Raw genomic sequence first — 70,104 nt, forward strand, 5'->3', positions numbered from 1 at the left:
GCGGATATTAAAGCCCCCCACAGTCTCTGCCTTCAACGAATGTCTGCTCTACATGGGGAAGGGGCAAAGTGTGTCCAAAAAATCAGAACCTAAGCAGTCCAATGAGCATCAGTGAAGCGTTTTCTGTGTCCCAGACTCCATAAAATACAAATACAAGCCAAAAGAAGCCTTCAAGGAGCTTCCCTTCTAATGGGAAAGTACAGAAGAGGGGATGATGTGCCCCTTGGATGTGTGGGAGACACTGAAGTATGGGGTGAGACATCACTAGTCTGGGGCTTATGGGAAGGAATGGGAAGGCAGGGGCCCAGGAAAGGTTGACAAGGGGGCCAAGAGGTGGTCCGGGTTGGGATGGGGAGGGGGATTACTTCTACATTCCAGGTGGTCAGCCTTTACTCACCCTCCCAGGAGGACCCTGGGAAAGGGCTGGGCTTAGTTTGGCTCTGGTACTTCCCAGCTTGATTCCCAGCCCCTGCCTCGGAAAGGCCGTTTTTATTGAATTGATTGAGGCATTAGTCAGGGTAGGTCTTGAAGAAAGAGAAAAGTTTCCAAAGTTAGAAATGCGGAGCGAGCTCTTCCGGACATGGCCCCCAGGCCCCGGGGTCATTTGCCAGCATTTGGAGTCAAGACCCCACAGGCCAAGCTTAACCTCAGCACTAGCCCTGCCTCTCTCTAGTCTTCAGGTTCCTTCTCTATAAAAGGAGGGATTTGGACTCAAGGGTCCCAGGGTCCGGCCCGAGGTGTGCGTTCTCATGACCCGTGACTCATCATTAGGAGCCATTTTCACACGTTATTCCTTTGCTCCTCCTGACAGCCCTGGGAGGGGGGTAGACTTACTCCTAGCATGTGCAAATGCACCAAGGAAGAAGTCAGGCTGGCCTTTGAAGGGAGGGAGGAGGCCAAGGGAGAAAGAAGGCTGACCCATCCCCCTCAGCCCGGCCGGGCCCAAATCAGTGGGTCTGAGATGGAGTCGCCGCGTCCAGGGCCGATGACAAAGGCTGACTTATCGGGGCCGGAGAAGTCAGAGGGAGACATTGTGACCTAAAGACAAACTTTGCGGGCAGATTCAGAACCAGCGGGAGACTCTCAGGCTCATCTGCCCAGTTTTATTTTACTTTAAGTTTTGGATCAGACTTGGGATTCCACTGGTGATGGATACGCCCCGTGAGATGTCTCTTCCGCAGTACCAGCGGGTCCCTGCCCTGCAACTTATAGTCTGAGCTTGTTACCTGTGGCCCCCATAGCTCAAGTGACTTGGACGGGATCATGCAGCCAACACACGGCAGAGACATGACTTAGCCAGGCGCCCCCGCCTGACAAAACCACGCCGATGGACGCGCTGCCCCTGGCTGACATGTCCCCCACCCGCCGGGAGGGAAGGCAACGGGTCGTCATGGTTTTTCTGGATTCTTCACAGTAGGGAATGTAAGGATATTCGACTATGGTTAAGAAATAGAGAAAATGATAGACTTGGGTCTAGTGTCTGAAAAACCCAGGCTGTCTATTCCTGGGGCAAGAACCCACTGTTCACCAAAAATTCTTAGGAGAACTAGAAAGCATTTTGGCAGAAACTCAGCCAGCTTCTCACATCTATACTAAGGCAAGCTCCAGATGGAATATGACTTAGACAAAATGATAACAACTTAAATTAGGGGAGCAAGAAAGAATCACCTGTCAGACCTGTGAACAGGGGAAGAGTTCATGACCAAGCAATGAACAGAGATCACCAAAGGTAAAATAACCAATTGTATACAGTTTAAAAGGTTTTGCACAAAGAAAATCCATGCTGCTAAAATTAAGAGGAGAAGCAGAGAATTGGGGGAAAAAATTGTATCAAGATTCTAAGTCTCAGTTCTAAGATGTATCATTTATGTGCCTTAGATACCAATACATAGCTTATCAGTTACATAGAATTATATCAGATAGATGTAATATAAAAAGAATCAATTACATTCCCCAGTTGCTATATGGTCAAAGGATATGACAGAATTTTCAGGGGAAGAAATTCGTCCATATGAAAGTATTAATAGCCATAGAAAATGCTCTAAATAGACTAATAATTAGAGAAGTACAAATTAAAACAATTCCCAACTTCCCCCTCATACAGTCCTATTGACGAAGATAACAAAAAAGGAAAATGCAATGGCTGGAGGGGCTGCGGAAGTACACGAATGCACTGTTGTGCCTCACGTGCAAATTATATTAAGCATTTCATGGGAATTGGTCCAGACGCTCTGGCAAGCAATTTGGAACTAGGCACAAAAGGCTATTTGCTGTGCAGATCCTTTGACTCAGCTTCTACTGCTATAGCCCAAAGGGATCAAAGAAAGAAGAAAAGCGTCTATATATATCGCCCCCCCCCCCCCCAATCGCTCTAGTAGCTCTGTTTATTGTGGCAAAGAATTGGCAGCTGAGGGGAAGCTTATCAATGGGAGATGGCTGAACGAGTTATGATACGAATGCGATGAAATACTATTGTGCCATAAGGAATGTTGAAGGGGGAGAGAAACCCGAGAAGACTCGTAAGAGCTGAACTAAAGCGAAGCGGACAGAATCAGGAAAACAAAATATACAATGACAACCTTACTGAGAAGAGAAACAATTCTGGAAGGCTCCAGTGCTCTGATTGCAGGGTGGAGCCATGGTTTCCAGGGCCTCTACTTAGGAAAGGGGCTCAACACACTCTTCTCCCCATTTCTCACTGGCTACACTGCTTTGAAATTGCTTTGGATTTCATCATGACTCCATGCTGAGGATCTCCCTTCCCTCCACTGCTTTTGTGTGCATTGTTCTCTGATACACTGTAGCTCCTAGAGGAAGAGACCATTTTTAAAAACCTGTATTTGTATCATTCAAACTTTGTTCCGTGTTCTGGCACACGGAAGATGCTTAACAGACATTTAGTGACAGACTGGACTCCACAATTCCAAATGACTCATGATGAAATATGCCGCCTAATACTCTGAGTACAGATTAAGGCATATTTTTGGCCATAACCAATGCAGGAATTTGTCTTACTTATCTATATACATTTGTAATGGACTTTTTTCTTGATTTCTTAATGGAGTAGGGGTAGGATGTGGGAGGAAGAGAAGTTAGATTTTCATTTGAAAATAAAATTTAAATTTTAAAAAATTATCATAGTCCTGTTTCAAAGCCATGATAAAAAAGAATTAAGAACCTAGACATCATATTGCAAGGAATTATAAAGGAAAACTGTCCAGGTCTCTTAGAATCAAATAAAACCAGAAAGAACCCATCAGTTACCTCCTAAAATATTCCTTAAATGAAAATGTTCAGGAACTATTAGCCCAAATCCAGAGCTTCTGAAGAAAATGTATTTCAAAAAGCCAAAGAGAAGTCCAATAATGAGGAGCCAAAGTCAGTCTCTCACAAGCTTTAGCAGCCACCGATCTAAAGGAGAAACTTTTCAGAACAGGACATCCCAGAAGGCAAAAGCTACAGGCTCATCACCAAGAATAAGCTGTGAAAGAATGAGCAACACAACCGAGCACGATCCTGAGGGAAAATGGACCTTTCAGGAAAGTGCATTTCTGAAGAAGAGCTCAAAGTTCAGAGGAACATGAAATCGAAGAGAAACATAAAAAAGTGGCCGTGAGCAAGCAATCAGAAGTGGGGAGTGCCACATGTCCCTCCCTCACCCTCTCATCATCAGGGGTCCTAGGCAGAGTCTGTTGTACGGAGGATCTGGAAGTGATTCTCATGCTTTGATGATCTTCAGAGAATGGAAAAGGAGAAGATAATTATGGGGGGGGGGGGCAATAGGAAGGATGAGGAAAATGATCTTCCATAATTAGGATGGGAAAGTAAAATATTATACAAACAAGGAGGAGGGAGGAAAGGAAGTATTTCACTTGGATTTTACTCTCTTCTCCACTGGTCAAAGGAGAAAAGATTAGACAGAGAGAGAGAGAGAGAGAGAGAGAGAGAGAGAGAGACAGAGACAGAGACAGAGACAGAGAGAGAGACAGAGAGAAGAGAGAGACAGAGAGAGGAGAGAGACAGAGACAGAGAGAGACAGAGAGAGAGAAGAGAGAGACAGAGAGAGACAGAGACAGAGAGAGACAGAGACAGACAGACAGACAGAGAGAGAGAGACAGAGAGAGAGACAAAGAGAGAGAGAGAAGAGAGAGTGAGACAGAGAGAGGAAGAGAGAGAGAGACAGAGATAGAGACAGAGAGAGACAGAGAGAGAGAGACAGAGAGAGAGAGAGAGACAGAGACAGAAAGAGACACAGAAAGAGAGACAGAGAGACAGAGACACAGAGAGAGAGAGAGAGAGAGAGAGAGAGAGAGAGAGAGAGAGAGAGAGAGAGAGAGAGAGAAGGGGAGGGAGAGAGGGAGAGACCAAGAGATGAGCACAGAAATAAATTTCAGTCAATAAGGGAATAGGGAAAGGAGAGAAGGGAGAGGAGAGGAAAGAGGGAGGGTAGATATAAAGAGAGAGGGCAGAGTGGGGCACAGTAGTAGACAGAAACAAAACAATTATTGAAGAAATAGGAAAAGGAGAGAGAGGACAAATAGAATGGAGGGAAATCCCAGTTATAATCATAACTGTGAATGTAAGAGGGATAAACTCCCATAAAACACAAGGGGATAGCAAAATGGCTCAAAACCCAGAATCCGATAATAGGCTATTTACAGTAAATAGCAGAGACACACACAGAGTAAGGTTAAAGACTGGGGCCCAACCTATTCTGCTTCATTTGAAGTATTAAAAAAAAAAAGAAAGAAAGAAAGAAAGAAAAAAAGCAGGGACACCAATCCTGATCTCCGCCAAGGCAAATGCAAAAATAGACCTAATTAAAAGACACAAGGAAGGAAAATGCATCTTGCTAAAAGGTACCAAGACAGTGAAGGAATATTAAGAAACAGATATGTGGCAAGCAGTTTAACATTCCAGTTCTGAAAGGAGAAGTAGAATTACACATTCATGACTGAATAAGAGATAAAGAGCTGCAAGATGGATCATTTTGATATTACATTTAAAAACTTTTTTTAAAAAACTCAACAAAAGCAATAAAACCAAGATTAGAAGGAAAGCAGAAAGCTGGGAGACGATCTCTACAGCAAGTGTCTTCTATAAAGCCATCATTTCTCAAACATGTGGAAAGCTGAGTCAGATTTGTGAGAATACAAGCCATTCCCCAACTGATAAATAGTCCAAGGTTGTGAACAGGCAGTTTTCGGAGAAGAAATGGAAGCCATCTGTGGGCATATAAAGAAATGCTCTAAATCACTTTTGATTAGACAAATGCAGGTTCAAACAACCCTAGGGTATGACTTCACGCCTATCAGAGTAGCTAATATGACCAAAAAATGATAAATGTTGGAGGAAATGTGGGGAAACCGGGATACTGAGTGATCCAATCGTTCTAGAGTGATTTGGAACTATGTACAAAGGACAACTAAACTGTGTAAACCTTTGATCCAGCAGCATCACTATGAGGTCTGTATCCCAAGGAGAGCAAAAAAAGAAAACTAGTCATAGCCGCCCTAGTGGCAAAATATTGGAAATGAATGGAATGCCCGTGAGTCAGGGAATGGCTGAACAAGTGTCATACAGAAAAAGAAGGGGATACTCTGTGCTTTAAGAAATGATGAACAGGCAAATTTTATTTTAAAAAATAATGAAAAGCCACGTACAAACTGATGCAAAGTGAAATGAACAGAACTAGGAAAATATTGCCCAGTGTACCAGCAACATGGTGTGATAATCACCTGGGCACGGCAGCTCTCCCCAGCAACACACCGATCCAAGACAAAGGATTCTCAAGTGCTCTTCACGTCCAGATAAAGGACTGATGGACTCTGCATGCACAGCAAAGCCCATTTTTTCATGTTCCTTTTTCTTTTGATCTATTTCTTCTTCCATGGCTGTGATTAATATGGAAACATGTTTTACATGTATAACCTATATCAAATTCCCTGCCGTTTTAGGAAGAGAGGAGGGGAAGTAGGGAGGAAGAAAAAATCTTGTGGAAGTGAATCTTGAAAATTGTCTTGACATGTAATTGGGGGGATTCTATCGGAAAAAAAAAAAAGGACAAGCCATAACAACCTGAGGAGAAAAAGGGTGGGTCTGAGAAGATCCTGAATTGTGTCGTGTACACAATGAGCTGGAGAAGTGTACAGCTGGCAATGCCCAACAGGCCTTGGGGAAATGAGTTGGGGGAGTTGGAACGAGGATTTAGGAAAGAGACTTGGGTGAGGAGGCTCTAGAGAGATGTGGGAGCCATCGCCTAGAGATGAACATTGAACTCGAGGGGAGTGATGGGATCCCCCGGGGAAAGGGTCTAGAGAAGGAGAAGAAGGGAAGGTTTCTGGAGACACTGGTGGCTGGAAGAAGGGACATGGACGATGACCCTAGAGAGGAGCGTGAGTAATAGTCAGAGGGGAACTAGAGAAGGGCAGGGGAGCCCCAGAATTGCGGGCAGGAGGTACACAAGCATGAAATGCTTTGCCCAGGTGCTCAATCGATTAGGTGAGATTTGAATCTGGTCCTGAGTCTAAACCAATGCTCTTTCCATGAAACTACAGCCTTTTAAATGGTCACCATCCCCTCCAATCTCCTCGCTCCCAGAAAATGGCCCAAATTCTCCTGCGTGGACGTGAAGCCGGTTCTCCGTCCCTCTGAGCACACTCAGATCCTCCTCCTCCTCATTTCCGTGAGTCGGTGCCGGCCATCCTCATGCTGACTTCCTCCAGGACCCGGCCACCATTTTGTATTTATTCTGTAAGTACATCCTTAAGCACCTAGAGCTCCTCCTGTGGGAGAGCACCTGCTCCTTGCGGTCAGAGACCGCCTTGCTTTTGTCTTTGTACCCCCCCCCACCTTGGAGCCCAGTGCCGGACGCACAGAGACACTGGGGAGCAACCAGGAAGGCCTTCCAGGAGTTGAGTGTTTGCGTCTGATACAAAAGCTCTCCAGAGATTTTCAAGCCAAAAGTCCCTTCCCCTCGGGGGTCGAGGGATGGCTGTGAGGGGCAAGAGGGAGCCCAGCCACTTTGCACCACCTCCCACCTGGGAGTATTGATGAACAGTGTTAATTAATAACAGTATTAATGGGCCTGCCTGCCTGGGGCCTGGTGGGAAAGCCCCGTACTTGTGGCTTCTTCCTGGCTCCCCCACCCTGCCTCCTGTGCTGCCCTTGGGGATCGGGCTTCTGCTGGAATGCCCCTAAAATGATGGGGGGGGGGATGGCAGGTCCTCCATGGCCTCCTTCTGCCCTCGCTCCCATGTCCACATCTCTCTCTCTATGTCACTCTCCTTTCCTGCATTAAAAAGTGCTTCTGGTTCTCTGCTCACCCAAAGTTGTTTGGGGAAGATGGGAGGCTTTGGGAAGGAACCCTCCGCTGCTGCTCCAGCTACTGGAGTGCCTGTGCATTTGGGGAGGGGCTTGCCCCTGGAGTCACAGGTGGGCCCCAGCAGCAGAAGGGCTGGAAGGGGGTGGGTGGGGGGGGAGATGACTCCGGGGGTGGGGGGGGCTTGTTGGCCCTTTGTCATCGTTTGGGCTTTGCTGAAGGGAGGGGAGTTGAGTGGAGTCTATGGGGCAGGCCTGGAGGATCTGGGCTTAGGACACTCTCGGAGCTCCAGCCTGGTGTTCCCTCCCCCAGCCCCTTCTCCCTGCCCCCTCCCCGGCCCCTATCTCTGTCCTGGCCAGGCTGCCTCTCGGCACCAGCTCATCCTCCCACAATCGGTCCCTCAGACTTGGGCTTTCTTTCACATCCCCCTCTCACCTCCCGAGAATCCATGTTTTACAGGAGAAATTGAGACAAAAGGAATGGAGATTTGTACCAAGTGCCTGGCTTTAGGCTGAAATGGAGGCAGGGGTGGACAAGCTTCCCGGCTCCAGTCCCCCAACACTGGCCGTTGGGCCGCTTTCCAGCTCTGATCCCTGGGCTTTCTGCAAACCTTTCTGTGCGCCCCCTCCCCCCAGGTCAAAGGAAATCTGTCTGATGTTTGTGGAGCCCTCTTTGTAGTGGCCAGAAACTGGAAACTGAATGAATGCCCATCAGTGGGGAATGGCTGGGTAAATTGTGGTATATGAACGTTATGGAATATTATTGTTCGGTAAGAAATGACCAGCGGGATGAATACAGAGAGGCTGGAGAGCCTGCCAGGAACTGATGCTGAGGGAAATGAGCAGGGCCAGGAGATCATTACTTACTTCAACAACAAAACTATATGATGATCAGTTCTGATGGACGTGGCATCTTCAACAATGAGATGAACCAAATCAGTTCCATTTGTTCAATAATGAATAGAAGCAGCTCCACCCAGCAAAAGAACTCTGGGAAATGAGCAAGAACCACTACATCCAATTCCCAATCCCTCTATTTTTGTTCGCCTGCAGTTTTGATTTCCTTCCCAGGCTATTTTTATCTTATTTCTAAATCTGATTTTTCTTGTGCAGCAAAATAACTATGGACATGTATATTTATATTGTATTTAACATGACTTTAACATATTTAACATGTCAACCTGCCATGTGGGGGGGGGGAGGGAGGGAAGGGGGGGAAAAGTTGGAACAAAAGGATTTGCAACTGTCAATGCTGAAAAATTATCTATGCATATATCTTGTAAATAAAAAACTATAAGAAAACCGATTTGAGGGTTCACATAAGAAATGTCCCCAGATGGCCAACTTCAGCTTCCCATGAAGAAGCCATATTTGTTCCCCATCCTTCTCTCACGGCCGCAGCTGCTCCAGGACTGTAAGGTCCTATTTACCCGCGGTCACCCACATGCCCTCGAGAAGCCCTCTGCCCTCCCGGGGAGTCTGTGGCCCAGGCTGGGACCCGGGCTGAAGACGGCCGGCATCCCTGGGTGCGGCAGAGAGGTTCATGGATCACTGGGCCAGGAGGCAGGAAGGCTCCTCTCCCCAAGTTCAGATCCAGCCTCAGGCACTTACTGTGTTTAGAGCTGCCTCAGTTTCCTCCTCTGTCAGATGAGCTAGAAAAGGAAACGGGGACCCCACGTGGGCATCTTTGCCAGGGAGATCCCAAAAGGATCCACGAAGAGTCGGACACAAGTGAACAACAAACATTTGTTTGGTGAATGAATGGATGTGAGATCCCATGAACGAGGGGAATGATTGAGACGCTCCTCCTGGCCCTTCCCTGGTGGGGGGCGAATGTCCCATTTACCGCCCCTGCCAATGTCGGCCCTCCTTCTTCTGGCCCCTAAGTGGAGACCCCTCACGGTCAGCCCTTTCTCTGTCCTGAGAACCCCTGTGAGGAGCTCCTCAGCTTCCCCAGCCTCCTTAAGTTGGTATCTGTACACAGGGGACCAACAAAGGGGACTCTGCCGGGGGTGGGGGGAAGGGGGTGTTAAAATTCTAACTGCTTCTGGTTTTTCCACTCTGGTCAGTACCATTTATTAAACACCTACTGTGTGCAAGGCAGACTGATTAAAAGCGGCCCATCTGGTTAGACTCGGGAGCGGGGATTTCAGGAAGGACGCTCCCAGCAGGCACAGTTACCACCAAGGGCCCTAAGACGGCCTTGACTTGCCTGCCCGAGCTTTCACAGGTACCGGGATGGATGGCGGCTCTCTCTGCTGGAGGTGGGCCCGGGCTCTGGTGTGTGTGTGTGTGTGTGTGTGTGTGTGTGATTGTGTGTGTGTGTGTGTGTGTGTGTGTGTGTGTGTGTGTGTGTGTGTCTGTGAGAGAGAATGTAGAAACAGGTAAGAGCCTGTCTCCGCTCCAGGGTGCAGAGAACACCCCTTGGAGCTCCGACCTGGGCTGGCTCCTGGGCCCCCCATGCCCGGGACTGTCTGGGGCTGCCTTTAAGGCCCCCAGGACCACCAGTCCGCCTTAGCTGTTCCTCAGCCAGATGTGGCCCCTCTTTCAGGGGGACGAAGGTACAGATCTGAACTCTAACAGCCCCCCTTTTTCATCATAACTGGTTCTTACCTCAAGGGGACAACATGGGATGGTTCCATTTACCTCATACTGTTATGGGAAGGGGGGAGTGAGCTCTCTGCCCAGAAATGGCTTCTCAAGGCTCAGTCCCAAGTGCAAGAGCCCAAGAGGCAGGTGGGAACAGCCCGGAGGCGACCACAAGCTCAGTCTCCCCACCGGCCTTGGGGAAGATCCCGAGGCCCAAAGGCCAGATGGAGCAGAGACAGCCGGCCTTTGGCTCTCAGACGTCCTCAGTTTCCTCATCTGTAGAATGAGGCCGGGGACAGGAGGACGGCTAAACTCCCGCAGTGCCACTAAATCTGAGCACAATGAGCTGACCAGTCCCACCGCAGCTTAGAGACCTCGGCTACTTCTCCCTGGAAGTCCCGAGGCCACGGAGCTGTCCCAAGTGCTCGGGAAGGGTTCGGCTCCCCTCCGAGGCCCCCGACAGCCGGCTGGGAACGTCCAGCACCCAAGGGCCACGGGACCCTCTGGGTGTCGACCTTGGGCCCTCTGAACTGCATCAGTCTCCCCTTTCCCCCCTTGCCCGAGCACCCGCTCGCCTTTATGGAAGATGGCACGTCCTTCCAAGTGCTTTCTTACAGCACCCAGAGAGGGAAGTGGTCAGGGGAGCCCCCCTCCAGGCCATCTCCCTTGCTGGAGAAGATGGGGGCCGTGAAGGCGGATTCGGGACCCCGCCACCCAGGCCAGGCCACGGGCCAGCCACGCTACCACAGGGTACGTCCTCTGTGCTTTGAGACAGCCGGAGAAACGTGCCCTTCCCCCAGCCACCTAGTGTGCCTGTGAAAGACTCAACAGAGCGCGCGGATGTCCTGTCCCGCATTTCTGGGGAAACGTTCTTGTCCGTCAGGGATTTAGTGGCAGGAACTTCAGGGTCCCCCGTGGCGGCAGACTTCTGTCTGGAGGGGGAAGCCCGCCATCTCCCGAGGGGGCCCCTTCGGACGCGGGCGCAGAATACGCGGACGCGGGAACCGACCCAAAGCTTTGTCTGCGGGCCCAGGGCCTACGACAACCCCCGCAATAACCAGGCCGGACGCCATGACGGTCGAGGTCATTTCACAAGAATGGAAAACTTTTAATTAAGTCGGCCCGGCGGGCGAGCCCCCTCGGGCACCCCGCGGAAGGCGGGCACGGGTCTGCCCGGCATGCTGCAACAGAAGCTTTATTCATCTCTTGGGGCAAAGCCAGAAGGCAAAAGAAATCTCAGTTGCAAATTCACAGCTACAAACTTCCAAAGTATAAGTCGTAGGTAACGCAAAGAGACAGGTCAGATTTTGGAACAATAACTTACAGATACAAACAGAGGAGAAGCTACCGTCTCACAAAGGGCTGTAAACATTTTGCACACTTGTCAGTCCTCTCTTTTGGGCAAAGTGCTCGTTCGATGACGAATAAATTAACGGATACACAACTAGAGCAAACTACTTCGACAATACAAAAAGGGGCGGACTCTTCTTCTTGTAAACATCGTCTCAGAAAAAGAACGAACCAAAGTGTCTCGCGGGCCAGCTCTACGTACGTACCTGGGCAACAAAAGGTCTCCAAGATGCTTTGGGTGTTAAATAAAAAATGAACCATAATATTCTTCCGTGATATTTAATACACAATAAATGACTTCCGATTATAGCCTTAACGAGTTCTATCCCTGAACCAAACGAGTTAGCTGTGACTTATGGGCAGCTGCGTCATGGAGTGCGGTAACAAGGCCTGGAGTCCCAGCGCTGTCGGCGAGTGAGCTACAAAGACACAGAGAAACGATGGCTCAGTTTGGATGCAGTCAAGGGGCCCCGCCCGCCCACCTGCCCTGCCCCCCGAGTCTGGCCAGATCCTTTGGCAGCATGGGGGGGTCAGCACAACCCGGCCTGGGGGGGGTCAGCACAACCCGGCCTGGGGGGGGGGGGTCAGCCTGACTCTCTCCCTCTGGGCCTGGTTTGAGTCCATCTGCGCCCATCATTGCCCTTAGCCTGAAGCAGAAGCCACAAGCAGGGTCTGGGGGCAGTGAGGGCAGAGGGTCCCCGGTTTACCACTAGGGTTTGGAAGGTGGGAGTGCCTGCTTTTACACCCTCCCTAAGAAACAGGGAGAGCGTGGTTCCCTCCACCTCACTGCCCAGTTGTGAAATCCAGAACTAGAAAGGGAACGCCCTGAAGTCTCTGGCCTGTTTTCGAGGTAAAACCTTCACTTCCGTGGCACCACGTGGCTCTGGAAAGAAGCCAGGATGTGTCGGGCTCAGGGCGGCAGGAGCTCGGGGTCCCCCCATCACAACTTCCAGAACATTGAGTGAAAACAAGAACAAATCTCCCAACCGGCCCCACATCTGCACTTTCCACTAGGAGATCCTACCACGTGTTTTTATTCCAATTAGTTCAAAGGCCCTGGTGGTGGCCGGGCTTACACTCGGTGCTGGGGGTCCAGTCACAGGACAAACCTTCCGCCTCGCTCTGCCCTCGGTTCTGGCTCAGAGGGGATCTAGAACCGGGCTTTGGCCGTGTGGGCCCCGCCAGGCCAGCAGGCTCAGAACAAGGAGGTCACGAGGGATACCCACCGTCCATGTAGCTGTGCAGGGCCGTCAGCATCGTCCCGTCTTGGGGCACGTACGCGGAATAAGCCATTTCTTCTAACATGGGGGGAGACAGCCGCGAAGGCTGGACCGCCGTCACCGGAGCCGTGGAGGAGTGGTTGGGGCTAACATGCTTCTTGTGGCGCGCCCTGCAGTTCTGAAACCAGACCTAAGGGAGAAAAGAGTCACAGCCTGATCTCCGAGCCCGGCCCGGCCCAGCCTGGCCCCGGAGTCCGGCCCCGGAGTCTGGTCCCACAGCCCGGCCCCGGAGTCCGGCCCTGGAGTCTGGCCCCGCAGCCCGGCCCCACAGCCCAGCCCCGGAGTCTGGCCCTGGAGTCTGGCCCCGCAGCGCGGCCCCGGAGTCTGGCCCCGGAGTCTGGCCCTGGAGTCTGGCCCCGCAGCCCGGCCCTGGAGTCTGGCCCCGCAGCCCGGCCCCGGAGTCCGGCCCCGGAGTCCGGCCCCGCAGCCTGGCCCCGGAGTCTGGCCCCGCAGCCCGGCTCTGGAGTCTGGCCCGGCCACGTCTCTCTCAGCCCAACCTCCCGCTGTGGACACAAAGCCAAGGATGAGATCGTCGCTGTCCTCGGGGAGCCCGCACCTAGGAAGGAGCTATCTTACGGGCAGAAACGAGTAAGCCCAGAACAAGCCCCACCGGGGAGGGGGGACGGCAATGGGGAAATCAGGGAAGCTTCCTGTAGGAAGTGTCACGAGCTGAACCCTGAGAGGAGATAGGACTTCCAAGAGGAAGGTCAAGAGGAGGTCCCAGGTGGGAGGGAGCCATGCTGGGCCAGGAGGGCAGCGGACGGGCCGGGGAGGGCAGCGGACGGGCCGGGGAGGGCAGCGGACGGGCCGGGGAGGGCAGCGGACGGGCCGGGGAGGGCAGCGGACGGGCGGGGAGGGCAGCGGACGGGCCGGGGAGGGCAGCGGACGGGCCGGGGAGGGCAGCGGACGGGCCGGGGAGGGCAGCGGACGGGCCGGGGAGGGCAGCGGATGGGCAGGACGGTCTGGCTACAGCACAGATGGACTCAGAAGAATCACCCAGAAGGAGCCTGGAGGCCCTGGAGCCAGCCCAGGAGAGGGAGGCCACGCAGGAGCCTCCGGCACAGTGAGCGCTCAGCCTCCACTCAGGTGACGGATCTGAAAGGCGCAAGGCCGGATGCAGGGAGACGGCAAGAACCCGATTCGGGCAAGCAGTGCTCGGGGCACGGCCAGGCTGAAGGAGGGGCCAGACAGGCAGAGCCAGGCAGCCCAAGGCGCAGGAAGCCGGGCAGCCGGAACATGGGCGGCAGCCCCGGGGCCTGAGACGGCAGGGAAGCCCATGTAGGAGTGCCCCAGGGAGACCTCGCACACCCAGAGATGGGGGGGCGAGTACCTCTGGATGCCCTCGGGGCTGGCTCCGAGGGTACTGGGGGACTCCTCACTGGCACACGTGGGCAGAGGGCCAGCCCCAGCACCTGGGACTCCTGGGGCAAAGATTCCGGATACTTCCGTGGGCATCCTGGAGGGTGGGCTCAGGGCCTGGAGGCTGTAGCCCGCCCACTGACAGGGAGGCTCCTCACTTAGTGACCACTCATCACTTGCAAAGAATTAGCTCCTCTGTGACCAGATGGTTGGAAATGGCTAAAATCTGACGGGACAAGATGCCCTCGGACCGTGGCAGGAGGCGCTCGGGCGCTCATCTACCATTGGCAGCCAATATGGCGGAAGCCCAAAGGGCCGCAGTGGGAAGCCGCTGCATCGGCTCCGGCCTCTAAGGAGAGCGGGGAGGGACGTGGTCTGGGCCGGGAGGGACGTGGTCTGGGCCGGGAGGGACGTGGTCTGGGCCGGGAGGGACGTCTGTTCCCCACCTCCAGCTGGTTACTAAGAGAGTGGGTGTTTCCAGGCTTCCCTTGGGGCCACAGGGAGGGGGGGGAAGAGGAAGGGGAGGGCAGGTCCTCCACCCCCAGAGGCGACCCTCCCCACGTGTTCCTGGGACCCTCCACCCGGGCTTCTCTCCCAGTAGGAAGGACACGGCCAGTCCCTACTGATTACGTCAAGCTGAAGTCGGCCTGCCCAGGACTCTCGCCCACACCTCCTCCTCGGACCAAGAGAGCCCTGAGGACACTTGGCGGCAGCCCTATGACGCCTCCCGTGATGTTTTGAGGCTAAGGATCCCCGGAATCTTCTGGGTTCGCTCTATGGCCCGAGTGGAGCCACAGAACTCGGGGCGGGGGGAGCCGCCCACGGACGCTGCCCCAGCAAAGCGCCTTGTTTGGGGAGGAGGGCACCAGGAGGGCAGAGCCAAGCGCAGAATCCTGCATGCAGAAGGCGCTTAACGTGGGCCTTGGGGAGAGCTGGGGTCCAGTGTGGTGTGGGGTGGGAGAGGGCTGGGGAGGCAGCAAGAGTGGGCCCAAAGACTGGCTCGCCATCGGCCCTCCTGGGAACCACAGGTGGACACGGGTGGCCCGGGGTCTGCTTTCTCAGCCGCTAATAAAGTCAAGGGGTCCAAGAATCTACAATCGCTTGAAAGTATAATTCTAGAAGCCCCCCCGGAGCCAGCTACAGCCTGGGAAAGGGGCTGCTGGGAGCGCTGAGGGAGGCAGATGGAGCTCAGTTACTGCCCTGCCTCTGGGGCTGGGGGGAAAGAGCCCGCCCACCTCAGGACGGAGGGGCAGAAGCTCCCTGCGCCATCCCAGGTGACCCACAGGCCCCTTCTCTCTCCTCTAACTCAGAGGCTTATGGGGGCCCGTCCTCTGCAGACACCGAGAGCCACAGCTTCCCCAGGAAAAGCCGACCTGCTGTTTTGCCCCCTGCTTCAAAACAGGGACCGACAAACACCAGAGAAAGCTCCAAGACGCCGCTCGGCGGGCTAATGCTCTGTGGGGTCATGGTACAGTGCCTGAACTGCGGCTGAGACCGGGTCTGGGCTGTTCTCTCTATACCGCCTTCCGTCTCCCTCCTTCGTGTGTGTGTGTGTGTGTGTGTGTGTGTGTGTGTGTGTGTGTGTGTGCAGTGCCAGAGGTCTAGAGCCTCTCCCTAGGCCAGCCCTCACACTGGGTTCCTCCACCCTCATCCCTGTCAAAGTCCCCCCGTGGCCGGCCCACCCAGAGACCCGCCCCGATTACGCGCACTGGCCCCGAGCTGACTGACTTTGTGGGCTCTCCTCTGTGTCTGTTTGGCAGCAGCTTCGGGGACAATTAATCTGGCCTATTTGTTCTACATCAGGCACTGCACCTAACACAGTAGGTGCTTTAATAAATGCTTGCTGACCATGAGCCGCCACAACTCCCACCCCTAAAAATGAAGCCTCTGCACCGAGAATCCTGAAGAAAGCAGACTCCTGCCTCCCCCCACACACACACTCCCGCCCCCCCAAGCGTCTTGGGGTCTACAGAACACCTCACGGCCACAGATGGTGCAAAGATGGCCACGGCCAAAAACCACCCCACCACGGCCAGTCAGCAGAACGGCTGAAGTGGTCCGGAAAACCTGGATCCGAGCGGGGCTCCCACAGGGTCGCGAGCCCGTTTCTAAGAATGTGAGAAGGAGCCATCGAGGCCTGAACACCAAGGCCTCCAAGACCAGACTCCTCAGGCCCAAGAGCCCAAGGCCGATGCCTAGCACAGCAGCCTCTACCGGACCCTTGAGTGCCTGGGCCCCAGGATAATGGAGCCTGAAACCAAGGCTCCTAGAACTGCTGACTGACCCCAGTCACCAAACGTGGTCCCAAAGTACCAAGTCTGGCCCCAAATCAATAAGTCCGGCCCCAAAGTCACCAAACATGGTCCCAAAGTCACCAAGTCCAGCCCCAAGGCTGCCAAACGTGGCCCCAAAGTCACCAAGTCCGGCTCCAAAGCCACCAAACGTGGCCCCAAAGTCACCAAGTCCAGCCCCAAGGCTGCCAAACGTGGCCCCAAAGTCACCAAGTCCAGCCCCAAGGCTGCCAAACGTGGTCCCAAAGTACCAAGTCTGGCCCCCAAATCAATAAGTCCGGCCCCAAAGTCACCAAACATGGTCCCAAAGTCACCAAGTCCAGCCCCAAGGCTGCCAAATGTGGCCCCAAAGTCACCAAGTCCGGCTCCAAAGCCACCAAACGTGGCCCCAAAGTCACCAAGTCCAGCCCCAAGGCTGCCAAACGTGGCCCCAAAGTCACCAAGTCCAGCCCCAAGGCTGCCAAACGTGGTCCCAAAGTACCAAGTCTGGCCCCCAAATCAATAAGTCCGGCCCCAAAGTCACCAAACATGGTCCCAAAGTCACCAAGTCCAGCCCCAAGGCTGCCAAATGTGGCCCCAAAGTCACCAAGTCCGGCTCCAAAGCCACCAAACGTGGCCCCAAAGTCACCAAGTCCAGCCCCAAGGCTGCCAAACGTGGTCCCAAAGTCACCAAGTCCAGCTCCAAAGCCGCCAAATATGGCCCCAAAGTCACCAAACGTGGCCCCAAAGTCACCAAGTCTGGCTCCAAAGCCGCCAAATATGGCCCCAAAGTCACAAAGTCTGGCCACAAAGCCACCAAATGTGGCCCCAAAGTCACCAAGTCTGGCTCCAAAGCCGCCAAATATGGCCCCAAAGTCACAAAGTCTGGCCACAAAGCCACCAAATGTGGCCCCAAAGTCACCAAGTCCAGCCCCAAGGCCCCATGCTTGGCCCCGAGGTCACCTTGGACTTCTGAGTCCAAGCACACACATGATCATGGCCCCTTGCTGCGTCAGCTGACCCCAGGCCTCTGGGTCTATGGGGGCCCCGCCCTCCCCCCCAGGGGCTGCAGGATCTGCTCACGCCCGAAGCCCCACTTTCTCCCCCAGCCTGGGCGTGACTGCTCACTATTTTGTACAGAAAAGGAAAAAGACGAGTCATTAAAAGGGGTGTGTGTGGGGGTGGGGGGCTCCCACCCGTGTCATGCCCCTGTCTCCACTGGTGCAGAAGGCCAGGACCGCCTTCCGGGAAAGCCCTTGTCCTCCTGAAGTCCCGGCCCAGCCCAAGTGCAAGGACCTAGGGCCTGAGCATTTCTGGAGTCCTGACCCACAGGCACAATCAGCAGGCGGGCAGGGGGAGACCGGTGCCCGCTGCTGGCACACAAACCCCGTGCCCACTCAGAGCCCCAGCCCAACCCTGAGCGACTGCAAGGTGAGGGAGCGGCAGGGAGGTCGGTCCTCCCAAAGCTGCCCCTCGGGCTTCCTCCCAGGAAGGGAGGGTCCCTCCCCAGTCAGTGGGGAGTGCCCGGCAGTCTCCCGGGAGGCCTCCTGCTCCCCGGGCCCAGAGGGTCTCTATGGTCTGGCAAGCGTAAGATGCGATGGCGGAGGCCAGGCCTCCGAGAGGCTGGGGGGAGGCATCCTGATGTGGCCACATCTTGGGGGGGAGGGGGAGGAGTCCGGGACGCAGCCGGCCGCCCGCTCCGTCCTCTCCCTGACTCCCCGAAAGCGGCGGGATTGTGATTTGGGGGCGGCACTCGTCTTCAGTTTATCTTGTTTGCGAGCCGGGCTGGGTGCTCTTGGGCCCGACGACATCTTGGGGCCCCCAGCAGCTCGAGCTCTGTTACGTGGCACCCGCCTGCCCCGGCGAGGAGACTGCCTGCCCCAGGGAAGGTCTGGACGCCTCCTGCCCGGCCACCCTGCCCCACAAAAGCTCGCCAGGTACCCGCCTCCATCCCGATCTCAGGACCGGACTTCACCTCGAGCCTCCTGACCGGCCCTGCGGCGCTGACTTTCTGACGAAGATCCCTAGGCCAGGAGTGACCCCGAGAGCCGGCCCCCTCCTGGGCTCGGCCACGTTGGTGGTCACAGCTGAGGCCCTCGTTGGCCACACTCCAGCCTCTGCCTTCCGGGCTCTCCTCTGCCCTCAGACCTTCACAAGCTGGAGCGGAGATCAGCCTCGGTGACCCCTCCACTCGTCCCGCCTCTGGGTCCGCGAGCCCACCGACGCCCAGGCTCCTCCAGGTTCACAGAGCCCTGCTCTTGCCAGGCTCTGCTCCAGCGCCGCCCGCTCACCCTCCTGGTTTGCCAGCCAGCGTTCTCTCCCAACGCCCAGTGGCACTGAGCCCGAGGGGACCTGGCCTCCCTGGTCCCTGAAAGGCGACCCGCTGGCTCCATAAACTCGTCTGCGAGTCCTCGTCAGTCTGCAAGCCCCCCGTTGTAGCCCCCACCTGGGGGCCTCTTACTCACAGGAGCCCATGTTGGAATCCTTACAAAGTATAGTCATTAGAGTGGACAGAGACAATGATTCTCTAATTTAGCCTGGCTCAGTATCATCGATCTGATCTCACAAGGAGATGTTTGGGGCCAGAACCTGAAACAAGGCACTAAGTAGAACTAAGAGAAACAATCCTGTGCTCACTCCTTTAGAGAGCTCACGTGAGCAAGTAGTTAAGGACTCATTGGAGTTCACAAGTGTGGGAGAGTCACTAAGTAAACTCTGTGAATTCACACCTCCCTTAATCCCTCCCTCGGAGGGGAGGAGTCAGCCTCTGGGAGACCATATATAAGAAGCGGATGGAGGCTCAGTGGGGAGTTCAGCTGAAAAGATTGAGAAGGGAGCCACAGTGAGGAGAAGCCCTCTCTCGGAGGCGCAACCAGATTCAGGGCTCTGGGAGACTGAGAGCCAGAAGCCCTGTCTCGGAGGCAAGGGAGATTCACCATCTTCCACCTTTGTGCTGGCTGGAGGCTGAAGAAAGCCGAGGCAAAGGACACCTGCAAGAGCTCTTGGAACCAGCAGAAAGATGGGCCTCTGAGAAAAACTACCCGGGCTATTTTGGAGGAAGAAAATAAACGTTTGAACTTTTATCAGCTGGCTGGATTTGGGTGATTACTACTTTTAACTGAAGCTAAGGCTGCCTCCAGAAAACCTCCCCGAGAAACCTGCTCCCAGAGAGAACCATTAATTATTATATCATAAAGAAGAAAAACACCACACGAGCCCTCCCTGGAACATCCACCCGACGGCCGGGAAGAAGTTCCTCCAGGAGCCAAAAAGTCCAAAGAAAGAAGATAAATGACCTTCCGCAGCCCGGGAGTTTCCCATGATTCCCTAGGTCTGGCCTTGGGGTAAAAGAGGGAGACAAGAGCACAGGGTCGCCTCCGGCAAGCCCCGCCCCCGTTTTCCACAGGAATGGTCCTACAGGGCGTTTCCCAAACCTCTCCTCCAAGGCGTCCTTAACCCAAACGCAGGATTTTACACCAGCTCCCCGGGAGCTCGCCCGCTCAGCACCACGGCCAGTTTCCCCCTCCTTGACCTCTTGGTACCACGATGTGGCCGGGTTACCAGAACATCCTTTTCTGCCCGTTTGCCTGCTGCCTCTGTGGTCCAAGAGGAGGCCCAGCCTCAAACTCCTGCTCCGTGTAGGTCTCTTGTGTTTCTACCTGACTCTTTTGGGCCCTTAGCGCCTCCCGGCCGAGTCACTTCAGTGGTCACCTGCCTGACTCCAGCCCGTCCTGCCCGGCACCATCAGCTTCCCTTGCCAAAGCTCAGTCAGCTCCCACAAGCCCAGCTGGTATTTAAGGCCCCTCCCAGCCTGGTTCCCTTCTTCCCAGTCACTGGGAACCTCGAGACTCAACCCCGCCTCAAGGTATCGTTCCCTCTGCCCCCCTGATCTCAGTGCTCCGGGCTCCAGGAAAGCCTTTCTGGCCCATCCCCGGCCGCCCCCCAGGACCCTGATAAAGGAAGCCGAGAGGCGGGCGTGACACAGAATTATGGGATGGGAGTCTGCTAGCTGTGGGAAAGCAGGAGACAAACGATTCCCTCTCACCTTAATAACCAGTGACCGATTCGGGACCAAGGCGTTTCCCCTCCGGCTCCGTCAGCCTTTGAAAAGTAAGGCTGGCAAAGGGGGAAGCCTTGGGCGGGCGGACCGGACCGAGACGACGGTCCGGTCCGAGCTCTGGTCCTGTGTGTGTTGGGTAAGTCTGAAGGGAAGTCCACCCCCCCCTCCCCACGGAGACTGCCTGGACAGGGTGGTCCCAGTACGGCCCAGCCACACATGCCCGGGCTCTGCCGGAACCGGCCAGCCTCTCGTTAGAGCTTTCACTCCTCACTGCTTGTTAACCAACCAGAATAATGGCCACCCTCGGGAACAGCCCCTCTTCCAAGGGACCCGAGGGTGGGGTGGCTTCTTCCGGGAGGGCCAGGACTACCTCTGACCCCTTTTATTAGTTATCCCTTAGTAATAATCAATAAAATGATCGATTACCTAGAAACTATGTCTGGCAGAGGTTTTCGGGGGCCATAGAGATGCTCCCAGTGAGCAGCAGAAAGGTCCTTGAGGGCAGGGGCGGCCCCTCCTCCCTCCGCCCCAGCCCAGGCCCTTTGTGGCCCCCCCAGCGCGCGGTCACCCACCTGGATTACTCTTCTGCTCAAGCCAGTTCTCTCGGCGAGTTTCTGAAGCGTCTGGGCGTCCGGGTTGTTGTCCTGAGCAAACTGGGCTTGCATGACCTGAGGAGGCAGCAAGGTGAGCAGTGAATGGTGGGCCGGATCGCGGGGGCCTCGGGGACCCGGCCGGGGAAGGAGGAGCCTTGGGGGACCCCAGCAGGGGAAGGGGGAGCCTCGGGGACCCGGCCGGGGAAGGGGGAGCCTCGGGGGACCCTGGCTGGGGAAGGAGGAACTTTGGGGGACCTCAGCTGGGGAAGGGGGAGCCTTGGGGACCCGTCCAGGGAAGGGGGAGCCTCGGGGACCTGGCCGGGAAAAGGGTTGCCTGAGACGGGGCGTCCGACTGCTCTGCCAGGCAGCCATAGCAAGTCAAAGCAGCTGCAGACTGGGCCGTGCTGGGAGGGAAGCCAAAGCCCAGCCGGGTGCTTCAAAAGGGCTTGGGCTTTAACCAGGATTAAACTCATTGCCCGGTTTTAAAGCTGGGCCCTGTCCTAGCCCAGCGGCTCCAGTTTGAAACCATAAATTCACCCGCCCGCCTTTAACCAAACATGTGCGTCCGCTTAAAAGGCTCAACGGTGACAGCCCGGCCCAAACCAGCGGCACCGCGGCAGCAAAAAGCCCACAGGGCTCGGTACACACCAGGGGCTTAATAAATGCACCCGCCTTGACCCTCTGGGAGTCAGTTAAGAAACTGGCCTTCTGACATCCTGGGGTGACGAGGACAAGCCACGTGGCCCTCGTGAGGTTCGGTGCCTTCATCTGGAAACTGAGGGTCCGGCCCCCAGCCCCTCCCCGGTGCCCCAGCACTCTCTCCCTCATCCTTCTGGTCCGAGGAGCCCAGGGGTGGGGGCAGGATGGCCGCCAGCTCACCTGTGGCAGGTGCCCAACACCAGGGGGCGCCCTCCCTCCAGCCCGTCCCCCCCTCCCCCCGGGACAATTTCTGCAGGTTTGTGGGAAAGCCTCCGCCTGATACGATGTTGCTAATGGGCCGGGCTGGGCTGCTGGGGGGGGCGGGGGGGGCGCACACACAGGCCGGGCTGGGTGGCTCAGGAGAAATGGGCCAGGCTGGGCAGCTCGGGGGAGTCACACACACAGGCTGGGCTGGGCGGCTCAGGGGAAATGGGCTGGGCTGGGCCAGGCCGGGCGGCCAGGAGGAGCCACGCACACAGGCCGGGCTGGGTGGCTCAGGAGAAATGGGCCAGGCTGGGCTGCTCGGGGGAGTCACACACGCAGGCTGGGCCAGGCCGGGCGGCCAGGAGGAGCCATGCACACAGGCCGGGCCGGGCGGCTCGGGGGAGTCATATTTTTTATACACCCATAACTGGTCAAAAAAAATCATCTAAGGTCCAAGGAAGGCCAACTCCCGAAGTGCCTCAGCTCTCACCCATCCCTGCCGGCCCAAGACAATCATCAGCCAGCCGGAAGGCCGCCCAGACACCGAGGGCCAGCACACCTGGCGCTGGGGGGTGGGCTCAGAGCTCAAGCACAGCCTCCAGCCCCAACCTGGCCACCCCCCCAGAGAGCAATGAAATCCTCTTCAAATCCCACAATGGATCAAGGGAAAACCCAAGCTCTGTAAGAGGCAACTTGGAAAACTAGGAACGGAGGAGAACCCTGGTGGAGTCTGGAAGCGGGATTGAGGCCGGCAGGCCTCCCCTGCAACCGGAAGGGAGGCTGGAGAGGAATGGATGCCCTGAGCCTGCCTCCTTCCCCACCGCTGAGAGCCCGACGGCTGCAGAGGGCCTGGGGAGCTGGGGGAGGCTCAGGGCGGGCCAGGAGCCCCCGCCGCCAAGGGGCAGGCAGAAATCCCGCGCTCCTCATCTGGAGTTCCCGTCCCTGATTGGATTAATCAAGCCAAGTGGGTAAAATCACGATCACTATTCTCAGAACTGATGGTTAGCCACACTCGGGGTTGGCCCAAGGTTTGTCTGTCTGCTGACTCACCTATGCAAGTGCCAACCAGCTCTCTAGGGCCTTGCATTTCTCCCGATTGGGGGCATTTCTCTGCCCGTTTTAGGCCCCGCGCTGGCAGGGATCGGGCGCTTTGGGATGTGCAAGCCCCAGAAAAAGGCCGGTTCTGAGGGCGAGCTACGGTATCTGAAAAGAGCTTCAGAACACGGGCCGGCCTGTGTGTGTGTGTGGGTACATGTGTGTGTGAGTGTGTGTGTGAGCGTGCAAAACAAAAAGAAAGGGGGAAGAGGAAAGGAAGGGAAGGACAGAGACAGAGAGAGAAGAGACAGAGAGATAGAGACACACAGAGAGAGACAGAGACACAGAGAGAGAGACAGAGACACACAGAGAGAGAAAGAGACACAGAAAGACACACACATACACACACAGAGAAGAGACACAGAGAGAGATACTCTCTGTCACTCTGTCTCTGTAACAGAGAAACAGAGAGAGAGACAGAGAGAGACAGAGAGAGACTGTGCATAATCAAAGCTGTATGGTGTACGTAATAGAAAGAGGCCTCAGGATTTAAGAGTCAGAAGCCCTGGGAGTTCTAGAGGCAGCTCTGCCATATCCTAGCTGTGACCTTGTGCAGCCTGGACCTCAGTTTTCTCATCTGTGTAAGGAAGCAATAAGATCCCAGGACCAGAGGCGGAAGGGCCCTCAGCATTCTTCTGAAGCAATCCCTTCCTTCCCCAGGGCAGCCCTCAGAGAATTTCCCATCCCTGGCCTGCTGGCCGGGCCTCCTCCTGGGCCTGGCGGCCCTGGGGCTCACTCCTGTAAAGGCCTGAAGAGAAGTTGCTGGGGTGCTGCTGTCTGTGGGCAGAGACGCCGTTGCCCACCGTGTCCCTGGCAAGATTGGGGGCCGAGCTCACAGAAACAAGCCCGGCCTTGGCCTTCTTCTGCCTCCGGGGTCCTATGGAATATTCCTGTGTTCCTCAAGCAGTCTGTAAAGGCTTTTCCAAGGGCTCCCTCTCACTGGGGACGTTGTGTTTGGGATCCCCAAACTCTGAAATTCGACTATAATTCAGACCGTCCCCAGCGGGCAGCTTTTCCCCTTGCAGAACGCTCCCTGCCCTGGGCCCCGCCGGGACTCCACTTGCCCCGGAGCTTGCTGCCAGCAGCCAGAGGCAGCACACTTGGGGGGGACAGGGGTCTGGCTTTGAATCCAGACTTTTGTCACCCATGTGACTGAGCACAGCACTAAGTCTGAGTGCAGCATTAAGTCCGAGTGTGTTTCCTGAATCTCTAAAACTGGGAGATTGATCCCCGGGACCTCCAAAGCTTTAAAGCCCCCACCTGCCGGCTGAACCCTAATCTGTGCTTTTTAGCTACCCTCCCCCCCCACCCGAGGTCAGAGATTTCCGAGCCACAGGTTTCGCTCCCTGAAAGAGGCAGGCCAGGACCCCAGATTCAGGAGTTTGGAATAGCGATGGGGCCAGTCCGGTGCCCAAAGGATCCACACCACGGACCCTCCCCTCCGCCTGGCAGTGTTGTTTCTGTCCTTAGCATGGACACCCCTGGAACGCTGGGGCTCTCGTACTTATCCATGTCTACCTCCAGTTTTTAGAAGCTTAATAATCACAAAGGGTGACGTTTCTATAGCACTTACTATGTATCAGACACTGTGTTAAACGCTACCGTTATCTCATTTGAGTCTCACAAGAATCCTAGGAGTAGATGCTAAAGCCCCATTTTACAGATGGGGAAACTGAGGCAGACAGAATTGAAGTTTACCACTCAGATAGTAAGTGGCTGAAGCCATTTTAACTCCAGCTCGTCAGAAGCCTAAGCCTAGCTAGGAAGTTCATTTATTCTAAGCCTAGCTAGGAAGTTCATTTATTCTCCCATAGCCTCCTGAGCCTCCTGTTAAGTATTTTTACACCTAATGGCAGGTGGTCTTTCCCTGAAACAACCAAGCGTGCCCGTAATTGCACACTTGAGTCTGCGCCAAGGTTTCCTGCCGAGAGCGCCTGAACCTCCCGACACCCAGAACGGCGCCTGGGTCAAAAACAGCATGAAATGTGTGTGGGTGTCATTTCCTGCCACCTTCCCGAGCACCCTGCAGCACGACGCAGAGAGTCGAAGAGACAGAAACGTGTCTGTTAACTGGCAGGCAAGGTTTCGAAGGGCACCAGCTCTCTCCGAGGCCGTGGCCGTCCTCGGAAACGCCAGGAGGAACAGATGGATGGAGGTTCCCAGAGTCCCCTTTTCCCAGCTTTCCCCAAGAGCAATCCCAGTGAGAGCAGACCAAACCTCGCTGCCTCGAAAAATAAGAAAAAGGTCCATCTGGTCGGCGCCGACCTCTGGTTCCTGCTGATGCCCACGTGACTGCAGTGATTTCCAACCCTGGAAACAAATTCTGCTGCCCCTCCCCAAAAGGGCCAGCCGGGACTAAAACGCCAACATCCCTAGGAGCGGCACGCTCCGGAAAGCATTCTGTCTCTCCTGGAAACGGCGGGCAGCGAAGTCAGTGTCTGGATTAAGCCAGACCAATTGGGCAGCCTCAGCGAACCCACATTTTGCTTCCACTCTGTGGAAAGGCCCCAGACTGCCCAGGGGCAGGGAGAGTGGCTGCCGGTTCCATCTCAGACTCGCCTGAGCCTCTGTGAGCCCCGGGTGACCCTCGGAGAACTCGAACCTATGTACCCAGTGAGCGTTCTGAGCTAAAGGCTAGGCCTTGGTGAAGCTACGAGGCGCACGCTAATGAGCAAGGAGAAGGGGCGCCCCTGACATTTCCCACCCCCCACCGGCCGCCTCTACCTGGAGCTGATCGGCCGTGAAGCTGGTGCGAGCTCTCTTGGCTGGTTTCGGGTGATTGACGTCTTGTTCCGAGAGCAGGGCGCCTTCCACGCTAATTCCGTTCCCTGAATTTCAAAAGAAAAATATGTTCACGGGGTCCATCGTTCAGAGGGAGCCGGCCCTGCTGTCGGAACACATCCTGCCCGGTCCTTACTTATTCCACAGACGGCCAGTCCGGCAACGGTCACGTACTAAACACTTACAGAGAGCCCGGGCCCACGCTGAGCATCGAGAACACACAAAAAGGCCAGGACGGCTGCGCTCGTGGGCCCTGTTAAAGGCACAACAACGCCAACACGCTAAGCATTCACACGCTTGCCCTAAGAGAAAGCGCACACGTCTGGGGATGAGACCAGCCATTGCTAGGCAGGAGAATCTGGCAGATATATTAGCTAGAGATGGGACCGAGTCACGTTACAAAATAGGACACGTTTACTTTCGCGTGTAATGCTGAGAAAGATGGCCACGGACATCCTTGCACAGGCTCCTTCCTTCTCTCCACACCTATGTGCACATATGCAGACACACGTGTACCCAAACACACACACACACACACACACACACACACACACACACACAATTTTCAGGCAAAAGATCTCTTCTGAAGAAGGCAGGCAGGGGTCACTGTGACAACACCTTTAGAATATCATCTTCATCTCCCTATTACAATTAAGAAGGTCTCTGGCCGGTCCCAATATGCCGACCTCTCTGGGCCACGTTTCTGAACCACTAGTTATGCAGGGACAGATTTTGCTCTCAACTTGAAACTGCAGAAGTCTCCAATCAATCACTCTGTCCGACATAGCTACAGTAAACGTGCCAACACACGTGTCAAAATGTCCCAAACTGCGGTTTCTTTTTCATCACTGACTTGAAATTCCTCCCCTTTAGTTGTAAAAAAGATTCCCTTTGCCTTTTGGGATGGGCAATCGTTTCCTTCCCAGAACCATCGGAGAGCGACATCGTTGCCTTCCTCACCACCAGGCCAAATCAATTTTCTTTTAGTAAAATATTGTATTTCTTCACGTGAATTTCCCTCTCAGTCTATCAGTAATTTAGAAACAACTGCCTTGGAAATAAAGCCTGGACGTTTATGACAGGAGATGCTATTTTGGGAAGCTTTTTAATGAATGAAATTGAATCTGTAAAATCATTACAATGACATAATTACTATTCCTGGCAAGATACATTTATCAGCAGTGAGCTAGAAATAGCTGATCTATCAGAGAGAAGTGGAGTGCCTATTTCTGAAATAATAAAGACTTAGTTTGCTAGTTTAAAATATATGGACACACACACACACACATATATATTTAAACATACACACACACATATATGGAGAGATCTGTATCAAAAGAATAAAGTACAATTACTACAAAATACATTATCACACACACACACACACACACATATATGTGGAGAGCAATCTGTATCAAAGAATAGGACACAATTACTACAAAATACATTATCACACACACACACACACACACACACACACATATATGTGGAGAGCAATCTGTATCAAAGAATAGGATACAATTACTACAAAATACATTATCAAACACACAAACACACACACACGCACATATATATGGAGAGCGATCTGTATCAAAAGAATAGGATACAATTACTACAAAATACATTATCTCACACACACACATATATATATGGAGAGCGATCTGTATCAAAGAATAGGATACAATTACTACAAAATACATTATCACACACACACACACACATATATGGAGAGCGATCTGTATCAAAGAATAGGATACAATTACTACAAAATACATTATCACACACACACATATATGGAGAGCGATCTGTATCAAAGAATAGGATACAATTACTACAAAATACATTATCAAACACACACACACACACAGGGAGAGAGTGCTCTGTATCGAAAGAATAGAATACAATTACTACAAAATACATTATCACACACACACGGAGAGTGATCTGTATCAAAAGAATAGGATACAATTATTACAAAATACATTATCTCACACACACACACACACACACACACACACACACACACACACACACACACACACACACACCCTCTCAGTCTTTAGGCTACAATATTACCAAATAAAATATTCTGAATTCCACAGTCATCAAGTTAAAACTCCGGCGTTCACTTCAGCACAAGCATTTTGCTTCCTTCCCTCTCCCGCCCCCACCCCATCCCACAAGCTGGGGCTGAGGGAGAACTCACCATTTTCTACTTCTCTCTTCAGGTTGTCCATCATGCAGTCGTAATGGACTCTACAGAGGACTTTTTCTTCCACCAAAGCAAACTCCTCTCCGGTAGAGAGCTGTCTTTTGCAGGAGAAACAAGCAAAGCAGGCCAAGTGGTAGACATTGCCCTTCGCCCTTCGCACCCAGTCGGTGGAGTGGATGTGCCTCCCACAGCGAGAGCAGCGCGTTCCGTATCTTCTACAGGGAAGAAGGAGGGAGAGGGGAGGGAGAAAAGGGAGACGGACATTTTCATCCCCAGTCAAGCCCGGCAGGAGCGCTCAGAGCGGCCACCTCCGAGCCCCTGCCCTGGCTTCCTCCCGGCCAACGCTGAAACCTGTCCTGGATTTTTCTTCCGATTCTCCTCCCACACTCGGCATATTCTGAAAACATTCTAATTCCTCCCGATTCCAAAAGAGCCCGGCTCTCACGATGGCTTTCCATTCAAACACTGACTGTGAGCAGACTCACTACATAATCCGAGGGCAGGAGTTGGGGGTTTTCTTGGGTTTTAATTACCTGCTACATCAGTAGGGCTTCCAATCTGAAGAATGGGATAAAATTAAATAAACATAACAAGCTCGGGAAGCATGAAAGGCATCGCCGTGACGACTCTGGACGCCGGGGATGGGAACCAAAGGACTTGCCCGGGAGAACGCGGGCAGTCCCCCGCCTCGGGACTGAGGCTGGCTTTTCTAGCTGATAAATTCCAAATACGCCAAAGCATTCCGTTACCAGAATTGATTGAAAAAACATGTTTATGTATTATACATGGCGTAAACAGAGTCAAATAAATTGGCAGATTGAGATAGAAAATGGAGACAGCTCTGTAACTAATGAGGCTCCCCAGCACCCCCCGGAAAACCCAAACCAGCAAAACTGCCATTTGATATTTTCAAGGAAGAGATTAACCGTGGCCCTTATTAAGGTACAAGATGCCTCCCCTTCTCCACCCCCCCCACCCCCAGCCGTGGGGGGTGGGAAATCTTTCTTTCCTTTCAGATGGAGTTCCTGGAGAACATTGGTCAAACTGAACAGCAGTTTCAGGGGTAGCAAGCAAAAGCCAGGGTACCAGCAAGTTTTGCTTGGACGCTACCATTCGTATTTCTGAAGGGCCAGCGACGCCCAGGGCGCCATCATCAGCTGAGTGTTGCCAACAGTGCCATATGTGCTGACTGCTTTAATGCCCTTTGGGGATCCCTTTTGCCCTTTACATAGCTGTTCTAAGTAACACTGTCCTAAGAACAATTTTGGACATAAACCAAACAGTCAGGGTACCAAGTACCCAAACAGCCAAGTCTGAAAGGCTTCCACTGCCCTTTAAAATGCCCTGCTTTAGATCACTAAGGAGTTGGCAAGCCCTCCCGGGAGAACAAGGGGGCAGACCTATTTAGGATCCTAGCACAGAATTTGGTTTTTTGGTTATTTTTTAAATAACTAATCCCTTCTATTTTTCCTCATCACCAAATTCTGAATTTTTAATCACCCACAGCTTGCTCAAGTGCAAAGCCCAAACTTTGGGTGGCACCTTACCGGCCTCCTCTCACATATGGCGAGCCTCGGGAAAAGCAAAATGTTTTCCATTTGGAGCCACAGTAAATAATCATCATGTTGTTCTTGACAATTTGGAAAATAGTGCTTAATGTTTATAAAAAGCGACTTCCGGTCTGGGTCCATTGCTGTCCAAAGCAGACTTTTAAAAAAAAGAATACGTTAAGAATCTGAAAGTCGTTTCAATGACTTCCATACAGAAAAGATCACGTCAAGAGAAAAGTGGGAGGGCTGTCCAAGGGCAGCTCACTGGACGGGGCAAAGCGATGGGAGGCCAGATTTTTAGAGTATCTCTTAGGGAGAATGTGAAAGTACATTTGAACTTCTCACCCGGTACCTGCGGCTAACCTTGCTGCCCTCACCTACCAAGGCCCAACTTCCCCAGTTTCTTTATGAGAGGACATGGCCGTGGCTTTGGCTTCTACCCCTGGTGCTTGTACCCTTGGGTTTATCCTGGTGCGGTTCCTAGGCGCTAACCCTGGAACTTTCATCCCCAAAGGGGAAAGGCTATTGGAGCAATTGCTCCAATGGACACATTCCCCAAAGATCCATCCTTTCCAGCAGGCTTGGGGAGCAGAGCTCCATCAACTCCCGCTCGTTTCCAAGTTACCCGTGCTCCAAGACCGGGTGGCAACAAAGCTCCAAAGCCGAGTCGCTGCCTTGCCAACCTACCTGAAATAATCGAGCTTGCAGAAAATGTCTTTATCTTTAATGTAACAGCTGGTGTGCCTTCCCAAGGAGGTCCGGCACACGCTACAGGACAGGCACCGGACGTGCCAGCACAGGTCATTCACCTGCAAAGACAAGAGGAGAACTCTGACAATCGAGAACGCAGAGGGTTCCACCCTGTAACCGGAGGCTCAAAAGCCCGGCCCATGAACACGATAACACACATGATGAACACCTTCCATTTTGAACCTTTTTGTTTTTAAGGAGAGTGAGGCACAGACAGGAAGTGGACTCATTGGCTTAGAGTATAGAACTCCTGGTGTGGAAACTCCTTGCACCGATCCCCATCCCCAACTTATCCTGGTTTCATTTGAAAACCCCGGCGCCAAAAGGTCCCACCATTTTTTGACACCACAGTCATGTTGCTATCTGGCCTTTAACCTAACATTTTCATTAATGTGCATCTGATCTCTTCCCCACAATCCCCATTACCTCCTCCCAGAAATTATAGTTAAGAAAACATTTACGTTCCATACGTGTTTCTTCCACAATTACAACAAAAGAGTCTGTTCTTTTTGTTTCTTTGTTTTTCAGTTGAGATTTTTGGAATCAGATTTTCAACTTGTGAAAACGCCCAAGCCAGGAAGGTCAGAAGCAGCGGCCGTTGTTTTGTCTCAGAGGGGCAGCCCGTCTAGTCTCCACATTCTGCCCAAACCCAACAAACCGTCCTAGCCCGAGTCTGCAACACCGGCCCAAGCACACATAAGAGCTGCCTATTTCCAAAGGCCAACCGGCTTCATTTTCCTGCTGACCAGAATTTGCCAGGCTACAGAGCTGGAGATTGGAGGCCGCGATTCGGGCATCCCCGGGCTCTGGCTATATTCAATCCCCGTCTCAGGGGATGATGGAGTTACTTTGTGGTGACCAGGCCACGCAGGCCTGGTTTCAGAAAGATGCTCTGATTTCCTCAGTTCACAGGAGCAAAGCTTTCAGGTCTATGCTTCCTTGTTCCCCCCACCTAGTGACCCAAGAAAGCTTTGTTCTCTCTCTGGCCAGACACCGAACAGAAATCAAAAATACCATTTCAGCTCTGACACAAAATATTCCAAAGTCGCCTAAGCGATTGTGCCGGAAACGTGGGGGACGAGGGGAACCACAAATCTCTAACTGAAATCAGTAGCAAAACCGTGTGGGTAATTCGGCTTTTTGTTAACCCTGACCCTCCAGCTAGGTGTCCGTGTCTGATTAGGACCAGGGTGACAGAAACCTCCCTTTCCCCTCACCTACCCCCGCTCCTGCTGGTGCGGAAGTTGTATGTCCCTGCTGGCCAAAAGTCAACCCACAATGTTTTGTGCCCCCTGACAAACTTCTATGGCAGCGCCATACAAGCAGCTGACCTTCAAACGGCAAGCAATTGTGGTCCAAGCAGGACTCCATTTCAGCCTGCCCAGGAAATAGGAGCCAAAGGCTCGACCAAAATGAACTAAATGGCGAGAGACTAAAAATGACCCCTCTGGCTTCCCATCACAATTCTATACCAACCCAGACTCCGGCCAGAGTCCAAACAGCCTCATTTATGGGCTAATAGGAATACAAGCTGAACTAAGCTCACATCTCCTCTGAGGGAAATAGGCATTTCCTTGGAACCACTGGTGGTCATTATAAAATGGTAGCCCCCCCAATATCCTCCACAGAACACTAAATCTGGCTGCCGGGGGTCAGTTCTCTTAGTGCCAATAAATGAGGCTTCAGAATCCAAGGAAAAGCCTCCATTCCTCTACCTGGCAGCAAAGTCTCTCACAGCTATCTCCTTCAAGGAGAGACTTGGGCTTTTCTTTTAAGAATTTAAAATTCTTTTTAAGAGAAAGCCTCTGTCCATTTGTAAAAGCTCACCCAAACTGAGCTAAACCGGGGTCCCGAGCACATGATGCAGTTACAAGCGTCTTGTGTCCCCGCTTCCTAAATTCCCAAACAGCCGTCCTGCAACCAAACACGCCTTCCAACACAACCTCTCCATTTAGTGCGTCAAAGACACAATCTGTGCCCCAATTTGGGGCTGACAAAAACCAGGCCCACGACACAGCACTGAGAAGCCATTTTCCTGCCAAATAGAACAACCCAGTGTTCTCCGCCGGCTAACAGTTCGCTCCCTAGTAGTAGCCAGAACAGCACGGCCTCTTCCACGGCTTACAGCAGGCCGTCAGGCCTGGGTTTTAGGCCGTACCCATTTCCAACAGACTCTGAACCACGTTTCTGTGTTCCAAACAGGCCCCAGACTAGTAGAATACAGCTTTGGACCTGACCCTACTATTCCAGTGTGGCAGGTCTCTTAGGAAGCTGCTTTTATATACCAGAAGGGCAAATAAGCCCCCAATGCACAGGCTCTCACCCACTTATTCTCAAACATGGCCTCAGTCTGCCTTATGGCCAAGAGCTCTGCAAGAGTCCAAACCAAGAAGGGGGAGGGGGCTGCGCAGAAAGATCTGGCTTCAGATGAAAAGCCTACAAGAGGATTCAGAAGGGATCCCGGGGAAGCAACACCGCCAATTGGGAAAAGTGCAAACTTGGGCTCTTAGTTTTTGTAAAGCCATCATTAAGAGAGCCCCTGGAAAAGCCCATCAGTGAGACTGGCGGCTTCATTTCCTGGTGTTGGTGAAAAGCTCAAATCAGACCGGGAAAAGAGAAAGGCGGAGGGGCAGGATTCCCATTCTAGAGAAATGGGGAGATGGGAAAGGGAAACTGGACTGTTTTAAGCTGCATCTGCCAGTGGTTCCGGGAAGGAACCATAACATGGGCTTGCGGGGAAAAGCCACTTCCCGGCTGGGGAGTTCCTTAAATGAGCACAGCCATATTCGGGTAGCCCCCCACCCCCACCCCCGGATGCTGCCAGTGATTTTTCAAGCCCTTCGGTCCGAATATACAGAAAGGGGCGGAAGAGGGGGAGCCCACAGGATCCATAAGGGGAGGGGGGTCTTTAAAGGCAAAACACCAAACAAATTAAGGCGACGGCCAAACCCCGAAGCCAAACCGGAGCCGGTAGACGAGGAGCTCCCCGACTTCGGAGCCGAGGCTCGGAACGCTAAAGAAATCGCTGAGGGCAGAGCCGGAGCGGCCGCGCTACGGTGAGGGCGGGGGGCTTCCGTTTCTCTAAATCTCTCCCTCCCCCCCACTCCGGCTCGATGGGAACGGGGTGAGTTGTAAAGAGAAAAGAACTTAGACGAATTTGTGCCTTCGCCGCCGCCGCCAGCCAGGGGGAGAAGCCCATTCGTAGCAGCCTCACTTTAAGGGAGGGACGCGATTGCTCTGGGTAGAGTGGCACCTTAGGATGCGGTCAAAAACAAGGGGATCTTGGGCGTCTGCGCCCCAGATCCCGGCTCACCTGCGCCCCAAAGGAGAAAGATGGGGCGGGGCGGCATCGGCTCAGGAGCGGAGCACCCAGAGAAAGGCGAGCCCGGGCTGCCCTTACCCTGGGCTAAGGCAGGGGGGGTCGGGCCAGTCCTCGAAAAGCTCGGGTCACAGCCGGGAGGCTTCCGGGGCGAGCTGGGGGCTCGCCCTTCGGGCAGTTGCCCGCGCTGCCCAGCGTCCCCGTCCCGGGACTGCCCCATTTGTCCCTCGGCCCGGAGCCGGCCGGAGCCCGGGACCTCTGGAGCGCCCCGAAGCCCTTACCTTGAGCAAGTACTTGTCCACGATCTCCAGGCCGCAACTGCTGCACACGCACTTGGCCGGCGGGCAGCCGGGGGCGGAGGCCATGGACCGCGGCGACGAGGACGGCGACAGAGGAGCCGAGGAGGAGCAGGAGTCTTCGTCCGCGGCGGCCTCGGGACTCACCTGGCGGAGGAAGCAGAGCGCCCCGGGCGCGCTCACTGAAGGCTCCGCAGCCGCGCCGCCTCCGACGGCTGCGAGGCCCACGGGACTTGTGCTACTGCCCGTGACCCTCGGGCGCTAGTCCGGCCGATCCGCCCCCGCCCGCCAGCCCCAGCCGCCCTGCCCCCTCCCTCGCTCCCCACCCCCAGCTGCCATGCGCTCCCCAACACACACACGCACACGCACACACGTACGTCTCACCGACTCTCCCCCAGCCCAGGACCAACCTTCAGCGCCATCCCTACCCAGGCAGCCCCGGGGCCCTAGGAGGGGCTGGGTTTGCTCCCGCTTCCCCTTCCTTCCTCCGCTTCCCCTGTCCGTCCTCCGCTTCACACACTTACTAGGCCCCCGTCTCCCGCGCCTTTCCGTGTCCTCCCCGCCGCCAGGGCTGCAGTTCGCCCGCACTCTTCAGACATGAGCCTGGGGAACTAGAGAGGGAAACGGGGAGAGGAAAGAAATGAAAGAGAAGAGAAAGAAAGGGGGGGGGGAGAAAAGGAAGAAAGAATGAGAGAGAGAGAGAGAGAGAGAGAGAGAGAGAGAGAGAGAGAGAGAGAGAAGGAAGGAATGTGAGAGAAAGAAGGAGTGTGAGAGAAAGAGAGGGAGGGAGAGGGAGAGAGAAGGAGTGAGAGAGAGGAGAGATGGATGAGGGCTCTGGGCAGGGAGGCCTGTCCAGGAGCCCCTCTCGTCCCCCCCCGCCGGGCTGCCCCCCAAAGGCTGCGTGGCTGGCTGGAGGGATGGGAGCCTGGACGGGCCCGCCCGCCTGCTGTTGCGGGGCACCGAAGGGCCCCCTCCGCCCCCCCGCCGGGGGTAACAAGTTAATCACCAGCCACGGACAAAGCGTTTTCTTTGCAGGCGTCAATCACGGCTGAGCTGGGATCCCTGGGCTCCAGGCGGGGTGGAGGGGGGGTTGGGGGAAGGAGGGGGAGCGGGGAGAGAAGAAAAGGATCCGGGAGGGAGCTGGGGGGAGGGGGCGCTTCGAAAGTTGATTTCTTTAATAGCGGCAATTAAAAGAGCAAGACATACATATGTTTTCAAAGGGGGCCCTTTCTGAATTGGATAACCCCAAAGGTGAAGAGGTTTAATAGGACACTTGAACGCTAATTGCGGCGGGATTGCCGCAGCCTGAGGTTTGTTCCGACGGCAATTTGAATGAAAATGCTTCAGATGAAGCGGGAGCCCGAAGCCGGCCCCTCCGCACACCCGCCGCAATTAGGCCCGCGGCGGAGGGGGTGGGGCCGGGGGCCCGCGGGGGCGTCGGGGGCTGGATCTCTCTCCGGCTGCTTCTTTTGGGTAGAAATCGCTACTTAAGAGCTCAATTAAAAAGAGTCAACCTTAGAGCAGCCTTTAGATTCCTGTAAGGCGCGCCCAAAGCCCGGCGGGGAAGTTAAACGTGCGAACCGGACTGAATTTGGGCCATTAAAAAACCCAAACAAACAGCAACAAACAGCCCCCTCTCCCCCACCCCCCTCCGACCGCTTGCTTTCCTTTTCTCCCTTTCGCGCTCTCTCTCTCTTTCCCTCTTTGCCTCCTTTTCTCTTTCTTAGCGACCGGTTCCCCACCAGGCTGTGGGAGCAGACTGCCCGTGGGTTCGGGACCTGGGGCCTAAAGGATCTTCCCGGCGGCTCGGGCCACCGCTCTCGATTCTCCTTCCCCCTCCTTCGGACCGAGCTTTCGATTCCAGCTGCTCCCCCAGGCCGTCCCCGAGCAGCCTGGGCTGCCCCCTCTCTCCTCCCCCCCACCTCAGCAGCCTGGGCTGGCCCTCCCCGCCCCGAGCGCTAGCCCAAAGCCGTGCCATTGCGCCGGATGCCCGGTGGCGGGCACGATTAGGCCGCAGGCCAGGGTGAAGAGGGGACGGCGGCCGAGCCCCCGACCGTGTGCGCGCGCGTGTCTGTATGTCTGGGTGAGGGTGGGTACGCGCACCCTCTCTCCCGCCTCCACCGGAGTTGCTCTCCGGGCGCTGCTCTGACTGGCGTCGTCCGAGCCTTGGGTGCTGGATGGAGGGGATTGGGAAAGAGCTGTGCCCTCCCGCCCTCGCCGCCCCGCCCAGTGGCGCGGGGTCCTGTTGGGGCCGCGGGGACCCGGGCTCCGAAGGTACCAAAAAAGCAGCTATTTTTCTCCCCCTCCTCCCCCCAGCCAATTATGCGCCGAGGAGATCCTCCAACCCTCAACTCCTTCTGGTGACTGCTTTTGTCCGAGCGCTCCTAGAGAGCCTCTTGCCCGGGTCCGAGGCGGTGCTCTCCCGCTCCGTTCCCGGGGCTGACGCCTTGGAGTCGGGGAGCCCCCTTCTCGCGCTGGCAGGCGGCCTCCGCAGCTCCTCGGGGCCCGCTCGCCCAAGATGTTCTAGCCTATCCAGGGCTAGCCAGCCTCCCCCACTTCGCTATCCCCAGCACGGCAACGGTGACCCCCAAACGGAGAAAAACCAGCCCCCCACTCACTCGGCCCCGAAGCGGCTTTACACCGAAGGCTTCCTTTCCCACTCGGGGACTTTCATAACTCAGTTATTATTTTTTTTTTCCTGGCGGTGGAGTCGGGAAGGATGAGAAGATGAAGATTAAATTAATAAGAACAATAGCCGGAGTCCGAGCCGCAAAGGCAAATGCGCCCTTGCCCAGGAATTAGGCCGGTTCAGGGGACTGCGCCTGGGCCACACGGCCGGGCAAGGGGCCGCGGGGACAGACCAGGAAGGCGGCTGGTCTGCTGGCTCACCTTCTCAGAGGAAACGGCCAGTTCGGGCACGTCTTTTTCTTCTAGTTTACACACAAACATCTGCTCGCTCTTCCAATACATGGCACCCGGAGGCCCGGCTAGCACATACCAACTCCAGGAAGGGCCCAGGACTCTGGTTCCGGCTCGCGCTCGCACCCACCGAGGCGCGCTCTCAAGAGCTGAAAGAGGGAGGAACTGCAGAAAAAGGGAGGAAAGAAAGAAAAGAAAGCGAGCTGGAGCAAGGAGGCCTTGGAGACGGCAGGCTGAGAGCCGCTCTTCTGAGGATCTGCTCCCCACTTCTCTGATGTCAGTCCCTCCAGGAAAAGGAAAAAAAGGGGGGGAGGCAAAGTTTTGTTTTCCAGGGGGTGGAACCTTCCACGGAGGGAGGGAAGAAGGGGGGGGAAGCCTTTTCCTGGATGACTAGCCTCACCTCCTTCTGTAAAACCCGCCTTCTCTACTTGTTAAGATCTTTATCAGGACTTTATCAAACCGCCTCGCTCAGGGTTTTGATTAAACACGCGCGAGGAAAAGCCTGTTGGTAATTCGAGCGAAAATCTCTGTCCTCTCGGGTTGTCGGCACGATCCAGCCCTTGCTCTGCAAGCCTAACCTAAACCCAGATTCAGGGTCCGGCCCTTTCCCGAAATCCCCCAGAAGACGAACCGAGGCAGGGGATCGTGTGTGATCCGGGGGCTCTGTGGGCCCCCGCTTCTAAAGCTGCTCTCTCCCCTTCCCTCCCTCCTTCTCTCTCGGGGCGGATGCCGTCTAGCACGGAAGAGCCAACGCCTTCCAGCCTGTCCATTTATCTCCCGGCTTCTAAGTCCCCTTGCTAAAATGTTCTTATTAAGATAAAGACGGCGCATCTGAGCAACGCGAAAGCTTCTGGTCGCCACGAGATCTGAAAGCGAGCCCGCAAGAAAAACAAGAAGTATGTTGCCAATTAGGGCGACTCTTTCATCTAGACCCAGACCCAATTTGAACCCGACTGGGGAGTTGCCGTCCCCGGCCCAAAGAGGGTCGTCGGGGGCCGAGGGGAATGCGAGGTGTTAGATTAAAAGGTTATTTTTGGGGGGGGGGATCGGTCCTACAGCTTCCTTAGGGCGTAGTTTTTGTCTTTAATGAAAGAAAAATATTTATCATATGTGTACACACAAATCCCGGGAGCTAAATTACTGTTAACTTACTGCACTTTTCTTATTAAAAAGAAAGAAAGAAAGAAAAATCGATTCGACATCATTAGTGAGGTCCAATTTTCCCTCAGTCCAGCCCGCTAGAGCGGTATTTAACGAAATCGAATCCTTTTTGGTTTTGGTTTTTTCTCCCCGCTTCTCTTTATTCCGAGTTTGTGAATGTCTCAAACAAAAGCAATCCGTGTAGGGACAGACGTGGAGAGGGCCGCCCCGAGCCAGCGGGACCCGCAGGCCGCGGCTTCCATCGCCCGCGTCCCCCAAACTCCTTTGCTCCGACCAGCTCACGCGAATTGGCTTTCCCCCCAAGGCTTCTCTGCTCACAAAGCCGTAAAGCACTAGAAAGCTCCTCCGTTTGTTCCCAAACCCAGTTCGCTCTAACTGCCCACGAGTTCCGAGCAGAAATTCTGCAAACGGTGGCCCCGACCCGCGGACATCCGCTTAAACGCGTCAGAGCCACGGCCGATCAAGCCGTATCTTACTTATCCGGACCGTCACGTTCCAGGGGATGAACCGTGTCTGTTCTATTAGTTTGTGGGACTCCAAAAAAATGCAATCGGGGCAAGGCTAGCCGGGGTTTGGGAGGGGGGCTGGGGGCTCGCGCTCTTCACAAATAATAATTTAAAAAATTGTATCAGAAGGGGAGGGAGTGGAAATCCACACAATTCCCTTTCCATGAAATAAAATCGGCTTCGAGCCGGCTCTTCTGAACGGAAAGCCGGGCTGCCCGGAGCGCTCCAGCCCGCAACCCGGGTCTAAAGGAGGAGCGGGGCTAGAAGGCAAATCCAGGTCCCAGGCCCGGGCTGGAGTTACAGCCGAAGCGGGCTTTTCTTGGGCTTTTCGGCTTTTCCTTTTTTCCCCCTCTTTTTAACCTGTGTGTGCAAAGGGGGGATAAGGGAGATGTGATTGTATTCTTCCCGCACTGGAAGTAAAACGCTGTACGTGGAGAGACACAGAGAGAGAGAGACAGAGAAAGAGACAGAGACAGAGAATATAGAATATAGAGGGAAGTTCGAATGCCCGAGGTCCTTCGACCCACTTTGGCTGGCGCGGAACCAAATCCAGCTCCCTACATTCCCGTTTCCGAATCTTGCTCTTCCTCCGAGTCTCTTCTTCTTCCAAGAGGAGCTTCAGTCTTTTGAGCTTGTAACAAAGAAAGGAGGGGCCCAAAGTTTTCTCCCATCCCCCCTCCCCGAATTTGGACGTATGGATACATTGTAACTGCATAATTGGAAACGCCGAGGCGGCTTCGGGGGGCGGCCCTGGACCGTGCGCAGCATTTAAGAGATGCGCATGGGGGTGTTTGGGGATTCTCTCTCCTCCTTCCCAATATTGTTTCCCGACCGAGCGGGCTCCTATTTTCCCAGCTCCTTGAGCCTTCGTGCGCCCTCGCGGAGTGTGCCCGCCTCGGCTCGCCCCTCCGTGCTCGCCGGCTCTTTCTCCCGTTGTAAGGACCGTTCACTTCCCGGCCCCCGGCGCCTCCTCCCCCTCTAGCTCCCCAAAAGTTGGCCTTTGTTTTGCAAAACGCCACTCGCTACGACAGAAACTTCCACGCGACCCGAAACTTTTCTCCCCTCCGCCAGAGGGTTTTATTCTCAACTCTAACGGCGAAAACTCTGGGCCAGTTGTGCCCCCCTCGCACACACACGCGTACCCCATTCCCCATCCCTAAACTCAAATAAAAAAAATGTTTCTTTATACCGTAGGAGGAGGGATGGAGGGAGCAATATCCTCCGTGTCTTAGCGGAGACTCGCGGGTCTTTTAGAGGCGACTCCTAAAGGAGACGGTCCTGGCCTGGAGGTACCTGGAATACCCACTACCACAGCCTGGGCCGGAGCAAGGCCCTGCCGGATCTCCAAGCGTAAAGCGCCAGTTTCCCTTTTGAGAGAGACGGGGCTGGGGCTGGAGGGGAAGCCGAGCGTGTCCAAACCCGGAGGAGAGAGGCCGCGGCCCGGGATTGGAGGCGCGCGGGGCCCCCACGCAGACCCCCTCGCCTTTGCGGCTGTGAAGAGGCCGCCTAATTGGGCCGGCGGCGGCGGCCGCCACGCGCTCGGTAATGGCTCAGTCCGCCCGCCACTTCGCTGGGGCTTTTGCAAAGGGCCCAGGGCTCCTATTTTCTCCCTCCGCTCGCACCGCGGGCGCCACCTCAAAACCTCCTTCATCAGTGGGATGAAATTAAGGCTGCATTGACCGAGTCCTCTAGAACTCGATATTTAAAAGCAATAGATCCGAATTAGCAAATTAGTACTTTGGAGAGGAGAGATCCCCCGACTGGCTTATTGAACCCGGGGCCTCCCTGCGCCTCGGCGTGAGTAACCACACGTTTGGGGCCGAGAAAGGAACTTGAACTGTCAAAGGCACTCCACGGAGCTGCTACCAGAAAGCCGGGACCTTCTCCTTCCTGGTTGTGTGCACACACACACACACACACACACACACACGCTGCCCCTGCCCCTTCTTTCCTGGAAAAGGACTCAGGCGAGGACCGGCGCCCAGCAGCAGAGGCTCAGGCTGCCCCCCGCCCTCCGACCCCTTTCTTGGGCCCTGAAAAATGCCGAGGGCCAAACGTCCAAGCTCGTCCCAGGGGCTTTGCCTTCGTGGCCGGCCGAAGGCCCCTTGGAGGCTTACATTCAGGCCATTTTCCCTTCAAGGCGCCTGCTTTGGGAAAGAGGCCGCTCACTCCTTTCAAAGCTCAGCTCAAACGACTCCTCTTACTCGCCTCCAGCCCCCAGGGGCTCCCCCTCCCCTCTCATTCTGCCCCTCTCCACGGTGTGTAAAGAAATCCCAGGGAGCCAGAGTGGACGGAGCTGTCCCGGAGGTCAAGAAGCCAAGAGCCGGGATCCCCTCTGGCACGTGCTGGTTCCGTGACCCTGGAGAAGTCACTTAACCTCTCCCCCGCCCCTGTCTCTGTCCCTCTAAATTGCGAGGAGATGGCAGCGAGCTGGGGTGTTGGTAGGAGGGGTTCCTCACCTGAAGCTGCCTGCACTGAGTGACTGAGTGACACGCGTGCCCCCTTTCCCCCCCACCTCCTGGCGGTCTTCCTTGTAGAAGGTAAGGTCCTTGAGGGCTGGCCTAGCTCCTTCCCGTCGGTCTCCCCAAGCGCCACAGAGCCGGCGCGTGGGTCGAGAAGGTTGCTTCGGCCGCCCAGGCGCTCACGTCTGAACCCCCTGCATTCAGCCTCCGTTCTCCCCGACTTTGCTTGGCGGCCTCCACGAGAGCCTGCCCTTTCGGGTTAGGCTCCACGGTCCCCCCCCCCCCCTTTGTTATTTCCTGGAAGCGCCAGACGGCCAGAAGGCAACATCCCGAGCTCCGCCCGCCCCGCTGCCCGCGGAGAGCGGCCCGCCGCGTCCACGTCATCCCTCCCGGATGAGATCCCGGAACTCCGGGCGTGCTTTTCTCCTCACTCTGAAACCGACGTGTTCCTAGGCACCCCACCGGGGCTGCTCTGCCGCCGAATCGCCCGGGGAACGCTGGGCAGACGCGGGAGCTCCACGCCATCCTCTCTAAGGGGCCCCTCCTGGGCCGGGGGTTCACTGACCTCCTCACTAGGGTCATTCTGCCTCCTACGTCCCCACTATCCCGGCTCCCTGGACCTCGGGAAACCTAAGAGGAGGATGGAGGCTCTGGGTGCCCGACGCCCGCCTCCAGCTCCACCTCCCAGGACGGGCCGGAGTCCCGAGCTGCCACCTCTCTGTCCCCCTCGGGAAGGAGCGGCCTAAGTTAGCCGCAGGCTAAGCCGAGAGCTCGGGCCTTCGGGCCGCGCTGGCCGGTCCTGGATTCCCCCCTTCGTTCGGAGCGCCGTGTTTACCCTAAAGCCTCACACACTGCGATCCCTGGCCTCGCCCCCGCCTCCCCAAACTTGTCTCAAAACGCGAGGGGCCGCCTCCCTTGGAGGGGTGGGGGCCCCCCGACGGACATCTCCAAGTGGCGAGCTCCCAGAAGGGTTTCGGCGCCCTTCTCCGCTCCCGTCAGGCAGGCTTGGGGCCCGCCGGCCAACCCCCTAAATCGGAGCGGGCAGCAAGAGGCAGCGCGGCGTGGGGGCCAGAGAGCCCAGGCCTCGGAGTCCACGAGAGCTGAATTCGAATCCCGCTTTGATCTCTCGTGGCCCTGGGCCACTCACTCATTTAAGGTCCGGGGCAACAAACAGTCTCCACAATCGGTACATTGATTAGCTCTAGTTAAGCGCCTACGAAGTGCTAGACTGTGGATGGGGTTCAGGACAGGCGGCCGGCTGCAACTGGCTGTGCGGTCCCCGCAAACCACTGCGCTTCCCAGAGTCTCCGGGGAGGCTGCCGGAGCCGGAGCCGGGGGTGGGGGGGACTTCATCTGCTCGGGATGAGGACTCCAGTTTTAAAACTGTGCTGGGCAGTGAGTGCCGGGGAGAACTGGCCCTGCAGCGTGAGCCTCCCAAGCTTGCTGTGAGGCTCGAAAGCCATCACCCCTGGGTGTGTTTGCGTGGACAGCGCTGGCAAACAATTCCACGCGTGTACGCGCGAACGTCAGATCTTCTTCGTTGCCTCTCCAAGCTGTTAGGTTAGATTTAAGGGAACTCTGAGGACCAGACCTGACGGGGAGCCGCTCCCTGGCTCCTCGGATGCCCAGAGGCCGATCTGGAGCGTCCCCCAACACGCCCAGCTTTGAGAGAGTTTTACAATCCTAAATGGGAGGGGGAAGGCCCAGGCCCAGGCCTGATCCCTCCTCCCAGCGTCCTAGGATACGTTTCTCTGCCCCTCCGAGCCCTGGCTACTCGAGGTGGAGCCCCAGCGGGATGGGAAGGGAGCGCTGGACTCAGAGCCAGGGAAAAACTCCGTCTGCGGCCGGGACAGAAGGGAACTTGTCGGGCTCCCCTTCCCGAGATCCCATGCCTCCGCGAGCTTGCCGGGAAGCGCGAGAGCGGCCCCGGAGCCCGGCGAAGACACGCGGGAAGCCGCTTACCTTTCACTCCCGGCAATTGGACCTCCTTAGGGCGGGCTGGCCCGGCGCGCTCAGGGCGCAAAATGCTCCGGGGGAGGGTGGGAGAGGGGATGGGGAAGCGCCAGGCTTCAGCCCCCTGCTTTCCGGGACTGGGTGGAAGCCAGAAGAGGCCCGAGGTGGGCCCGAGGTCGGAGAGCGCCCCGGGCGTCTAAATCAGCCCCTGGAGCCGAGTCTCATCTCGCCGGAGGCCTGAGGCCCCGGCCGAAGGAGGCTGGGCGCAGGCTGGGGCTTCTGGGGAGCCCAGAAGCAGCTATTTGGACACATTCACGTGTGCGCGCACGATGGGGGGAGTGTGCTCGGAGGCTCGAGCCGAGCTTTCCCGGAGGGGTGAGGTCTCCGGACTCTTCACTAAGGCAGATCTGCCCTGCATTTAGAAGTGATCGGATTAGGGAGCTCCGGAGCAAGGGAGGCTAAGGGATTTACCTCCAGCCACAAAACGAAGTGCCAGCGGCTGGATTTGAACCCTGGTCTTCCTGACTGCGAGATTGGCCCGAAATCGCCTTCTGTCCTTTGTCTCTTTGTCCTTGTGTCTATTTCTCAGTGCTTTTTGTCTTCTCTCTCCTCCTTTCCCCTCTCCTCCGTTGTCTCTCCTCCCTCCCTCTCTGCCCTCTTTTCTTCTTTCCCCTTTTCGTCTCCCCCCTTCCTCTTTAAGTTCCTAGGGCCACAGAATTTAAAACCGAAAGGCTCCTTAGAAATCTTTTCTGATCCCCTACTTTTACAGATAGGAAAAGTGAGATGCAGAGAGGGAAGGAGAAAGAAGGAAAGAAGCACTTATTGAGCACCAACTGTGTACAAAGCTCTGAGATAAGGGCTTTCCAAAAGAGAAATGAAGTAAATTGTCTCCATCCCTGCACTCCTCCCCCATCCCTGCACTCCTCCCCCATCCCTGCACTCCTCCCCCATCCCTGCACTCCTCCGCCTCTTCAGTTCTCTGCTTTCCCGGACTCAGATGAGCTGTGCCCACGATCCTTGTAGTCACAGAGAGGTCCCTGAAGTTGCCCGCTCCTTATTTATTCTGGGAGAAAAAGTTCCCGGGATTAGGCGCCTTGGACCAGACGCCTTCCCTCCAGTCTTGTCTAGGACTGGGCTTTCCGAGTTCCGAACCCGTCCTACAGATCTGTGCTGGAGCAGGGAATTAGGACTGGGCAGATGGGGCATTGCATCTGGGCGCCAACCCAGGGAGGGTGCTCAGAGGGAGAAGAGACGGTGCAAATTGGTCCTTACACCCAAAGCCTCACCCTTAGGTGCTGATTCCCCCATTCTCCCCTGCACGCCCTTCCCCTCCCCTTACTGTGATTTGACTAAATTATTCGGTGACATACTGGTAAGACCCCGCCGGGCTGAAAGCTCTTTCTGCCAAGCCTTTCCCAGAGCCCAGGCAGAGAAAGGTGATTTCCAGAGACAGCAGATCGGATTTTTGAACCCCCCTGCATCCCCTCCCTGCCTTCCCTGGGTTCCCGGAACTGGACTTGGGGCGGTAAAGCCCTGCTGGGTCCCTCCGGAGGGCTGATGGCTCAGGGCAGTGGGAGCTCCCCCTCCTCTGCCTCTGCCCGGTTCTGCTGCCAACCAGGGGCACACTCGGCTGCGTAGGTGGTGGTCACGTGGAAGCGCTAGGGGAGTGTGGTGCAGGAGGCAGAGAGAAAATCAGCTGGCCTTTCCCAGAGTGGAGATCAGGTTTAGTCCTGGAGGATCTGCAGGGGTCTCACCCCCATTTGAGGGCAGCTTGCCGGGGATACCCGAGCTCTGGGCCCGGCATGTGGAAGACTCGGCTTTCCCAGGTCAAATTGGACTCGGACACTCAGGAGCTGGGGGCCTCCGCGAAGTCTGTCTGCCTCCGTTTCCTCACCTGCAAAATGAACTGGAGAAAATGAATTACAGAAAGAAAGAGATGCTCCAGCATCTCGGCAAGAAAACACCTAATGGGCTCCAGAAGGGTGGCCTGACTGAACAGCAGCAACACGCCCATTTTACAGAAGAGAAACCGAGCAGGGAAGTGAGCGGCCCAGGATCACTGTGATGGGAAGAGCAACGGGAATCTTGAGGTTGGCCCTGGCTCTCGAAGTGGAGGGCTTTCTCTCCAGAGGCCAGTCACTAAGAGGAACTGCGGCCTTCCGAAGCAGTCACTCAGTGGGCTGGAAAAGCTCGGGAAGGTGCCCCTTATCACCCACACCCAACCTCCCTCAGGTGAAGGCCCTTCCCAAGGCCGCCCTCTTCGGCCCCACAGAGCCCAGGGGGAGCTCGGGTGGGAGGGGGTCGGGAGGGCCTTCCAGCCCTGGGCGGCCACCTGGAACCAGGCCTTCCCCAAGGCGTGCCCACCGGGCCCGAACCCGTTCCCAGGAGAAGCCCAGAAGCCAGTTTGGGGAGAAGCTCAATCAGTGTCTCCTCTCAGCGGGTTAATGAATTCAACAGAACTGTCTACGCTGTAGTCAAGTTTTATCTTCGTCTCCTTCCAGGAACCCACGGGGCACCTCGGAAGTGCCTCTGAAATCCCAGTAAAATTACGGAGCAGAAGGGAGAGCGCGAGGAGTGGAGGGTGAGGGAGGAAAGCTTCCCAGACACCTGACTCTCTGAATGTCGGCCCCCTGGGTGACCCTGGCTGATTCACCTACCTCACTGGCCGGGGTTCCTTCATCTCCAAAATGAGGAGGGATGGATCCGCGGGCCCCTCAGTTTCCTTCCGGCTCCCAGTGGCCATTCCTCGAGGCGAAGGGGAATCCCTTGAGCACAGTCACTTGAGCGCCTCTTCCCTCGGCCCCCGAGGCCTGGCCTTTCCCTGCCTCCCTCTTCTTTTTGGCCAGAAGCCCGGGGACCCTCCTCCGTGCGCCCTCAGGCTCCCCCTGGCTTTCAGCCAAACGATGGGACTGGCTCTCCTTTGCCAGGCTCGCGTCCCCAGCGTGGAGACGCCCTCAGCCCCGTCGAAGCGCCCTTCCCCGAAGGGAGGGCCCAGGCCCGGGCGCCGCGGCGCTCCCCCACCTGCCTCCCGGGCCTGCCAAGTGCCGAAGCCTGAGCTCCGTGCGGAGCGCAGTTTTTCCAATTAGATGGAAACGTGCGCTCCGACTTCCCGGAGAGGTGAGCTCAGCGGAGATCATCGCTTTTCCAGCTCGCGGTCGTTTTGCAGTTCCGAGTCTGCGGCCTCCAGGAGGCCGTCTGGAGAAGAAATATACGCGCGCTGGACCCATAAAAGAGGCCGGCCGGCCGGCTGGCCTCGAGAAAGGGCCCTGGGGAAGACGCAATTCGGGGCAGCCTGGGGGGATCCAGAGGGGACGGGAAGTTCAGGCGCTCGGGCAATCTGCTTGGGATTACCTTGGGGTGAGCCCGGCCTCCCGCGCTCTCCGTCGGGACGGGAAGCCGAGCCGCCTCCGGCGGATTGCGAAACCTGCCCGTATGGCCGGGAGCGGGGCCCGCCGGCCGGGGGATGATCGGAAAGACAGAGACGGCCGGAACTGGGGAGGGGGGCTCCCGGCGCGGGGCTAAGGAGCAGGTGGGCTCCGAACCCGCCTCCAGAGCGGCTCACGGCCCGCTGGGAAGAGGCCCGGGCGTCGCCCTCGGACCCAGAACAAAGCGGCGCGGAGAGAGCTGCGAGCCGGGAAGCGAAGGCTCTCCGGGAAGCGAAGGCTCTCTGGGCCAGCGCCCTCGGCAACAGGCGGCGGCCGGGCTTGCTTAGGACGGAAAAGGGCCCGAAGTAGAGTCCCGGGAACCTTTTTGGGGGGGGGGGCGGGGAGGCCTCTGAGGGCCGGCCTCAGGCCGAGGTCGGGGCAGGAAGCGGCTGATCTCCGTTCTCAGCAGCGGGAGCTGGAAATCCCCGGGAGTCTGAGGAAGGGGGGAATGCTGCCGAACTCACGGGCCTCGTAGGCCACTTGGGCCCGACTCTGGGTCAGCAAACCCCCTGGGGATTTCTGGGCCCACACACTGGGATGGTTTCCCGGTCCCTTCCCCAGCCCATTTTGCAGCTGAGCAAACTAAGGCCGACAGGTTAGGTTGGGGGCCCAGGGCCCGGAGCAGATTTGGTTCTTGCTAACTGTAGCCCTAGCTTTCCGTTCACTGGGCCACCGGCTGCCCCACAGCCCCCGGGGCCCTCAGTTACTGAACCCCGAAGGAGCAAGGCCTTTGCCTTTAGATTTGGGGCCCCCTCCCCCATCGGCATTCACTCCCGACTTTCCATTCCTGCGGGGGAGGAGGAGGGGGCTGAGAAGTGAGACCAGCTCCTGGAGGCTTGGAAAGTGGAAACGGGAAAGTCTCGGTCCTGACGAGTCAGCTCTGGGAGGAGGCAGACAGCTCCCGGGCCCCCAAGCCTCGGCTTTCCCCTGGGAATTCTGAATCCTTTCTGTCCCTCAAAAACCTTTTTCTAAAAGATGACTTCGCTTCTTCCTGCCCCTGAGACGCAGCATCTGCAGAAATCCGGAGAACTGGGAGGGGGGGTAGGGGGGAGAGGGGGCTCCGGCCCAGGAAATCGTAGCTTTAGAGATGGAGACTCAGAGGTCAGCTTGCTTCGGGTTTTATTTGTTTGCTTTACCAAAAAAAACCAAAACACATTTCTCAAAATTCTGAATCATGTAAGAGACTCTCTCTCTCTCTCTCTCTCTCTCTCTCTCTCTCTCTCTCTCTCTCTTTCTCTCTCTCTCTCTCTCTCTCCCCTCCCTTCCTTCCCTCTTTCTTTTCTTTTCCTTCCTTCCTTCTTTCCTTCCCTCCTTCCTTTTTTCCTTCCCTCCCTTCTCTCTCTCTCTCTTTCTTTCTCTCCCCTCCCTTCCTTCCCTCTTTCTTTTCTTTTCTTTTCCTTCCTTCTTTCCTTCCCTCCCTTCTCTCTCTCTCTCTCTCTCTCTCTCTCTCTCTCTCTCTCTCTCTCTCTCTCTCTCTCCATCCCTCCTTTCCTTAGCAGATAAGGTGCTGGGTTCCGGAAGGCCAGACTTCAGATCTTAGCTCCGACATGACTTGGCGGGACCACTTGCTTCTCTGTGCCCTGGGAGCAACTCTCTGAGGAAGTAGATGGGATCATGCTTCCCAAACCCACAGGCTCTGGACACATGGGAATTTTTTTCATCCTAGTTTCCGAAGAGCCCTTTCGAGGCCTCCGATGACTGGCACAAACATTCTTAGTCTCTTCGAGGATGGCCACAGTATTTCCAGCTGTGTCAGAAGCCATGCGCCGGGGAAGGTCCTTCAGGGTCCTACCCAAGGAAGAGCCTGATGGGAAAGGCCTTCCCAACCATTCAGCGTTGAACAGATGGGGGAGGGGCTGCAAGGAAAATAAGGGAATGATGGGTGATTGGCCCTGGCTGGGGGAGGGGCTGCTGAGACTGGCAAATCTTATCTTATGCCAAGGCCAGGGCTCTTTCCTCTCCATTTGATTAACTTGTGGTTGTTTCTCTGGTGAGGGGGCATGAGCCCAAGGTTGCCTCCCCAGCTCCCCAGTAGCATATTGTTTGTTGTGTTTCTAAATGATGGGGGGTGGGGCAGCTGGGAGCAAAGTGGATAAAATAGATAGAGCTCTGTACCTGGAGTTGAAAGACCTGATTTCAAATCCAGCCTCAGACCTAGCTGTGTGACCCTGGGCAAGTCATTTAACCCCATTAACCCCATGGCCTCAGTTTTCTAATCTGTAAACTGAGCTACAGTAGGAAACAGCAAGCCATTTCGGGATCTTTACCAGTGTCCTGGGGTCACAAAGAGTTGGGAAGGACTGAAATGATTTCTGTGCATGTGTGCGTGTGTGTGCATGTGTGTGCATGCATGTGTGCGTGTGTGTGTGAAAGTGTATGCATGTAGAGTAAGTGTGCAAGAATGGAGGAACGGGAGAAGTATGGGGAGAAATAAAAGAAGAGAGGAGGAAAGGATGGGGAGAGGAGCACAGAAAAAGAGGGGAGAGAGGAAGAGAGGAATGGAGGAAAGGAGAAGGAAAGGGATCCCCGGCAGATCAACTGAAGAGACCTGAGCTTGTCCAGAAGATGGCTTCTGCCAAGACGTTGGCTCTATGTCATGTAGAAAGTGTCAGAAATGAGTTCTGCGGAAGGGAAAGCTCTCTCAGGGACCCCCTTGAAGAAGCGGGGGGTGGACTTATCCCCGGCTAGGTCGAGGACCAAAGGAAGAGGGGCTCGGTGGAAGGGCGACGGGCTTCCCTGTCAGAGAAAACGTTTGACAATTTGTACTTGGGGAGAAAGGTCAAGTTTGTCTCCCTCCTAGTGAGGGCCTTGTCCCCGGGTTCCAGAAAAGGTACGTGATCCTGCTTGGCTGCAGCTCTCTGGGCCAGCAGAGGCCATTCTCAGCTTCTCTGACAGTGAGTGCTGCCGCCCTGGGTGTGGGAGCTCTCCTGAACACGCTGATGATCAGACCTGGACATCATCAGTGCTCGTTGCAGTCGAAATTCATTTCCAACTATATTCCCATCATCCTTTGCCTCCCCCCCCCCAAAAAAAAAAGTCAAATGCTACGTTGGGCTTTTTCCATAAAACAGAGATTTTCATTCTGTTGGAGGGAGATTCCCAGCAGACTCTGGCCCACTTTCTGGTGTTGAAAGGCCAAGAATTACCAGGGCCTTACATCCCTGGGGGGATATTACCTCCCCACCCCCCCCTGTGTCTGTGGCAGTGTCCTGTCATTTTTTGTTCTTTTAAACACTGATGGAGGAGGGAATTGGGGGAGGGAGCTTAAGACTGTTTGGAGAGAACGAATATGTGTCTCTATTTAGGGTCCAGGCCAACTGATCAATGGGGACCAAGCCTACTGTGTGTTTTGGTGTTTGTTTACCCTGTGTGTAGTGAGTACAAAGGTGGTGTGTGTGTGTGTGTGTGTGTGTGTGTGTGTGAGAATGTGTCTGTAGGAGCGTACATGCCATGTGGGGGCTGAATGGGACGACCCTTCTCCAGAATTGGGGCTCTCCCCGTGATATTCAGGGGTAACCTCCTCGGCAGGCTCAGGAGCCCGGCCACCATCACTGTCCCATGTGAACCCCGGGCTGGGGCCCACTGTGCCCCCACAGTCTGCTTCCTGAGGGCCCAGCCCCTGGCCCCGGCATCTGGGGGTACCCCAAGGATTCCAGCGGCCTCCTTGGGATATTCCCCATCGTCCAGTCCCTGTTCTTGCTGTCTTAGCCTTCTCTTCCTGGCTCCGCCCTCTCTGCCGGTTCGGCTGCCAAATGGGCCGGCCCAGTCTGCTCCGGTGCCTTGATTTGGAAGGCTCCAACGTCCTCCCTTCAGGGGAAGCAGTGCTCAGCTCAGGGAGGCCAATCTAAGTATATGTGCGCGCGGGTCACCTGCCATCTCTGTCTGTATTCACTGGGCATCCCTGAGGTGCTTGGGGAAGCAGGCAGGGGACTGGCCTTGGGGTCCCAGTTCTCTTCTCTAGTTTGGCCATTTGGCCCCGGACAAGTCGGTCTCGCGCGCAGGAACTCTAGAACTCAGAGCGGGGAGGGGCCGCTTCCCCCGGGAGCTCCCCCTCCCCCCGAACTCCCAAAGCAGAGCGAGCCGCGAGCCCACGCACGTGCCCGATCGGACACGTGTCGTGTTTCTCCTCCTCAGAGGAGCGGAGCAGGAAGCCCGCGCCCGAGGAAGGGAAGAGCACCAGAGGCAGAGGGGACAGCCCGGCAGACAGAAGCATCGGGCTTCCCCCCGAACTCCCCAGAACCGAGGCAGAGTCCGGACCCCCCACCCCCTACCCCCATCCCCGGGCCCCGCTTCCGAGCCCAGCGGGCGGGCCGGCTCCGGAGGACACGCCCAGGCCGCCCCTCCCCCTGCTCCCGGTGCGCGAGGCGGCCGAGGACCGGCCTGACCTTGACCTGGCGCAGGGCCGGGGAGAAGGGGGCGGGAAGGGGGCTCCGGAGCCCCTCCTGGCCCAGTAGCCGGGGGCGGCCGAAGCCAAGTATCCGGGCCCGCTCAGCGGAGCGTGGACGCGCGGATGCCCCGGCCTCGGCTGCAGCCGGGCCGCTCCCGGGCCCGCGGGCCTTTCCAGGGGACTAAATGGGGCGTGACCCCGAAGCAAGCCCAGGACTGCTTTTCCTCTAATGTGATTAGGGTTTCTTTACCGCGGATTTCTTAACAAAACACGTTCTTGATGTCGACCTCCCTGACTGGGGCTATCTGAGCCGCGAGACGAAGCCCAAAGCGGGCAGTGTGAACGCCAGTGTGGGCCCGGACAACTCGCATTCCGGGTTTGGCCAAGCGCCGCGTCTGTCCCTATCTCTGCCTTTCCCTCCCTCCTGCTCTCCCCCTCCCCCCCTCCCTGCTCCTTTCTCTCTCCCCTCCCCCCTTGGCAGGAGCACCATTTTTCAGCGTGGAGTCCCTGGTTCTCGTTTGTGTTGTGACTTTGGTCACCGTGAGCACATCTGCTTCTGATCCGCTCTCTGTGTCAGGCACACACTATTCTGTTAGCAAGAATTTTACACCCATCTGGCGGGGGCTGGGGGGTGGAGGGGTGAGGGGTGGGGAGGAGGGGGCTGCCAGTGCTATTTGATGCCCAGTTGAATCTCAGCCAAACTCCCGCGTGTTGATGGCCCCTCCCCCTCCCTGCTCCAGGACGGATGATCCGCTTTAATGGAGTGAGCCTTGGTATCTTGTAGTGCAGCACCTGGCGCGCGGTACATATTTATTGCCTGCTTGTGTCCACATTTAAGAAAATGGCCTGAGAGATTATTAAGTGACTTGTCCAGGGTCATGCAGCTATTTTGTGACAAGTTCAAGAACTGGATCGGGATGTTTCTCCCCCAAGATTAGTTCCCTTTTCTGTCTGTCTCTTTCTCTGTGTCTCTGTGTCTGTATCTCTGTGTCTCCGTGTCTCTGTCTCTGTTTATATGTTTGTCCGTCTCTCTCTCTGTCCCATATGTTGCGACATCCCTGTAACAGTTCTCACAGCAGACCCTGTGCCGAATCCATCCCCCCAAACACCACCTACAGAGCCGTGGAGCCTCTGAAACACTGGAGGAGGATGGGATGGGTTTTAGTTTGGGCCTGAGGAACCTGGCTGGAGGGCGATTGGAGATCAGGCCCCATCAATTGGAGAATGGTTGAGTAAATTGTGGCATATGAACATTATGGAATATTATTGTTCTGTAAGGAATGACCAGCAGGAGGATTTCAGAGAGGCCTGGAGAGACTGACAGGAACTGACGCTAAGTGAAATGAGCAGAACCAGGAGATCATTATACACTTCAACAACGATACTGTTTGAGGATGTATTCTGATGGAAGTGGATCTCTTCGATAAAGAGCTAATTCAGTTTCAATGGATCAGTTATGGACAGAAGCAGCTACACCCATAGAAAGAACACTGGGAAATGAATGTAAACTGCTTGCATTTTTGTTTTCTTCCCGGGTTATTTATACCTTCTGAATCCAATTCTTCCTGTGCAACAAGAGAACTTTTCGGTTCTACACACATACATTGTATCTAGGATATACTGTAACCTATTTAACATGTAAAGGACTGCTCGCCATCTGGGAGGAGGGGTGGAAGGAGGGAGGGGAAAAACGAGAACAGAAGTGAGTGCAAGGGATAATGTTGCAAAAAATGACCCTGGCATGGGTTCTGTCAATAAAAAAGTTATTAAAAAAATAAAAAGAGAGAGAGATCAGGCCCAACACGCTCACTTTACAGATGAGGAAACTGAGGTCAGGAGGTGGGATGGGAAGTAAACATTCCCATGATCACTTACCCGGAGCCCTTCAGAGCCAGAGTCCGACCTGCTGCCAGCCTTTCCCTTCTTATGCTTTGGATCACTGAAGAATGGCCCGGAGCGAAGAGAGAAAATGTCGGTCCCCACCAGGCCCTTTAGGAAGAAACACATTTCTATCCAGGCTATTGGGGCATTAGCGGTGGCTCTTGGGAGCACAGATTTAAGACTAAGCTGAGCTCTCAAAAGTGGAAATTTCTCCGGCCCTTGGGGGCGAAACCAAGACCGCTGGGAAGGAATTGTCTTCTTGGTGGAATGCCAGGGAGAGAGCAGGTGACCTCAGCTTGGGTCTCCCGGGCTGGGGATCCTGCTCCCCAGACGTGCAATGGAAGCCCCCTGCTCCGGGTCTGTGTGCTGGCTGGAAACTGTTAAACCGCTCGGGCTCAGACAGGACGGGGAAGGTGTTGGGGAGGTGAGGAGGAAATGGCTGTTCTTGGGATTCAAAGGAAATAGCCTTTTGTAAAAGTCAATGAAGTCCCTTGATCAAATGGGGCTGGGGACTGATCGCTGCCGATTCAAAGTGGAAAGAACCCACTGTGGAGGCTCAAGTGGACGGTGTTAGGGAGAGACACCCCAGTCCCTCGGGGGGGGGCCCGAGTGGGGACAAAACCGGCCTAGCTAATAATGAAAAAGTCGTGATGGAGCTAACATTTCCAGAGTGCTTAAGGTTTGCAAAGTGCCCAATAAAAGCAAGTTATTTGCTCCTCCACAGTAGGGAGTAGCTACTATTGTTCTCCCCGTTGACACAATCAGCAAGCTTCATGGCATCCAGAGACACAGCTCTTACCGGCTTGGCCCTCTTGGTCCAGACTTGGAGGGTCCTGATGTGAGTGGGAACGAGAGAGCCCCGCCCCTCCCCGGTGAGTGGGAACGAGAGAGCCCCGTTCCTCCCTGCTGCCTCTCGGTTTTCCCAGATTCTGCCAAAGTTTAGCTTGACTCTGGCCTCCTCCTCAGGGCTTCTGCAGGGACCCCCAAAGGGTTGGCGGGGCTTCTCCCAAGTTATTTTGTATAAACTGTATCCGATATGTATTTAAGGAAGGAAGCTGGCTTTGGTCACATTGGGAAGGGCTTTGAACCCTGGAAAGAAAGAATCTGGATCCATAGGAAAAAAGGTTTTGGGGGAAAAGGAGCAAAAATATAGGCAACTTGCTCCTCCTTTGAAGCCTCATGATCCCTAAGCCAGCACCCACTGGGAACAGTGACTGAGAATGACATCAGGCCCCTTCTGGCTTGGGATAATTCTGGGTGATATCTGGGATGCAAGCCCACCGTGCCTACTTCTGGTCATCTGCTTTCCTTTGCTCGGGCTGCCCTGCTCAGTCCGCTCCCTCCCCTGACTCCCAGGTCCTGGGCTGCAGGGAAGCAGCAAGAAGCTTCCTGTCTGTGGACAGTTAGGAGCGGAGGACAATCAGGGGACCGAGGTGCCCACAGCAGCTCTGCTTCTTGCTGTAGCACCTTGACCAAGTCCCCTCGCATTCTGGAAAGTGATGGGGAATTTTGGATGACTACCCACTGTAAGTCTAGGAAGCTACAGCCCCTCTACACTTGCAGCTCGCAAGTGTGTGAGTCTATCAGCTGGCCTTTTCAACAATAATTGTCCTGCAACATTTTCTCAAGGATGGTCAGAATTAAAGAAGTGTGTGTGTGTGTGTGTGTGTGTGTGTGTGTGTGTGTGTGTGTGTGTGAGAGAGAGAGAGAGAGTGTTTGTGTGTGATATTCTTTTTTTAATTTTTTTTTGTGTGATATTCTTATAGTAGTAAATGGCATTTGAATATAATTACTCATATCTTGGGAATATAATCATCTTTTTCCAGCGTTTGAATGGGGGGAGCCATCTCTGATTTCATTTAGAAACCTGTGACTTCTTTCTGTGGCGCTAGATGATGATCACGAGATCAGGATCAACCTTGGACCACCTCAGAGGGCATAGCAGCAACCTTGGACCACCTCTGTTTCACCACCGCTGGGGGGAGAAGCGGTAATCTCGTTCTGTCCGTCCTTGTCTCCCCTGACCCCCTCCCCAGACGTCACAGGGAGCAATGAAGGCTGAAGCAACTTCCGCTTCCCCCCTCTCCAACAAAGGGATTCTGTATTCACTTTTTCAAAACCAACTATTTAAGCTCTGAACATTATCTCCCATCCCAGATTATCAATGAATGAGAATGGGCTGATGGCTCTTCCACTGGACCTTCAATAGACATTAATTAAATACTGACTGTGTCCCAGAGACTATCTGATTCCACTGGAGGTTAATGAATGAGTCCATGAGTTGTGAGAACTCCCTTTGGCTCAAATTCTGTCATGGAGGCCTGGATGGCCTCGTGTGTCCCCTCATGGAAGTCTTGGGTAAGTTTCCCGGGGTCAAATGCAGCTCAGCTTTTGAAATGCCAATAGTTTTGTTTGGGGCATATAATTTAGCCTGACTCTTTTATTTAAAATAACCAATAATTAGCTTTAGAAATAAAGCCCCACCTGGAGAGCCAGAGGCATTATGGGAAACAGGGGAAATTCACATTTGGCTCAGCTGAAGATCATTTGTGAGATTTAGGACTGGGCTTTGGGCACAGTACACGGGGAGTTCAGAAGAACTGGGTTCAAGCGCCGCCTTAATGCATACTGACTGCATGACTCTGGAGATGACTCAAAATCTAAGCTATGAAGAGCAAAAATGGCTAATGGGAAGATGATGCTCAAGCTAGGTGTGGAGGATCCCTCTGGCCTAAATGGTCCATGTTCTCGAGGCCCCAAAACAGCAGGCGAGATTGCTGAGAAACTCTCAGGGATATTTGAAAGATCATGGAAAGTAGGGAAAGGGCCACAGAGATTGGAGAAGGGGAAACTTGGTCCTGATTTTCCAGAAAGGGAAGAGAAATCCTTGGCTAATGAGTCCCATGTTGATTTCTGGCTGCTTACTAAATGTTTGTTGGATTGCATTTAATGGAATTAGTCGCTAATCTTAATTACTTCTCATTTAACACTGGAGCCCTGTTTCCCCACGTGGATCAGCTCTTTCTGGATGTTGGTCAGGAAGCCCGGTGCTCAGGCCGGAGAAAAGGAAGAGCTCCAACACGATTCTTGTTTGGGGGCAACTGGAGCTTAGTGAAAAGTGGTTTGTGCTTCTTACTGACATCCAAGACGCGGGCTCTGCCACTTTCAAAGCAATTCTGGTTTCCTGGGTTAAGAGACCCGGCCAGCTGGGGATTTGACAAATGAATTGGAATAGCTTCCTTGGGGGGCTGCCCCCCAAACAGTTCTTTAGAACTCCTTTCCCAGAGTCCTTAGTCCTTTCCTTTACTTGCACTTATACCTGCAATTCTAGACTCTGCATTTCAATGTTACTTAGTAGGAAGCTGTGAGGGAAAAGTACGGGGAGTTAGAGTGAGGGCCCCCTTGTGCTGCTCATTGGGAAAACCTGAGTTCTGACTCCTCACCCGACAAGTAACTTAACATCTGTTTGGTACCTTTGCGCCTTCTGTTAAATGGGAATAGTAATAACACCTGCTTTAGAGGGTGGTTGTGAGGGTCAAATGAGCAAGTGCTCGTAAAGCACTTTGAGAGCCTTAGAGTGCCATAGAAATGTTACCTGTTGTCCCAGTTATTCTTTTTTTGGGTGGAGGCAGTTGGGGGGTCACACAGCTAGGAAGTTGAACTCAGATCCTCCTGACTTCAGGGCTGGTGCTCTATCCACTTTACCAACTAGCTGGCCCCTGACAGTTATTCTTACAGGAATAGAAAAGATTATTCTCTTGGTGATTAGGGGTAATAAATAGGAAGGGACTATCCCTGAGTAATAGAGAGGGGGATGGTACAATGGCAAAATGGTTTGGAAGTCAGAGTTCCTGGGTTCAAATTCTCCTTCTGATCTAACATGGAGACAGGAGAGAAGGAAGCTTCCCCATCCCTTCCCTTCCCAGCAGACTTGGTAATTAGGATCAAGTGGGACCTTCGGGGGCCTTTTTCTTTCTAGTCATTGCTGACATTGGTTTCTGGGTCTTCCCTGTGCATCAGGCCAGCGCCTCCTCCTGCTTTTCTCCATTTCATTCCCTTCTCTAACAGAGTTCTTTCTGCATTTCATGAAGAGCTGGCTATTCATGGGAAATGCAGAGGCTCTGATTGAGGCATAAAATCGCTGGAATTTAGGGACTGAGGCAGCAGGGTCCATTGGCCCTTGCTCTTTTCAGGGGCTGTTCAATTTTCCTGAGTGTTTCCTTTTGTTTCTCTGCCCCCACCCCTTTCATTTCTGATGATTGGGGACAAACCCAGCTTCTTAGTCTATCTTAAGCTCTGAGTTTCTGTACTTCTCCTGGGAACTCAGTTCCTCCCCTGGACTCTCAGGATCCTCAGCTTCTCTTGTCATCCTCACCAGACTTTCTATAGGAAACCTTTCCTCATGTCACTTAATTCCAATGCCTTCCTCTCTTCATCTTTTCTAATCTGTGTGTAGCTTATTTGTAAGTGTCATCTTAGCATCTTCTCCATTAGACTGCAAACTCCTCAAGGGCAGGGACCATCTTTGCCTTTTTTGTATTCCCAGCCCTTGGTACCGTGCCTGACACATAGTAGGCCCTTAAAATTGATTCACTGACTGACCGATGGGCGACTGATACATTTATTTCATTTGTTTCATTTATATTACTAACAATTCTGATGAAACATGTTAGCAAACATAGACACACATAATGAGATTAAACTTTTCATTCATTTATTTAAAGCACTTATTTAGTTCTGATCAAGACTAAGTCCAAGGGGTTACAAAGACTAGAACGAAATAGTCCCTGTCCACAAGGGATATAAATAACTGGGAGGGGGGCACGCAGCGTGAACTCAGAAGGGTGAACGCAAAGGTAGAGGCAGATTCGCGGGGAGGGGCAACGCCATCACTAGGACGGGATTCCTACAGGAAGGAGTACGGGCCCTGAGAGTAGAAGGTAGCCAGCAATTCAGAAACGTTGATGAGGGGGCGTGTGCCCCGGACATGGAGGCCACTTTGCACAAAGACAGGGAGATGAGAAATGGAATAGCATGTGTTGAGAATGGCAAGGAGGCCAGTGGGGCTGCAATATGGAGTAGGGGCAGGGTTAGAGGTCCAGATTCAGATCCAGGATGGTTTCTGGATAGGCAGCATGGCGCGGCCCCGCCGAGAGCCAGACTTGGAGGCAGGAAGATCTCCTCTGACGCTACTGGTTTACGTGGCCGTGGCCATGGCCAAGTCACCTGGATCTCTCAGGGGCCAAGATGAATCTCCCAAAGTTGCTCATCTGCCTTGGTGGAAGGCATTTTCACACTGAGAGGATGTGAGCTCCCCCAGAACAAGTAGAGAGAGACTTGGGGAGTTTCCCCTTAGCCCATTGGAGCTGAGGATCTGGTAGCTCTGGTTTATTTTCACTTCTCTCAAAATCCGGAGTGCAGAAAATATTTTTATCATTCAAACTATGACGTTTGGCCTTCGTTGTTGAATTGGGGGCGTCCAGACTGGCCCGTGGGCTTAGTTCTGCTCTATAAAGCTCACCCGCCATGGAAAGGGCCACAGGAGAGCCGCTATTAGTTGTCTTCCTGCCAACAGCTCTGTTATACGTACCCCGACTTTTATAGTTCAGTCAACATTTTGTCTCTGAAAAGTATTTCCAGGGAACTCCAGGAGGTGCGGGATAAGGAGAAAGCCGGCTAGATGCTCAGAGAGAAGTTACTTTGGCCTCCCGCCAAGGGAACCGCGGGCAAGAGAGGCTGGAGGCTCCGTAGTTTTAAACAACGGTTGGTGAAATGCCAGCCGAGCCACGGAGCGAGCTGAATTCTCGCCTGAACAGCTGGCACTTCAGAGCAGCCTCTCCTCCGGACTGCACTCGTCGGAAGGGAGGAGGAACCTGAGGACTGCGACCATGGTCTTCTCCTAGCTGATCTGAAGAGAGACTAAGCAGGGATTGACCGGGACCTGGTAGCCCAGCCCAGAGGAACGAACTCCCAGCTTTCCCAGACTTGGGAAACGAAAATGTGCTATCGCTTCCATCAGATACAAGTATTTAAGGTATAATTTAGCGTAGAACCTTTTGCAGATGAGGCAGGGCAGCCTGCCAGGTTGGAAATAGCCAGATCCTTTCAAATCCTACCTCTGACCTACGCCGGCTTTGAAGGTGGGCTCAGCAACTGGCTCAGCCTCTCGCCCCCAGGCTCTCCCCCCATCCCGCTCCCCTCTAAAAGCCCAAGCTGGGAGTCTGCATTATTTGGAGGAATTTGCCAAGCAAGTGTTCCCTAGAATGATGAAATCACAAGTCTGGAGCGACTCCCTTCCCTTCCCTGCCTCCACCTCCCCAGCAGGGGACACAGGCAGGAGTTTCCACCTGGAGAGTCATTATAACCTTCCATCAGGATTGAGGATGACCTTCAGTGACTCCCCGGCCTCCAGACAGCTAAGGAGGGTGCGCCCGAATCCAGAAAGCCGAGAGCCAGTCCCCGGCAGGCAAGGTGTCTAAGGCTATGAACAAAGAAACAGAGTTTTAAAAAGAAAAAAAAATCAGTCTCTTAACAATCACCTGATTACTGTTCAGAAGCACTGATCAGACAGATCCTAATTAGGGTAACCCAGATTTATCACTGCACGCTCATCATTAGCGAAGAAGAGAGAGAGAAGCCAGCAACAGGATTTTCGGAGAGCACAGAACCATCGTTCTATTGCCGTGAAGCTTTGAATCGTCTCTGGAAAACAATTTGCAATGAGACCCGAAAATCTAACCGTTAGGGCTCCCCATGGACTACTTCCCCCAGATTTCATTCACACTCACAGGTGAGCTATCCTCAGGATTCAGGGGGTAACCCTAAAGGGTTAAGTTTGTCTTAAATGCTGTCATTTATGAGCCTCCACTGGCGTATTTCACAACAACAACAACAGCAGCAGCCACTACCCTTTATATAGAGACAGCTAGGTGACTCGGGAGAGAGTGCTTTGTCTGGACTCAGAAAGTCCCGAGTTCAAATCTGACCTCAGACACAAGCTGTGTGACCCTGAGCAAGACATTCAATCCTGTTTGCCTCAGTTTCCTCATCTGTAAAATGGGCTGGAAAAGTAAATGGCAAACTATTTTGATACCTTTACCAAGAAAACCCCATATCGGATCATGAAGAGTCATACTTGTCTGACAGTAAGTTAGAACAGTTCTCCCAGGATGAACCTTAAGTGCAAGATGAGACCCAAACTCTAGCTCCACAGTCCATTGTTTTTCCATGAGACCGACCTGCTACCCCCCAGGAGACCCCCAGGAGTGGGCTTTTTAGGGGGGTTAGTGGAACGCTTTCTGGAGTCACCATTGCCAGTGCTAACTCTGAATTCTGGTTCTTACTACTAGGTGACCTTGTGGCTTTACTGACTCATCAAGTAAAAAAAAGACGGTTGAACTCAATGAGCCCCACCAGGGTCACTCCCAGGGCTAATCCCAGGAGCCTCGAAGGGCCATCGGCACCCAGGCCCCGGCGGATCCAGCTGCACGTCACGGATGCTCAAGAACCGGGAACTGAGCGGAACACTACACAGCAAGCACACTGAACTTGAACATTGAATCCAATGGGATTTGTTCTACTCTGGTAAGCGTTACACTGAGTGATTCGTTGCTACAGAGATAATCCAGGTTAGATCTTTTGTTTGTCTTATCAAAATGAAAAGTCTTGGGAACTTTAAGATTTTTTTTATAATAAAAGGGGGAAGGCGAAAGGGGAAAGTTGGCTGCCATCTTTGAAAGCCTTACTCTGGCTAATTTCACCAATCAAAATGAAATCCAGTCAAAGCCAGCCTCAGTCTAATCCCGAATAAGAATATTTAATCTCGATAAAAACGTGATTAAATATGTACAGATAAAAGTGACATTTAATTTTCCATGAGTATGTACCTATAGCTGATAGCACATTATCATTCATATTAATTATCTAAAATTAAAAGCCATTGCAAATATTTAGACTTTGCAATGGGAATTTAGAGTTTAGGTGCTAACTTTATGGCAGAAAACAGAGAAATAAAAATCCCCAGCCCCAAATCATGGGAATGTTTAAAGTCTGTGTCAAGAAGGGAAAGGAAAATCTGAGAAAGACTTTATGAATAATTGATATATTCATTTCGGTGAAGAACAGCTGATCTTATTTTCTCTTGCTCTTTTCCACTGTAGCTCCATCTTAGAGCTATTGCCATATTTTCTAATAAGTGGTCCTGAGTTATATTTAGAGCAAGCAAGAGGGGTTCCAAGCCTGGGAGCCCCCCCTGTATTTACTTAGCTGCGTTCCAGCTGTTGTGTCCGTGGTATCAGCTTGTGATGATTACTTTTCTGTATGAGTCGGGGGATGGACTTTCTGATTGACTTTCTCTGAATGGAGGCAAGGGAAGGCGTTTCTGTGAGAGTCCACACTGGATGCAAGGAGCCAAGCACATTCTGTCTTCCAGACCCTGCCGCTTTTTTAAAGTTGAATTTCAAACTGGAGGAGTTTTCCTGTATGCGAACGCTAGCTTTGCTCGGTCACCAGAAAGCATGACTTTATAGTCTCGGCGTTTCTCTGTTGGTTAGGAAGCTGGATATCATTGCATCTGCATTATTTTTCTGGATCCCCAGATCACGTATCTGTAACGCCTTTCCTTAATGTTCTAGAGCTAGAATAAAGAGCTGGATAATGTGTATTTGTTTTAAATTGGAAGGAGAGAGAAAGACAGAGACTGAGAGCAAGAGACAGAAAGAGAAATACATAGGGAGGAGGGGGGATGACAGAGAAAGGTGAGAGAGGCAGAAATAGAGAGATACAGACAGGGGAAGACACACAAACGGGGATGGAGACAGAAATAGAAACAGAGAGAAGAGGAGAAGAAAAAATAGGGAGACAAGGAAGAAGAGAAAGAGGAGGAGGAGGGGGAAGAGGAAAAGGAAAGAGGAAGGGAAAGGAAAAGGAAACAAAAGAAGAAGAAAGGAAAAAGAGGAGGACAAAGAAAGATAGAAGAGAAAAAGATGAATGTGAATAAGGAAGGATAGTAGGAAGAAAGCAAGAGAGGAGAAAAGGAGCGAAGGAGAAGAAATAGAGATTTTTAATTTTTTGACAAAATTCTACCTAATAAATTCTTGTTTATTTCTCTTAAGAAACTATTCCCAGGACTTAGCACCTCTCTCTCCCCCTTCTCCCCCCCCCCCCACGCGAATACTAAAGTCTTATATGATAGGAATACGTGACTTATCATTCAGATAGGGATGTTTTGGCTTCATTTGCCAAGTAGGACCCAGCACCAATTTAAGGTTTTGCCCTGGTAATACTACAGACAACATTTTCCCTCTAAACTGAATTTTCCTTCAACTTATTATTTGAGTCAAATGACTTGCTAAACTAAGTCAAGTCAGGAAAGAAAAGGGAGCCAGATATTCGGATAAAAGACTTCAGGAAAGCTCCTGCAGACACAGAGGCCCACCTTGCGTTTCCTGGGCGTGTTTATTCTGGACAAATCTCCATCAGTATTTCACTTCATGCTCACAGCCAGCGGTAGCTTCTAATTCCCATTTTTTACGAAGTGAGTGAATGAGAACGAATGCATGGGGAAGGGTAGACCTCATTTCCTTGGATCTCCCCTTCTCCCTGGGCCATAATTGGCTCAGAGTGAGTTCTACTTGTGCAATTCGTTTTTTTGTTTGTTTTGGTGGTTGTTTGAGAAAGGAGTTTGGAGCTTCTGATGATCTCTTTTATTTTATTTTATTTATTTATTTATTTAATTTTTATTTAATAATTACTTTATATCGACAGATTCCATGCCAGGGTAATTTTTTTTTTTTACAACATTATCCCTTGCACTTGTTTCTGTTCCGATTTTTTTCCCCCTCCCTCCCTTCACCCCCTCCCCTAGATGGCAAGCAGTCCTTTATATGTTGGATATGTTGCAGTATATCCTAGATACAATATATGTTTGCAGAACCGAACAGTTCTCTTGTTGCACAGGGAGAATTGGATTCAGAAGGTAAAAATAACCCGGGAAGAAAAACAAAAATGCAGATAGTTCACATTCGTTTCCCAATGTTCTTTCTTTGGGTGTAGCTGCTTTTGTCCGTCATTTATCAATCGAAACTCAGGTCTCTTTGTCAAAGAAATCCACTTCCATCAAAATATGTCCTCATACAATATCGTTGTTGAAGTGTATAATGATGTCCTGGTTCTGCTCATTTCACTTAGCATCAGTTCATGTAAGTCTCGCCAGTCCTCTCTGTATTTGATGATCTCTTTTACTCAGCAAACCCCTTCTGACCGAAAACTTTCTGATTAACAGAGAACTATTAACTTCTCTCAAAGCTGCTGACTACTGGCCTTGGACGACAGGCTGGTGCAGGTGGGCGAGTCTGTGTCCGCTCTCTCACACTGACCCGGTAGCTTAAGGACCACTAGACGGTCCACTCAATGCTGAACCTAATTCTAAAGCCCCCTGGATGGGCCTGACTCACACATATGTATCAACATCTCACTAATGGAGATGCTACTCATTTGGAATTGGGGATTTCTAGGAACTGGAAAGAGATTTTTTTTCCCATCCTTTCTTTCTCTTTCTCTTTCTCTTTTTAAATGTGATAAATCATTTAATTATTGCTAGGAAAAATAAGCAGTGCAAATCAGATTGTTTCAGTCATATTTAATTATTTACAAGTAAAAACTGGTTTTTTGACTTTTTTTTTAATAATCAATGAAGTTGACAAAGGAATATTCTTGGTCATCTATTGCTTTCTCCCAGTGCATTGTGGTCATACACTTTCTGCTTTTGATAACTCTCATGATGTGGAACTCACTACAAGCCTTTGTATCATAATTTTTAGAAGGTTTTCCTTATATTGAACCCCAGTCCATCTATATTTGTCTTCTGAGGAGAACCGACATTTCTAGGATCTTTTTAAAGTAGACAAAGAAACCTTGGCTCACAAGCATCCCAGTTTTGGGGTTTGGGATATGAAGATTTCTATTCAAACAAAAAGTAAGATCTGCGGTAAACAGAACAGGTTTGTGGATCCTAGACCCCCTAGTCTGGAAACTCTCCGCCCCAGGGAAGGTTGGCCTTTGAGCTACCATTGATGGTCTTAATTTCTGAGAGAGAAGTGATTGCTCAAAGTCATCCCACCGAGACTGAGGCAAGTCTTGCACTCAGATCTTTTCCCCCAAAGCCTTCCACTAAGCGTCTTCTGGCTCCATTTTACAGATGAGGCAGCTGAGGCTCTGACAATCTTGGTTGCTTTCTCCTACATCCAGTGAGTATGGGCAGGATGGGGATTCAAACCCACCTTTTCCCTGCTCACTGTGGAGGCGCCCAGTGCCCCATGGAGAGGAGGTTGGTCTGGGGAGTTGGGCTGGACTGGGTGTGAAGCCATATTCCTTGCTTCCTAGCTAGGTGCCCTCAGGCTTGTCATTGACCCTCAGTTTCCCCAATCTGCAAGATTAAGCCACCTTATCTGGTCTCTCCCTCTGGGCTGAGGAGGCTGTGGGCGACTGCACTACATTCCTATAGGGAGTGAATAGCAACGGCAGATTCGAATTCATACCCTCTGGTGCCAGGTCAACAATGTCTGCCTTACGTGGTGCCACTGAGGAATCCTTCTCAGTCTTTCTCGCTCAACCCCAAGGAGCCCCACGTGGCTTGGGCTGGAGAGCGGCTTCCCCCGAAACTCTGAGTTCAGCAGATTTCCCAGATACTTCCATCAAGGAAAGGAGCTGAGAGCAGGAGATGCAGTTACCCACCAGAGAAGGAGATGCCCCTGGCATCTGGAAGGATGCCCAAGCCAGCCTCCCCTGGCCGTGCCCGCTGAAGGGCAGCAAACTGCTGAAGGGCAGAGAGAAGGGCACAAGCTCCTGGCAAGGTATCATGGGGTGCTAGCATCCCATTAACAACACAGACAGGCTCCGGTGGCCCTTCTCCTTCCTCTTCCCCTCAGGCTCCCCCGGCTGTGCCCACTGAAGGGCAGCGAGATGCTGAAGGGTAGAGAGAAGGGCACAAGCTCCTGGCAAGATACCATGGGGTGCTAGAATCCCATTAACAACACAGACAGGCTCTGATGGCCCTTCTCCTTCCTCTTCCCCTCAGGCTCCCCTGGCTGTGCCCACTGAAGGGCAGCGAGATGCTGAAGGGCAGGGAGATGCTGAAGGGCAGGGAGATGCTGAAGGGCAGGGAGATGCTGAAGGGCAGAGAGAAGGGCAGAAACTCCTGGCAAGATATCATGGGGAGCTAGAATCCCATTAACAACACAGACAGGCTCTGGTGGCCCTTCTCCTTCCTCTTCCCCTCAGGTTCCCCCGGCTGTGCCCGCTGAAGGGCAGCGAGATGCTGAAGGGCAGCGGGATGCTGAAGGGCAGAGAGAGAAGGGCACAAGCTCCCGGCAAGATATCATGGGGTGCTAGAATCCCATTAACAACACAGACAGGCTCCGGTGGCCCTTCTCCTTCCTCTTCCCCTCAGGCTCCCCCGGCTGTGCCCGCTGTAGGGCGGGGAGATGCTGAAGGGCAGCGAGATGCTGAAGGGCAGAGAGAAGGGCACAAGCTCCCGGCAAGATATCATGGGGTGCTAGAATCCCATTAACAACACAGACGGGCTCCGGTGGCCCTTCTCCTTCCTCTTCCTCTCAGGCTCTCCCGGCTGTGCCTGCTGAAGGGCAGGGAGATGCTGAAGGGCAGAGAGAAGGGCACAAGCTCCTGGCAAGATTTCATGGGGAGCTAGAATCCCATTAACAACACAGACGGGCTCCGGTGGCCCTTCTCCTTCCTCTTCCCCTCAGGTTCCCCCGGCTGTGCCCGCTGAAGGGCGGGGAGATGCTGAAGGGCAACGAGAAGGTGTACCTGGGCCAGCCGTGGGGGTGACCCGGGGGGGGCCCACTGGCTTTCCCAGCTGGGCCTCCATGACCCTGAGACAGAGAGAGAAGAGAAAAGCTCCTGCGAAGATACCATGGCCAGAGAACACATTAACAACACAGGCACGGGCTCCGCCATTCTCCCTCCTCCTCCCCTCAGAACCGAGGCTCCCCGGGCGCCCAGCCAGACTCTTGCCAAGCAGGTTCCCCAGCTCCCAGGCACTTTCTCTCCTTCTCGGGAGAAGTCTCAGGATAAACGTTCAGAGTCAACCGTGGTTCTGAATTCTCACAGAGATCCGACTTAAGGAAAGATGGCAAAGGGGAAGAAAGGCAGAAAAAAGAAAGGAGCAAAGGAAAGGAAGAAGGGGGAAGGCTTGTCATGCTCTTTCAAAACAACAGCAACGACAAGACGGCTTCCCTGATAAAGGGAAATGGTTTCCCGCTGTGCGACTCTGGGATCTTAACGATCCAGGAATCGCTAATTGAGGTAACTAGGAAAAGCGCTATCTGTTCCTCTGTCATTTCAAGGTTTCTGCCCCCACAACTGCTGTTCCCCAGTCCCGCCTCCCACCGAAAAGGGTCTCGGAGCCGAGAGTCCAAACCCCCACGATTGACCTCCACCTCCCCTCCTCCACCCCCCAAAATAGGGGAAAAAAACCCAAACAACTTCATTCAGATGACGTCTCCCTCGAGGCCTTAATCGGTTTAGTCTGTAGGATTTCCTTTTTTGGTGACATTATCAGAAGAAATTACCTTGTACCATTACCTAGACTCAATAAGGGTTGACAGGTCTCTTTGCACTCTTGCCTCCCTCTGAGGGGGGGCTGCCAGCAATTCCCTGAGACAGGAAAGTGTCGTCTAGACGGGGCCCTTTGAAGTTCCCTCGGCCCCCAGTCCGGTTCCCGGGCCCTCCAGTGCTTGCATTCGGGGCCTGGGGATGCTCCCTGCTCCGTTCTCGGAGGCCACCGCTGAGTGTGCGAGCGGGTGCAGGAAAGCCACGCCAGCCTGGCTGGGGGAGCGGGCCTGGAACTCATTCTGGTTCAGCCTTGGGTGGCCCATACCAGGCCTGTGGCTGCAGGCCAGGGGCGGGGGGAGGTTAGGGATGAAGCCTCTGCAAGTTGAGAAGGCCCGGGCCTGGGGAGCTCAGCCGCAGGGACGGAGCGGGGCTTTCTGGGGGGGAAGAGTCACTTCCCAATCAGCTGGGGAGGAGAAAAGATCTGGGACCGCGAGAAGGGGGGTCATTGCTGTCAGTCCCTTGGTGAATGCACAAAATATTTGACTCGCTTCCAGAATGACCTATGGGGGAGTTAAAAAGCAACCCCATTTTACAGATGGGGAAACTGAGGCTTGGAGAGGCTGCCTGCCTCCCCATGGTGGAACAAGACAAGTGGTATTCATCACTGTCCCCATGGCTTCCCGAGGGACTGGAGCCTTGGCAACAGGTTCCAAGCTCCCAATAGAAAGGGGGTGCTAGACAGAGTCACTGGCTTGGGAGCCCCGACTGACTTAGGGGTGCTCTAGCCTTTTCTGGGTCCCAGACCTCTCTGACTGCCGGAGAAGTCCCATGGATTGGGGAAGCCCCTCGATCCCTGCCCAGAATCGTGTGTCGAGTCCTTGCAGCAAAAGCCGGGGGTCTCTGCCGCAGTCCATCGCCTCCGTGTGGCAGAGGAGGAGGGCGAGGGCCACACGGTTACCCCGTCATTGAGATCCGAACCGGGCTGCCGACTCCACGCTGACGGGGCCCCACTGGCCCGTAGGTCAGTCAGCCCTGAGCCCCCGCCATGAGCTCCCCCTGTTCAGAAATCCAACACCCAGAGAGACGGCAACCCCAAAGAGCTGCGAATTTCTTGGGAGTTTTTACCTACAAGAGACGCCCCCCAAAGAGTGTCCCAGTCCGTTCTGCCCACTTGGGGGTTCTAAACGCTAATGGAGGGGCCCGGGATGCAACCTCCCAGTGTCTTCTACTAAAAGAACTTTTCTTCCTGCCAAAAACAAACACAAACCCCAAGAAGCGCTTTCCAACTTTATCCATGTTCATCGGTGCCAGCTAAAAAGGGATGATTAGATCCAGGACGTTTCCATGGCATTCGTGCTCAGCTGACCTGGAGGGTGAGATTTACGAGGCCCCCCGTGAAACGCCAAACGGCTGCGGCCCCCCAACACCTTCCGAGGCGGGGCTGGCCTGAAGATTCGGCCGGACGGCGACCGAAAGGCCTCAGAAAGGCCGCGATGGAGGAAGAATGATTTTTCGGTTGGGAAGCATTTGGTTTTCCCCCGCTCCCATCTGCTGGGGTCGGGGCAGGGGAGAAGCAAACCCCTGTAACAAGTGTGCAAATTGGTGCACTCTGCGCTGGCCAGGACTACAAGGTGTGTCTTCCCACACGTTTGTCCCTGGAGATGGGTCAGAGGCGGGCAGGACGGCATGACGCTTGTTTCATTGATTCAAGTTTCGAAGTCATTCAAAGTCAGTTTTACGATGTTGCCGTAGGAGCACAAACTGTTCTCCTGGTTGGGCTCCCTTTGTCCTGCCCCACTCTGTGCACGTCCTCCCAGCCTTCTTTGGATTCTCATCTTCCATCCTTTCCTGTGGCCCAGCCCCGGTCTGCTGCTCTCATGGACCAAACCGTGGCCAACCATTCCCTCCCGGGCCCCTTCTTAGCGCTTTGTCGCTCCAAAAAGAGCCGCTATAAAGAGTTTTGTGCACTTAGGGAAGTTTCTTATTTAAAAGATCTCTCTGGGAGTGTAGACCTACAGGGGATGACGCAGCCAGGTCGAAGGATTGGCGAGTGACTTGGGGGCAGAGTTCCAGACTGCTCTCCAGAGCACCTGGCCCAATTCACTCCCCCAATCAATGAGCCCCTTCTCCCTCAGCCCCCTCCAACAGCTACTGATTTTCTCTTTTTTTTTCCATCAGTCTGATGTACAGCAGTAGAACCTTGATTTGTGTTTCTCTGATTATTAGTGATTTGGAATATTTTTATATGCTATAGACAGCTTGGATTTCTTCTTGTGCAAACTGCCCATCCATATCCCTGACCACCTGAATGGCCCCTTTCTCTCACTCCCTGGGCGTCTAGATCGGGATTCCCACTTATGGGTAATAATGACAAGCGTAAAAGGCACATGTGTGATCCAAGTGTTTCCCTAGGCAGCTCCTATGATCACATTAGAAGGGAGCAGTTGATCAGATTAGGTAGGTTCTGGAGGGACCACAGGCTTAGAAGAAGGGGAGAGAGACCTTACGGACCATCTACCCCAACTCCTGTATTTTGCAGATGAGTAATTTGGGGCAGGGAAGTTAAGGGTAAAAATTTGTTGGTAAAGGTTTAATAATCAGCTTTCCAGAAAAACAAATGTACCCATGGCACATATTTGAGTTTAATCTGCATTATGAAGCTTTTTCCATACCTTAAGTCTAAAACACTCAGTGCAGAATCAAACAAGCCCGAGTTTCTCCCACTTGCCAATTTCAGGGAGTCCAAATCCTCCCATAAAAATGAAGGGCGGTTCTTAAGGCCACTTTGAGTGGCCTGGACCAAACAGCTCCAGGGGGAGAGCTGTGATTTGGTCTCAAGTTCTTTGCCTCCGAATCCAGGGCGGATGAGTGAGGAAGGAGTGAGAGAGAGTGTACAGGGGACAGCAGAAAACAATGTAAGAGTCCTAGTCAACTAATGTTGGCCCTTTGGTGAGAAGAGGATGGACTAAGCCCAAAGAGAAATTCATCTCACTTTACTATGTTGTCAAGGGCTGACCCTGGGGAAGTCCCCTGGAGACAAAATGGACTTGGAAAAAGAAGGGCAAATATGTCTTATTTCTAAACATCCACAAATTGATTTATAACAACCCCACCCTCTGCCTTTTACGGGCCTTCTTACAGATGTTCATTATGTGAGGTTGGCTTTAAAATTTGATTGATCCTGGGCATTTTCAACTTGTATACAGAACCATTCAATATCATAAACATTCCCGTAAAATCCTTCCACATCTATTTAGGGAGTGGTTTTGCAATTATTTGACAAAATAAGTTAGGGAGCATGGGGGATATATGCTAATGAACCTGGGGAGGGCAAGCCTCTTTAGCTGAGCTTTTCCCCCAGAGAGGAGGGAATGCAGGGCAGGGAGGCAAAACCTTCTCCAACTCCTAAGAGAGGCCATGACATGCGAACTTTACAGATTTCCTAAGAGCAATCCGGGAGGCATTTCCTTGTTTAACTCCTTTTTTTGCTTTTTCATTTCCTATCGAGCCCTCTACTTTCACATGACTTAATTCTTCATATCTAGCGTCTCTTGAATGCATCAGATCTGATTTTTACAAAATTGTGTGCAGTCTTAAAAGTCCCCCAAGGACCGATGAAACAAACGGGGAAGACCGTTTCGCCGAAGCTGAAGCAGTTGTAGTTAAACCGCTCACTACATAAAACACCCAGACACAGAGATATATGAACACATGCACATGGACATGGAGGCTTTCCTATAAAAGACCAGTTTGATTTCCAGTCATTGTTGCCATTTTCTCTTTCTGAAATGCATTATTAATTTCATTTCCTAATTCCCGGTATGGAAAATGAATGGGATTTTCCCTTGTGATGCACCCTGTTCTACAACCTAAGGAATTCCACACACACACACACACACACACACACACACACACACAGAATTTCTCTATATTTCTGAATCACTGGAGTAATTTTCTCGGGGCCTCTGAGTGTTCCGGGGCTGGAGGAAACGCTCTCTGTAAAACCCGCAGCTTCATCTGGTAGTGATTTGTCATTTACTGTGTTTTGGGCCCGCTGCCAAATCAGCCCCTGCCAAAAGAAGGCAGACGAGGGAGGAAAATTATTATCAAG

At 53.8% G+C, this 70,104-nt stretch overlaps 1 protein-coding gene across 1 annotated transcript; it reads right to left on the bottom strand.

Annotated features, from left to right (window-relative positions):
* Positions 1–10,987: 10,987 nt before the first annotated feature.
* On the bottom strand, positions 10,988–36,866 carry LHX8 (LIM homeobox 8). Its single transcript, XM_051999402.1, has 9 exons — positions 36,617–36,866; positions 34,252–34,338; positions 33,713–33,874; positions 30,050–30,171; positions 27,807–28,027; positions 25,544–25,647; positions 20,801–20,896; positions 12,486–12,669; positions 10,988–11,678 (listed from the first exon to the last, which is right to left on the bottom strand). Exons 1-9 carry the CDS (start codon positions 36,695–36,697, stop codon positions 11,602–11,604), a joined length of 1,134 nt encoding a protein of 377 aa, XP_051855362.1. The 5' UTR covers positions 36,698–36,866; the 3' UTR covers positions 10,988–11,601.
* Between the last annotated feature and the right edge of the window lie 33,238 nt (positions 36,867–70,104).

This window comes from Antechinus flavipes, chromosome 4 (genome assembly GCF_016432865.1).
Source record: "Antechinus flavipes isolate AdamAnt ecotype Samford, QLD, Australia chromosome 4, AdamAnt_v2, whole genome shotgun sequence".
Classification (NCBI taxonomy): Eukaryota; Metazoa; Chordata; class Mammalia; order Dasyuromorphia; family Dasyuridae; genus Antechinus; species Antechinus flavipes.

Bases quoted from the DNA above. Each gene is read 5' to 3' on its own strand.
- LHX8 (XM_051999402.1), bottom strand. From the start codon at position 36,697: ATGTATTGGAAGAGCGAGCAGATGTTTGTGTGTAAACTAGAAGAAAAA. The intron at 33,875-34,251 runs GTAAGTGTGTGA...TTCCTCCGCCAG, and splicing joins GCGCGGGAGACGGGGGCCTA to GTGAGTCCCGAGGCCGCCGC. The intron at 30,172-33,712 runs GTAAGGGCTTCG...TTGTCTTTGCAG, and splicing joins TGGACAAGTACTTGCTCAAG to GTGAATGACCTGTGCTGGCA.